General features: G+C 38.1%; 6 protein-coding genes and 2 pseudogenes across 9 annotated transcripts; 4 read left to right on the top strand and 4 right to left on the bottom strand.

Annotated features, from left to right (window-relative positions):
* Window positions 1-11,128: 11,128 nt before the first annotated feature.
* LOC149406509 (uncharacterized) lies at window positions 11,129-14,278 on the top strand. The gene is made up of 3 exons (XM_089607268.1): window positions 11,129-11,640; window positions 11,736-13,373; window positions 13,703-14,278. Exons 1-3 carry the CDS (start codon window positions 11,256-11,258, stop codon window positions 14,116-14,118), a joined length of 2,439 nt encoding a protein of 812 aa, XP_089463394.1. The 5' UTR covers window positions 11,129-11,255; the 3' UTR covers window positions 14,119-14,278.
* A 20,045-nt stretch (window positions 14,279-34,323) lies between these two features.
* On the top strand, window positions 34,324-37,454 carry LOC149406508 (uncharacterized; annotated as a pseudogene). Its single transcript, XR_016295532.1, has 3 exons — window positions 34,324-34,835; window positions 34,931-36,562; window positions 36,891-37,454. The product of XR_016295532.1 is annotated as an uncharacterized LOC149406508 (transcript).
* Window positions 37,455-39,226: 1,772 nt separating this feature from the next.
* LOC149406507 (uncharacterized) lies at window positions 39,227-41,012 on the top strand. Its single transcript, XM_089607301.1, has 2 exons — window positions 39,227-39,890; window positions 39,983-41,012. Exons 1-2 carry the CDS (start codon window positions 39,440-39,442, stop codon window positions 40,843-40,845), a joined length of 1,314 nt encoding a protein of 437 aa, XP_089463427.1. The 5' UTR covers window positions 39,227-39,439; the 3' UTR covers window positions 40,846-41,012.
* On the top strand, window positions 40,973-42,608 carry LOC149406506 (MDIS1-interacting receptor like kinase 2 pseudogene; annotated as a pseudogene).
* Window positions 42,609-45,015: 2,407 nt separating this feature from the next.
* LOC149406505 (uncharacterized) lies at window positions 45,016-53,152 on the bottom strand. Its single transcript, XM_089614109.1, has 4 exons — window positions 51,103-53,152; window positions 50,011-50,390; window positions 46,190-47,873; window positions 45,016-45,808 (listed from the first exon to the last, which is right to left on the bottom strand). The coding sequence occupies exons 1-4, from the start codon at window positions 53,150-53,152 to the stop codon at window positions 45,417-45,419; spliced, it is 4,506 nt and encodes a 1,501-aa protein (XP_089470235.1). The 3' UTR covers window positions 45,016-45,416.
* A 481-nt stretch (window positions 53,153-53,633) lies between these two features.
* Window positions 53,634-57,033, bottom strand: LOC149406504 (3-dehydroquinate synthase). 2 transcript variants are annotated; one of them, XM_089607311.1, is made up of 10 exons: window positions 56,901-57,033; window positions 56,599-56,811; window positions 56,349-56,515; window positions 55,763-55,861; window positions 55,615-55,683; window positions 55,401-55,541; window positions 55,207-55,296; window positions 54,537-54,704; window positions 53,951-54,029; window positions 53,634-53,821 (listed from the first exon to the last, which is right to left on the bottom strand). In XM_089607311.1, exons 1-10 carry the CDS (start codon window positions 56,989-56,991, stop codon window positions 53,694-53,696), a joined length of 1,245 nt encoding a protein of 414 aa, XP_089463437.1. In that variant the 5' UTR covers window positions 56,992-57,033; the 3' UTR covers window positions 53,634-53,693. The 2 variants fall into 2 exon arrangements, with proteins under 2 accessions (XP_089463437.1, XP_089463445.1); XM_089607319.1 differs by having other exon boundaries at window positions 56,599-56,792; window positions 56,901-57,004.
* Window positions 57,034-58,051: 1,018 nt separating this feature from the next.
* On the bottom strand, window positions 58,052-62,135 carry LOC149406503 (pre-mRNA-splicing factor SLU7-A). Of its 2 annotated transcripts, XM_089607255.1 has the most exons (11): window positions 62,010-62,135; window positions 61,383-61,546; window positions 61,160-61,272; window positions 60,401-60,814; window positions 60,175-60,310; window positions 59,767-60,066; window positions 59,353-59,569; window positions 59,162-59,265; window positions 59,001-59,069; window positions 58,823-58,907; window positions 58,052-58,443 (listed from the first exon to the last, which is right to left on the bottom strand). In XM_089607255.1, exons 1-10 carry the CDS (start codon window positions 62,023-62,025, stop codon window positions 58,830-58,832), a joined length of 1,611 nt encoding a protein of 536 aa, XP_089463381.1. In that variant the 5' UTR covers window positions 62,026-62,135; the 3' UTR covers window positions 58,052-58,443; window positions 58,823-58,829. The 2 variants fall into 2 exon arrangements, with proteins under 2 accessions (XP_089463381.1, XP_089463373.1); XM_089607247.1 differs by lacking the exon at window positions 58,052-58,443 and having other exon boundaries at window positions 58,651-58,907.
* A 3,728-nt stretch (window positions 62,136-65,863) lies between these two features.
* Window positions 65,864-69,335, bottom strand: LOC149406502 (Galactose mutarotase-like superfamily protein). Its single transcript, XM_089607236.1, has 5 exons — window positions 69,077-69,335; window positions 68,915-68,964; window positions 67,594-67,717; window positions 67,391-67,498; window positions 65,864-66,688 (listed from the first exon to the last, which is right to left on the bottom strand). Exons 1-5 carry the CDS (start codon window positions 69,258-69,260, stop codon window positions 66,072-66,074), a joined length of 1,083 nt encoding a protein of 360 aa, XP_089463362.1. The 5' UTR covers window positions 69,261-69,335; the 3' UTR covers window positions 65,864-66,071.
* Between the last annotated feature and the right edge of the window lie 1,079 nt (window positions 69,336-70,414).

Here is a 70,414-nt window from a genome sequence, read left to right as displayed (position 1 = left end):
TAACATCTTCAAATCATCGACCAACGGTGCCAAATAGACATCAATATCATTTCCTGGTTGATTCGGTCCTGAAATCAAAAGCGTTAACATCAAGAACTTTCTCTTCATACATAGCTTTGGAGGGAGATTGTAGTTCACAAGTATAACCGGCCAAACACTGTATTTACTGCTCATCATGCTGAACGGGTTCATTCCATCAGAAGCTAGACCAAGGCGCAAATTTCGAGTATCAACACTGAAATCCTTATACTCTAAATCGAATGATTTCCACTGTGCAGCATCAGCAGGATGTCTCAACATACCATCATCGATACGCTTTTCGGAGTGCCAAACCATGTTCTTCGCGTGTTTGACACTATTAAACATTCGACGAAAGCGCGGCATTGGAGGAATGTACCATAACGACTGAAATATATTTAACGAAAATCAGTAATAAATAATGAATATGAGCTACATGTATTTCCTAATCAAGTGATGAAAATGTACGTACCTTAACTGGAACTCCTTTAACCCCGTTACATGGAATTTTACCCTTCTTCCACCGTGACTCTTTGCACGTCGGACATTCATCTAGATCTTCATACTCGTGTCTATATAAAACACAATCATTTGGGCACGCATGGAATTTCTCGTACTTCATGCTTAATGTACCCAAAGTCTTCCTTGCTTCATACATACTTAAAGGTACTTTATTGTCTTTCGGAAATGCTTCTTTCAGTGTTTCCAACAATAGAGTAAAACTAGTGTTAGTCCAACCCCCCGACGCCTTCAAATGAAATAATGTAACTAAAAATGACAACTTCGAATAGCTTGTACACCCTTCATATAATGGTGTCTCCGCATCATTCATCATGGACTCAAACAATTCCGGTCGCTCAACAAAATCGTCCTCCAAATCATTCATCATGCCGCACATATCATCAATATCATCTTCAACATCATCCTCATTTGCCGTAGAACGAAAAACCTCACCATGGTAGAACCATCTTTGATACGAGGTCATTATTCCATATGCAAACAAATGGGTCCGAACAACATCAATCGAAAAATGTCTATGATTTCCACATTTAATACAAGGACAACGAATAGATTTCAAATCTACCATGTTCTCTCTAGCAAAATCACAAAACTCATCTACACCTTTCCGATATATCTCATTCAATCTATTCTCCCACATCCACTTCCTCATATTCATAGAAAAACCCTAATTATACAAAAAATTACCAATTCTAATTAGTATAAACTATCAAGAGAACAACAATTAGAAGAAGTTAAAGAAGAACTTACAAGATTTGAATGTGTAGATGAGACTAGTAAACGAGGACGCTCTAGAATGAGTAGAAAAGGTACTGGAAATATTTTTTCGAGTGAGGTTATGAGAGAGTTCAAAGTGTAAAAGACCAGAAATGAGAATTTATATCACCAGTCTCGTGTCACTCGCCGCGGCGAACTTTCTACTTCGCCGCGGCGAGACATTCTACAACGCTTACCATAAGCGTTGTAGAATGTCCTCGCCGCGGCAAAAATATGCGTCCGCCGCGGCGACATATCACGCCGCGGCGAGGTACAAATCCCGCCGCGGCAGGAGTCCTGCGCCGCGGCGGGAACAAGTCGTCGCCGCGGCGAAAAACTTACCGAGAGCACCATGTTCCAGACATATACTCTCGCCGCGGCATCATACAATTCCCGCCGCGGCGAATGTATGCCTCGCCGCGGCGGGAATTAGCCTTCGCCGCGGCGAGGATTCTACAACGCTTACTTAAGCGTTGTAGAAAGGTCTCGCCGCGGCGGAACTTGTATATTGCCGCGGCGAGGACATCTAGGGTTACCTCGCCGCGGCGATGCCACATTTTCGCCGCGACGAGACGTTTCTGGGTAACTCTCGCCGCAGCGAGAATTTGGTTTCGCCGCGGCGAGGATCCTACAACGCTTATTCTAAGCGTTGTAGAATCATCTCGCCGCGGCGAGAAATACACTTCGCCGCGGCGAGATCCTACAACGCTTAGTATAAGCGTTGTAGGAGCGTTAAAAAATCTGAAATTTTCAAATTTTTTTAACTACCCGCGCCCATTCATATCTATACTTAGCGTTTTTTTTTCCTCTCATTTCTCATTCTCATTTCTTCTATCTCTCTCGTCCTTCTCTCTCTCCGCCCGTCCCTCTCTCTCTCCGCCACTCTCTTGCCGCCCGTCCCTCTCTCTCTCCGCCACGCTCTCTCTCTCGGCCCCTCTCTCTCTCTCCGTCCCTCACTTCGCTGAACTACCGCGCCCTCCCGCGCGTTCTCTCCGACCCTCAACTCCCTCTCCTCGCCGTGCGCCGCGCCCACGCCGCCCTCTCTCACCTCGCCGTGCGCCCACGCCGCCCTCCCTCGCCGCGCGCCCTCACCTTGCTCGTGCCCACCCTCGCCGCGCGCCTTCGCCTCACCACCTTCTCTTCGCCGCCCTTTTGCTCGTCCAACTCCGGGTAATGTTTTTGAACATTTTTACATGAACTTATTTAGTGTGAATTCGATTTTGATTTGAAATTAGGAGATATTGTATTGGATTTGAGTTTATTGAATTGAAGTTTGATATTGATTTGATTTGAGAAATATATTTGATAGTAGATTGAATTGGGATTGAAATTGTGTTTTTGTTTAGAATCGGATTGGATTTGAGTTTATATTGTGATTAGAGTTGAGTTTATATTTGATTTTTGTTACATTTGAGTTGAAATTTTGATAACATTTGAGTTGAAAATTGAAATTATGATTTGAATTTTGTTTATTAGATTCAATGTCGTCCACTACTACTACTTCTAGCGGTAGTGGTAAAAGAAAAATTAGAAGACAACTAGCGCTTAACTCCGATGAACAAGGAAAACGAAGAAACACTCTTATGGGTCGGGTTAATAAGGCTAAAACACTTGGTAAAAAAATCCCGGTACAATTTGATGATAAAGGGCAACCAATCGGTAAAGAGGGTGATGAGTTGTCGAGTTACTTTGGCGTGTTAGCAAGAGAACACGTTCCACTTTCGATGCGTGATTGGAGATGTAAAGACAACGCCCAAATTAAAGAACGGATTTGGAACGAAATGCAAGAAGGATTTACGATTCCTATCGAACAAAAACACGATTGCCTTATGAGAGTCGGAGAAGCCGCAAGGTTATTTCGTCATGAGATATACAACGATCTACTCAAAGACATAATCAACGAACCAATCGCCTTAAAGAGACCGGCTTGTATTTTGAAATACTATACAAGTATCACCGAAGAAGATTGGATAGCATTTGTTGAGTATAGACGAACCGAAATGTTCAAACAAACATCGGAACATGGGAAATCAAATATCGGAAAAAGTGTGTACAAATCTCGAACGGGCCGAAATGGATATCGAAAGCTTGATCAAGAAAAGGTTAGATTCATTTTTTTCTTTTAGTTATTTCAAATGTTGCAATTATTTTTTAATTTATTATATAATTACTTCTTACTAGCATGACGAAACGGGGGAATGGCCTACAAAAGAGGAACTTTGGATTGACTCGCGAATGAAAGACGTAGATAACTACAAGGATGAGAAAGACAAATTGATGGGAGACAAAATCGTAAGTTCTTTACCTTTGTTATAACAATTAACCTTGTAATTTTATTTTCAAATAATTTTATGTGTAGAAAACGTTATCACAACAAGCATCGCAAGGGACATGGTTGCCGGAATCGGGAAAGAGTGTTTTGCAAGAAGCTTTGGGAACGTCGCGAGTTTGCGGTCAATCCAAACACACGTCGCGTTTTAAGTACTTTGTTCCTCCAACGCCCAACGAAGAAGTAATGAAGATGCGTCGGGAAATGAGCGAGTTAAAGTCTTTGGTGATGAAGGCATTTGGTGGAAATGGTAGCATTAATGTCGAGTCGCCTAGTGTCGAGCAAGTGAAAGAGAATCTCAACGCGAAGGTTGTTGATGATAAAGAGATGGCAAATGTTGAAGAACACGTCAATGAAGCGGTCTCTTTAGGTATGTTCAATTTTTTTTTTATCTATTTATTAAAGATAAATGTTTTGGTATTAAGTTATTGATAAAATTCTTGATTCGCTTAGAACACGACGATGTTGACGATCGTCCGAAGATCGATCCTATCATTGTTGATGATCGTCCGAAGATCGATCCTATTGTTGTGGAAAAACCAAATAGTGTCCGTGCTAGTTGCTCTTTGAATCCAACCACGCCGGTGACACCGAGTTCGGATGAAAGCGTCGAGTGTCTTCTTTTCATTGATGACACCGAGTTCGGAGGCACAATTCATGTTGCAAATGGGCGAGCGTACATGAATGGAGGCGTAGTTCATTTCTCACCTTTGGAGGAAGGAAATTTACGCGTGGCCGTTTTGGGGGTTTTGATTAAAAAAGCAAAATTGCCAATTCCCACCGAAGAAGCTCAAACCGTTGAAGATGCTATAGGCGGGTTTGTCTCGTGGCCGAAGAGACTCATGGAAATTGACTCGGGAATAGAGAGTCGCGGTCCGGTTGTCAAACAACTCTCAAAGCTCGGTTTTGAGAGTGAAGCTAGCATCGATGATGCTAAGAAGATTCCGTACAAGGTGATTAATCCAAAGTATCGATTGCTCGCTCAACATGCCAACAAAGTAATGTTACCGGAAGAGGATGTGATTATGGTCAATGTTAGTCCAAGTCTCGCGGCTATCCCGATTCCGGTGTCATTTGAAGACATTTCCGATTTTTTGCAATACTTGGAAATTGGCGCGGGGAGCATAACGGTTTATATGGAGTAAGAGTTTTCTTTATATGCGTTTTTTAATATCAATATTCAAATTTAGTGTTTTGATCAACTAAATATTTGTTTGTCATAGCTATCTACGATCGAGGCTAGAAAAGGCGAAGAAGACTCGAAATTTTTGTTTTATAAATCCGAGCTTAAGTTCGTATATACAAAATGACGACGAGGAGGCTTATTTGTCAAAACGAGTCAAGGACGTTGGAAACGTGGTACGACATTGCAAATTTGGTGAACTAGTTTTGATGCCGTATAACAAAGGTGCGCATTGGATGCTCGTTGTCCTCGACCTTTGGAGAAATAGCGCTATGTTCTTTGACCCGTTGAGAAATAAAATCCCAACGGATTTAAATCGATTGATAAAAAGGTAATATTTTGATTTCTTAAATAATTTTTATTATAAACCGTTCTAGATGTTTTTTCTCTTATAATCTCCGTGTTATATAGGGTTCTTGTTGATTTCAAGCTCGAGCATCAAAACGCCAATAGTAACGGGCAATCAACGTACATCAAGGCTTGGGACGCTCCGAGACAAACGGGAAACACGGAATGCGGGTATTTTGTCATTTCTTATATGCGTGATATAGTCGTAGGAGGTGTAGGAAAATTAGAAAATAAGAAATCCTATACAAAAGAGGATTTAGAGAGAGTTAGGGAAGAATGGGTAACTTATGTACAAACATTTATTAACTGTGACGATTAGCTAGTTTTTTCGAAGATGTATATATTAGATTTTGAATGTTTTAAAGATGAGGATATTTGAGATGAATGTATATATTAGATATTTTTTGTATTGAAGATTATTTTCAGGTGCTAGTATCGTGTAAAAAACAAATTGTGGATTGAAAATAAATGATTCTCGCCGCGGCGAACTATACTTCTCGCCGCGGCGAGACAAGATACCGAGAGCAAGCAAATTAGAAATCTTAGTCTCGCCGCGGCGAGATTTTTTCTTCGCCGCGGCGAGTTTTTAAAAAAAAATTCATCGCCTTCCTACAACGCATTATATCCGTTGTAGAATCATCTCGCCGCGGCTAAGATTTGACTTCGCCGCGGCGAATTTCTCGCCGCGGCGACGTATATTTTTCGCCGCGGCGACGTGCTTCTACAACGGATTGAATATCCGTTGTAGAATGTTCTCGCCGCGGCTCGGAACGTACCTCGCCGCGGCAAATAACTCGCCGCGGCGACGTATAATTCTAGCCGCTCTACAACGGAAAATCAATCCATTGTAGAAGCACGTCGCCGCGGCGAAAAATATACGTCGCCGCGGCGACATGTGTGAAAATATTTTAAAATTACACAATGGAATTAGACCGTTGTAGAAGCTTCTACAACGCTTAAGATTCCGTTGTAGAAGCGTAGTTTCTACAACGGATAATTAAGCGTTGTAGAAAGCTGTTGGATTCTACAACGGATTTTTAAGCGTTGTAGAAGCTTCTACAACGCAGGATTCTACAACGCTTAAGAAGCGTTGTAGAATCATTCTACAACGTTTTTTAAGCGTTGTAGAATCCTATTTTTGTAGTAGTGGCCCCTTTTTTTTTTTTTCTGCGCCCAGGGCCTTCGATTTAGTTGAGCCGGCTCTGCTTATATAAAAATCATATATGCAGTCCATTAATTCTTCTATATATATTCTCCAAATTAGGCTCTCTTATGTGCAAATAAATATAAAAAAGTAATTATCATTTATATTTCTCTGTTTATTATTGTTTTTTTCTTTATTATTTATGTTGTTTGCGTTATAAATATCAATTAGACATTTTTTTTTCCTGATTGTTATATATTGTCAATAATTTTTTGTTTGGGTTACTTTGCAAATATAAATAAAGAATAATTGCCCATACTACCAGTAAAAATTAGTAATTGGAGTACAATAAAATTAAGAAAAAAAAAGAAATTTTTTTTATGTTTAAAAAAAATTTAAAGGTCCTATTTCGAACTTTCGCTTTAGGTCCCATAATCTATTAAGCCGGCCCTGGTTATTAATTGGTCTTAATTGTTGATCTATAGCCCAACACCACAATTGTAAACAATAAATTACGTAGAAATTAACGATTATTTAGTGCTCTAGAGGCTCGTACGTGCTTGCACTGAACAGTGTAATTTAATGTTCTTCCCACCTAGCTGCTATTATATCTTTTTACTATGCTTCAGTCGTCTGTCAAAATAACAATATATTCCTCAATCTTACAAAACTTTATTTCCTTTTACTGTGCTGCTATTGTATAACAATGACGTTTCTGATGGAAAAAAAAAGTCTGGACAGAAATGACAGGGAACGTTGAGAGGGTATTGACTGACTGTTGAAGAAAGGGAAAATAACATATTTATACCATGTGTTTTAGTGAAATGTCGAGTTTAACCATCGGTTTTCAAAAATGTCGAGTTCATACCCTCTGTTTAACTAAAATGATGAAATTTTACCATCTGTTTAACTAAAATGACGAAATTATACCATGAAATGAATAACAGCGTCACAAATCTCCCTTTCATTGATATTAACTCTTATATAAGAAAAACCAAATCAAATCTAAATCAGTGCCCTAACTTCCAAATTCTCAATTTTGAAATAAAAATAGCCTTAAATTGAAATTAAATAATAAAACTCATAGCTCCTAACAAATGACTTCATTCTGTGTTCGAATTGTAACTCTAAATCCTTGATTCTTTGTTCGAATATGCAATTTTGATGACTATCAACTATCGATGTTTACCCTTTTGCCTCTTTATGTGTTCTTCACGATTAAGAGACTGTTGTTTATTTTTTAGTTTTTAAATAAGTTACATATATGGCGCGAATGAGTAAAGATAATTGGTGTTTATATATAAATATTATAGTCAATGTCAATGAAAAGTCAATAAAAAGAATATTCGTGACACGGTTGTCTATTTCAGGGTATAATTTCGTCATTTTAGTTAAACAAATGGTATAATTTCGTCATTTTAGTTAAACAGAGGGTATGAACTCGACATTTTCGAAAACCGATGGTTAAACTCGACATTTCACTAAAACACAGGGTATAAATGTGTTATTTTCCCTTCAAGAAATAATTTGAATCGTAGATGGACTACAAAATGGCATCCCAAAATGCTTGAAAATTATTATCAAGGACGTGAAGATGAGAGCTTCCGAATTACGCATGAGATGCGCTTTTCTTATAATATCTCTTGCATCTCGACAATGTCTTGAAGGCCACAAATAAGAATATCGCAGGATATGACAAGCTTGAATTCATACTGTACCAAGACGCAGTGAAATCCGAACGTAGACAAGAACAATTTTGGAAAAAAAATGTGTTTGAGAGAGAGAAAGAGATAGAAGTTCGAAAACCAAGTGACGAATTCTGGAAAACTCAGCGTGATTTATATATTGGAAAATCAGAAATCTACATTTGGTTGTTGTCGCAGGAAATAAGATTATACGGATGGGATAGAAATTAAATAAATTTTTGTAACAGTCTTTTACTTGTGAAAATGCAATTATCTTTTGAGCGAAGTTGAACATTTTTAATTGGCTATTATGGCTGAACGTTTTGGGTTTTTCAAATTCGTGTAACCATTATCATGCTTCAACTATAAAAGGCTTTGGGTTCTCTCATTCTGAACACAGAGTAAACACATCCAACTCTCTTTCAGAAACTGTTTTCCTTTATTTGTTTACTTGTAGTCCGGTGGTAGTTTCTGACGCTCGAGTTCTAATTCACCGAAGTCGAGTCTTGTGGTGCATTGCTCATCTTGTTAGTCGTTGTATCCTGAGAGGATTTCGTGAGAGATATAAAAAACTTCAAGGAAACCGTCCAACGGGCCTCGGCACTTTCCATGCCGACATTTTCTTATTCATTTTCGGTTTATGTTCTATTTTTTTTTAATACAAATTTTATTATTTTCTTGCTTTTTTCTTTAATTTCTATCAATATTATTTGTAATATTGCTAACAATCCCGTAGAACATAACCGTAGGTAGATTGGAAGGAGGGATATTAAAATTGAAGTATAAACCGATGACCGGGATTGGATGAGGTATTTTATTTGGATTTTCACAATTATTTTGTTAATCTTGCTTCCTTCTTTTTCGTTGATAGAAAAGTGGAAAATTCTATGAAATTGCCAAGTCCAAAACAAAATTAGAAGATGGGAAAAAAATATTCTGATTTGCAGTCATTTTCATTATTAATTGTGTTTGTGATAGGAGAAAAGTATTTATCTAGACTTTTATCGCAAAGCGTAGCGTTTTGGCCCTCCATGAACTTAATTGCTGGTAAGTGTCGGTCCCATATACTACTACTAGTTTAAAAAACGCGCTACGCGCGAGTCAGCAATATTTTAAAAAAAAAAATGAAAAAGAAAAATAAGTAAAATAAAGTAAGTTTAGACTTTTAATTGTATTAAATATAATATACATTAAAAAATTATACAAAATACATTGATAAGAGAGGGAGGAAAGAAATTAATATACATACAAAAATTATACAAAATATATTTATGAAAGAAGGAAAAAAAATTCAAAATCGAAAGTAAAAAAAAATCAAAACGGAAGGGAAAAAAAATGGCTCCGCGTGTCGTTGTCTGGCGGCACCAGAATTGAAGTTGAAATAAAAATATATACAAAATATATTGATGAGAGAGGGGAAAAAAATTAAAGGTCGGGAAAAAAAATGATAATAGATGTTATTGATATAGTATAATATAGTATTAGTAATCATGATTATAATATACATAAAAAAAAAAGATACAAAATATATTGATGTTTGGAAGGGAAAAAAAATCAAAATTGGAAAGCAAAAAAAAAAATCAAAATCGGAAGTAAAAAAAAAATTCAAAATCGGAAGGAAAAAAAAATGGCTTCCACGTGTCACTGCCTGGCGGCACCAGGATTCAAGTTGGAAAAAAAAAATATACAAAATATATTGATGAGAGGGGGAAAAAATTAAAGGTTGGAAAAAAAAATAAATGATAATATATGTTATTGATATAATATATTATTAGTAATTATGATTATAATATACATAAAAAAATATAAAAAAATCAAATTGGAAAGAAAAAAAAAATCAAAATCGGAAGTAAAAAAAAAATCAAAATCGGAAGGAAAAAAAAATGGCTTCCACGTATCGCTGCCTGGCGGCACGAGGATTCAAGTTGAAATAAAAATATTACAAAATATATTGATGAGAGAGGGAAAAAAAATTAAAGATCGGGAAAAAAAATAAATGAAAATATATGTTATTGATATAGTATTAGTAATTATGATTATAATATACATAAAAAAATTATACAAAATATATTGATATTTGGAAGAGAAAAAAAAATCAAAATTGAAAAAAAAAACACAGAAGGTTTAGGCAAAAAAAAAAAAAGGAAGAAATGGATCAGGCAAAAAAAAAAAAAAACCCCGCCACGTGTCGCCATATGGCGACGTCACGTGGCGGAACGTGGATAAAAGTCGAAGAAGCTATACTTCTTATTAACTATGCTATGGATAATATGTAATGGATGTAATGGAAATGGATAAATGTACAAGATAATGTTTTTTTAGGGAATAACATAAATGTACAGATGTGTACCTGATATAGAAAAATATATTTATAGTAAATATTATTATGTTATATATATATATTTATATATATATATTACATTAGTATAGTTCATGCATTAATTGGCAAAAAAAAAAAAAAAACCATTAAACCTGGTTCCGGCCAAAAGGGAAAAAAAAAAAAAAAAAAAAATCGGAAGCCAAAAAGGCCAAAAAAAAAAGAAGAAAGTTTTTAACCTTGTTCCGCCACGTGTCGCCGATTGGAGGCGCCACGTGTCGCCGATTGGAGGCGCCACGTGTCGGAACAAGGTTAAAAGCTTTCCTTCTTCTAATGGATAATGGATAATGGATAATGGATACAAGTCAAGTCTAGATATTTACTTTCATTTTTTGCTTAGAAGCTTAATACCACAACTGTCTTACCACAAGAAAACAGTAAATTATGTACAAATTATGAATTAAATCTCTTATTCAAGACGGAGCTTAACTCACAACCAAGCAAACAGACCTTTAATGCTCCTTACACCAAAACTTCACTAGTTGGAGACCTTGAAGAATATGACTAGAATGTATTATATCTTACTTCATACATGTACGACAATAATTTTGTTATAATTGATGACAAGTATATATACTATACCAATATTAGCCGGAATTGAATGATCTAATAATTAAAGATGATTTATACAGAGAATTTACTACTAATAATAAAATTAGTAATAATACATTTAGTAATTAGAGTTTAGTGTCCCTTCGTAGGGTCTATTTCATAGTAATGAAGATGCCTATATATAATCACATTCACAACACTACGTTCTCTTACACTTAAAAAATTAAAGCTTTCTGATTACATATAATAACACATATAAAAAGAAACATCTCTGCAGAAGAATCTCAGCAAAAATCAAGTATACTACCAAGTTCTATACAGAGATTGAATTAAGTAGTTATAGCATGAGAGCTTCTAAGTTCATCATACTAGTTGCTTTGGTGTCATGGGCTACTTTTGTGTTCATGTTTGCGCCGGTGAATGCATCGCCGGAGCAGGAACTCAAAGCTCTGCTCCAAACTGGGTGGTGGGAGTCCTGGGTCCGCAATTTCACGACCGCGTGCGAGCTCTACAGCGTGACTTGCAATCAAGACCAAAGCGTCGTTGAGATTGATGGGTCCTGGTTCCCGATACAGGAAAACAGAGATTTCGGAAATTTCAACTTCTCTTCTTTCCCGAATCTGGTGTTGCTCCGCCTTGAAAAAACACAACTCCGCGGGGTCATTCCTCACGACATAGGGGCTAGTTCGGGTCTCACTTACCTCAATCTCTCCTTCAATTTTCTGACAGGTCATATTAAAATATATGCCCTATCATTATTTTACTAGTACTTTTTCTCTTTATCAATTAATATTTCAATTAATAATTAAGTTATTCTTGTATAGGTCAGTTGCCTCCGTCGATAGGAAGTCTGAAGGAGTTAATTTATCTCGATCTGTCCCATAACTTTTTAACTGGAACTCTCCCTTCTACTTTTGGCAAATTAACCAATTTGTTGAAATTCAGTCTTCATGATAACCAACTTTCCGGGGAAATTCCTCCAGTAATTGGGAATCTCAACAAGCTTGCGCTTTTAGACCTCAGCTCAAACCGATTTCATGATTCTATTCCCTTAGAAATAGGAAACTTGAAGAACTTGACACATTTAAATCTAGGTTTCAATGATCTCAAAGGGCCTCTTCCTCCAACTTTAGGTAGTTTAATTAATCTGGAAACACTTAGCGTTCGTTCAAACCAAATTAATGGTACCATCCCTTTTGCCATAGGTAACTGTAAGAGTTTGTCTGACTTAGATCTTGGCAAAAACAAGCTCAGCGGTCCGATTTATCCACCTCTCGCAGGTCTCTCCAAAACCCTTCTTTATCTAGACTTGAGCTCAAATAAAATAACTGGAGTCTTCGAAGCAGATCTCGCGAAGCTGACAGAGTTGGTGTCTCTAGACCTGTCTCTTAATCGCTTGTCTGGGAAATTGCCGAAGGAGATAGCTCGATTCAATATGAACTTATTTAAACTTTCACGGCCTGTTCAATACAAAATAACGATAAACCTTTCATCAAACAGACTGAGAGGTTGTATTCCTTATGCAATATGCACCTCAGATGGGTCACGGGAACTTGACCTTGATCTTAATCACAACTTGATTCAATTGGAATTATTGACCGTGGAAGGTATACAAAGAGCCTGTGGTTATATTGCCTGGATTAGTGAAACTCATCCTACTCCTTGTCATTCTTTAGCGTCTGAGTCATTTCAAGGAATCAATAGATTGTTCTGTGATATCGATTTCTGCTCAACGAGAATCAACTACAAGTTGGTAATTACTCTTACCATCTCGATTCTTTTTGCCTTTTCCTTTTCCGGAGTTCTGTTGTATAAGCTTGTTTCTAGAAATAAAATAAAAGTTCCGAGGGATACGAAAGGGACAAGAAGCGGGGATATATTTTCAATATGGAACTACGATGGAAAAATCGCTTTTGAAGACATCACACGAGCCACAAACGATTTCGACATTCGGTGTTGCATCGGAACCGGCGGTTACGGAAGTGTTTATAGAGCAGAGCTGCCCAATGGAAAAGTGGTTGCGTTGAAGAAACTTCACGGCTTCGAGTCGGATGACCCGGCTTTCAAGAAAAGTTTCAGGAACGAGGTCAAAACACTGACGGAGATAAGACACAGAAGCATCATAAGACTCAATGGATTCTGTCTGCACAACAAATGTATGTTTCTGATATACGACTACATGGAAAGAGGAAGCTTGTTCTGTGTCCTGAGCATCGACGCAGAGGCTGTGGAATTGGATTGGAGCAAGAGAGTGAATGTCATCAAAGGCACGGCTCATGCTTTGTCGTACATGCATCACGATTGTAATCCTCCGATCGTTCATCGTGATGTGACGACCACCAATATTCTCTTGAATTCAGAACTTGAGCCATTCGTCTCCGATTTTGGCACTGCTCGACTACTCGATCCAGATTCTTCCAACCAAACGATGCTTGCTGGTACTTACGGATATATTGCTCCAGGTATGTAGATTTGTCTCAGGTTTTCAATATTTTGGTACTATCCCTTAAGGACACGTATTGGAACTTGATGCATATTCCTAGTCTTGCTTGCATAAAGGAAAATTCGAATTACCGTTGATAAATTGTGGAAGAAATCAGAATTATATCCAAACAAGAATCGAAAAATAGTTTGGAATTTAGTTTCCCACAAATTTTCCTATACACTCGGTCTAGAATTTCGATTTTCACAGAAATTTTTTTAAGACGAGTTTCACTTTCCTTTCAATTTCATTTCAGTACTAAACTCTAGACTCTTGACCAAGGCTCTGTCGTTTACTATGTGGTTGTAGAGCTTGCCTACACATTGGTGGTTTCAGAAAAGTGTGACGTGTACAGTTTTGGTGTCGTCGCACTGGAAACCTTGATGGGGAAGCATCCGCAAGAACTACTATCTTCATTGAACTCGAGAGCTTCTGCCTCGTCAGCTCTAAACACACCACTCAGTGAAGTTCTTGACCAGAGAATACCGCCCCCAAGAAATTGGATGATCGAAGGAGACGTCGTTCATGTTGCTGCGATCGCATTTGCTTGTGTAAATAACAATCCGAATTGTCGACCCACAATGAAACAAGTTTCTCAACAACTTCTAGTCAACAGAAGAACAAGGCTAGCCAAGCATCTACGTGAAACTACGATCGGCCAGCTGCGTGTTCCAGAAGCCTATGCGCATGTTGACAATATGATCGAGATTAGTGAAATTGAATGATATTTTCTTTTGCAAGTGCGTATCATATTTCTTGTATATGATATTTCATAAGCCTATGATTTTTCTTGTTTATGGACCCATACTGTGTCAAAATAAGTTTACGATCAATGGTGGTTCGATTTCTATGAAATTTGAAAACATTGATTTTACTTGGTTTTTCCTTCCAATTTAATTTTTTTTTCCTAGTAGGTTGTAAATTTTTGGGAATAAATTGCTGAATCTCATGAAAACCTAAATTGTCTCAAATAAAGTGAATTATTGAGGGTCAAGCTAAGAAAACACTTAGGATCGTGCGGTTCGCCAACTAAATTTTGAATCAGAGAATTCAAATTTCCGGAAGATCCCAGGAAAAGCTCCACATTCAACAAAGAATAATAATTAAGTAGTACATTCATAAAATTCTTGTACAAGTTTTCCTCAAACGCTTGCAATGCAACATGGTAACAAAGGTGTAATCTAGCTAGCCGTAGTAGTAGAAGTAGCAGAAGCCAGATCATCACTTATGACTTTGTTTTTATTTTATCTTCTATGATTAAATATTTTAAACACGATTAAATAAACCATTTAACATGATTCTTTAATGTTTTAATTTAATTGGATATGAATCTTAAAAAATACGATCATTCGGCCTTGGATATACATTCAAAACGATCAATTTTTTTTTTTTTTTTTTTTTTTTTTTGTAAAAACACGATATGGTTAATAACCACACGACGAAAAAAATGGCACTCAATAACTAGGCTTCAGGGAGGCTAGGAATCATAAATCCCTATTATTACGAAATGAAATGAGCGGCTACATTGATGTTTTGACATGTGAACTTGCTCTTTAGGTCTTGCTTAATGAAAGTGGTTATTTACCTTAGATTTATCAAATGTTGACTATTTAGAAATGTCAAACGTTTAAGTTGACTATTTTCCTCGTTCTGCTTAAATATTAAGGCTGGTTCTTCCTCAATTTACCTGTGGAGGTTTTGGTGCTTCTTTGACGTTAATAGTCTCCTTCTTCTTGGCTCTTCCTCTACCTGCCTTGCGCTAAATGTATATTAGAGTTTTTGACTTGTGAAAATACAATAATCTCTTGATTGAAATTCAACATCCTTTCTTCGCATTTAAGCGGAGTTCTGATCAGGTTCACTTCAAGAGCTTCCTTTCGTAAATAATTTTCCACATGATAAGGCTTTTTATTTCATTTATTTCCAATATGTTTTAGGAGCTCTAAACGACTCGCAATAAATTTCTTTTCAGGTTCGACCTATTGTGAGGTCAAAACGTTCCACAGACTCGAGAGCCAGAACTATATATACATCAATCGATTGGCGGCCTCGGAGATGATGATCAGCTCGAGCATAGCTTCGAGGCCGCGGTATGTTCCTAACCCCCTTGGCCAGGAAGTCCTATGAATCATTTTGGGCAAACCCGTGAAATTTGTTTTGTAGACAGCTTCTAATTCAAAAATAATATAAAATTAAGAGCGTTATAGTTAAGTAGCCAATTGAAATTTACGGATTTGCAAATAAATAGCCAAAAGTACATTTTACATAAGTGAAATAACCAAAATTAATATGAAAAATATTTTACCTCTGTCTTGGCACTTACTCTGCTTATCCATAATTTTCTGTTGAATCAGAGTAAAAAAAATGATCTCTACGAAATCGGTCAAGGTTGGAGAATAAATTAGAAGACGTATTTGAAGTCATTTTCTTTATTAATTGTGTTTGTTATAGAAGTAAAATCAAATGGTATTTGCAGCTGAAGTCACAACTTCAGCCATTCATTGCATTTGTGTCACTTATTTGCTAAAATTGCATCCGTATCACTTATTTGCATTTGTGTCACCTATAGAAAGTCTAAATTACCCTCTTATGATAAAATCAATCTCTCTCAGACTCCCCGGTCAGATCCGACAAGAAGAAGCTCGCCAACTCTCTCTCCCCTTCCTCATCTTCCTCCGCCGCCGCAAAGAAGAGGCTGGTTCCGGCGGAGACCACCGGCGACAGCGATGAGAACGCGAGACCGTCGGGGCTGTGGTTGACGGCGAGGTTCGGGAGGCAGATCGAGAAGGAATCATGAGTTTGGAGAAGAGGATTCTCCGATCGTCATCGTCGGCGAAGAAGAGGCTGGTTCCGGCGGAGACCACCGGCGACGGCGACGAGAACGCGAGGCCGTCGGGGCTGTGGTCGACGGCGAGGCTCAGGAGGCAGATCGAGAAGGAATCGAGAGTTTGGAGAAGAGGATTCTCCGATCGTCGTCGTCGGTGAGGAAGAGGTTGGTTCCGGCGGAGACCACCAGTGACGGCGACGAGAACGCAAGGCCGTCGGGACTGTGGTCGACGGCGAGGCTCGGGAGGCAGATCGAGAATGAATCGAGAGTTTAGAGAAGAGGATTCTCCGATCGACGTCGTCGGCGAGGAAGAGCCTGGTTTCGGCGGAGACCGTCGGCGACGGCGACGAGAACGCGAGGCCGTCGGGGCTGTGGTCGACGGCGAGGCTCGGGAGCCAGATCGTGAAGGAATCGGGGAAGAAGAGGACGAAGGAATCTGTGTTGATGTATTTGTATTTGTGAAGGAGTCTACTTTTTTTTTTTGAAATATTTGACTGCGAGTCTACTTTTTGTAATTTGTTCTGTGAGTCTATTTTTTTCGAAATATTTGACTGCGAGTCTACTCTTTGTAATTTCTTCTGTGAGTCTACTTTTTTTTCGAAATATTTGACTGCGAGTCTACTTTGAAATCTGCGTAAGGGTATTTTTGTCCTATTTTTTATTAAAGTGACATCTATGCAACACTTTTTTTCGTCGTGACTCATTTGCAATTTGGAGCCGAGTTTGTGACTTTGATGCAAATCTCTCTAAAATCAATCTCTAGACTTTTACGGTCAATCATGTTGGTCCACCATGTTATTAACAGGCCCGACCCAACCATGAGGGAGCTAAAGCAATTGCTTTAGGCCTCATGTTGAGGAAGGCCCCAAAATTTCGAAAAACTTATTACCTCAAATATCGTATTTTAAAACTAATTTCTGATAATACTTATATAGCTGTTTTTATTCCGAGAATAGCTTATTTAATTCTAAGAATATTTCATTTATTGTTTTTCTCTTGTTTAAATTTGCTTCAAATGTGATAATTACAGTAGGTATCTTATTTTTAAAATACAATATATCAATTTTCATTCTTTTTCTAATAATATATTTTTCTATTATAACATCTTAGTTTCCAATTTTTTTGTTTCTCTTATTAATCAGTGTTTTAAATAATTTTACCATATTCAAACTAAAAAAATTGTGATTTGAAATTAATAAGATAAAAAAAGGCCAAAAGACAAAAAAAAAATGACTTTCATGTTAATTATTTTTTTTGGGATGATTGAAAGAAAAAAAAAATTAGGCCCACTACTACAAATGTTGGATTATACAACCCACTTTCTACAACGCTTAACATAAGCGTTGTAGAAACTAGGGATTCTACAACGCTTAACATAAGCGTTGTAGAAACATAGTGTTTCTACAACGCTTATGGCTAAGCGTTGTAGAATCTCGGTGTTTCTACAACGCTTATGGATAAGCGTTGTAGGATATGATAATTTCTACAACGCTTAAAGCTAAGCGTTGTAGAAGTACATAAATTTCAGATTTTCCACAACGTTTACACTATCCGTTGTAGAATCCTCGCCGCGGCACCACGTGATTTATGCCTCGGCGAGAACTTTCTACAACGCTTTGTAAAAGCGTTGTAGAAGGATGGGTCTCGCCGCGGCACAATTTAAACATCGCCGCGGCGACTCGTTCTACAACGCTTGTTACAAGCGTTGTAGATTCATGTCGCCGCGGCGATAACTATTTTTCGCCGCGGCGAGATTATTTCGCCGCGGCTAGAAATATCCTCCGCCGCGGCGAGGTGGATACCGTGGCCAAGCAGTTTTTTAAGAAACTGTCTCGCCGCGGCGAGTGAGGAATCTCGCCGCGGCGACCTGTTCCTACAACGGAAATTGTAACCGTTGTAGGACCGTCTCGCCGCGGCGAAGACATATTTTCGCCGCGGCGAGATTTTTTAGGTTTTCACTATAAAAGGCCGTTTTCAGTTTTTTTCTCATTTTTTCCAATACCCACACACGAGACAACCATTTTCGGCCGCTTCTCTCCAGTTTTTTTCTTTCAAAATCCCTCGCCACGTCCTCGCCGCCCCAAAATCTCGCCGTCGCCTCGTCCTCGCCGCCAACTCTCTCTCGCCTCGTCCTCGCCGTCACTTTTCTCTCGCCGAGTCCTCGCCGTGCTTCCTCTCGCGCCTCTCTCTCTCTCTCTTGCCGCGTCATTGTAAGGTATGATTTTAAAAGTTTTTTAAGGTGTATATTGATTTAATTTGGTGTTGTTGATATGGATTTCTTGTTGTTTACCCGAATTGCATATAGTTTGATTTTTTGAATTCACAAATTTAGGGTTTTGTTTGATTTTCTCTTATTAGAACAAGAAATTAGGGTTTGGGTTAGTGGAATTTGAATGAGTGAATTTAGGTTAGTGGAATTTGAATGAGTGAATTTGAATGAGAATTTGAGTTAAATTGAAATGTCCGGATTGTGTTTGACATATTGTTACATAGGTTAGTGTTTATGAATTTGTGATTGGTCGAATTGTTTATGAATTTGTGATTGGTCGAATTGTTTATGAATTGTTTATGAATTTGTGATTGGTGGAATTGTTTATGAATTTGTCATGTACTTAAATATATATTCTTGGAATTGATATATAATTTGTTATATGTTAATTGTATAATTGTTTATGATTATGTTTTGTAGGAGCTTGAAAATGCCTCGAACTAAAAACACGGACTCCAAGGCTCCGAGCTCTTCCAGAGGTCAGAGTAAAGTAAAAAGCAAGCGACCTCGTCAACAGTCTCCCGAAGAGGAATACAACTCGAGTATCTTTACTAGCAAGGTCGCAGAGGAACGCTACGACAAAATCTTGCCGCGTAACATTATCCATGAGAGAGGATTCAATGTAAGCAATACGTCGGATATAGGAAAGCAAATCCGCAACAGCATAGTTGGTCATGATTGGGGGAGGTATTGTGATGTACCCGAGTTCGATTCGAACGTCAACTTCGTGTACGAATTCTACGCAAACTTGCCGGACTCCCAAGCTGATGTTGTGACGGTCCGTGGGAAACCGGTCGATATGAGTATCGAAGCTATCAACGATCTTCTTGGGACCCCAGATGTGCCTTTCGAGAACGAGGGCTATCGAGAATGGCTAAGAAGTTGCAGCCATGAGGAGATGTCACGGGTGTTGTGCATTCCGGGAGAGGATTGGGTCACTGAAAAAGGAAAAAGGGTACTCAAGCGTGACCAACTCACCAGGATCGCTAAAGCGTGGATATACTTTGTTTGCGCTCGTCTCTATCCAATCAAGCACTTCACCACTCTCGACGAGGATCGTATCCAGGTGTTGTTCTGCATTGTTAAAGGCCTTTCCATTAACGTCGGTCGATTCATCTATAATTGGATGAAGAAACTCGACTATACTAATGAACGACACGGTTTGCCATATCCGGCGATCATTACCGGCCTTTGTACAAATGCGGGGGTACCACGCTCGAAAAGGGATACGATACACAGTTCAATGGGGCCTATTACGGATTCCATTATCGAGCGGTACAAGATTAGGGAGGATCCACAAGCGGAGGAAGGGAAGAAGCGGAGGAAGAGGGTGAAGAGGGGGAAGCGGAGCCCCTATTGCGCTTACCAGCGCCTCCGGTAATCGACCCCGCCACCATCGACTACATTGCTCATTGCTCCAACTATCTCGTCGGCGGGTTCCAACACACGCAACAGTACATGCACCAACAAGCGGAGTATGGCGCCTCTCACATCAATCAGTTGAACGATCTCTACTCTCGGTGGGACATCAACCAAGAGAATCAGGTGTTATTTCCTCCATATCCTCAGTACTTCGACTATCCGTACGCACCACCACAGTGGCCACCGCATATGGCACCTCCTCAATATCCGGCGAACCCACCACCACCACCACCGAATGACGAGTAAATTTCAAGAACCAACAACACCAACTCTTCCATATAAATTTCAAACTCTTTTTAAATTTAAGTTTCAGTTTAAGACTCGCTTGGTGTGTTTTATTTGTGTGTTTGAGACTCGTTTGGTTTGTTTTATTTGTGTGTTTGAGACTCGTTTGGTTTGTTTTATTTATTGTAGAAATTTTAATGGAATGATCATTTTTAGTTGGAGAATTGGTTAAACATTGCAAAAAAGTGAATGAGTACCTGGTAGAGTGCTTCTTCGCCGCGGCTAGGTACCTTTCTCGCCGCGGCGTGACTATTCTCGCCGCGGCACAGTATATTTTCCGCCGCGGCGAGTGATCTACGCCGCGGCTAAAATATCACCTCGCCGCGGCGAGAGTTTGATTTTTTTTATACCGAGAGTCTGTATTTTTTAAGAACTTGACTCGCCGCGGCGAGTTGATCTTCCCGCCGCGGCGGGATACCCTCGCCGCGGCACGTAATATACGTTGCCGCGGCGAGGTTTCTACAACGCTTGTTTAAGCGTTGTAGAAGTGTCCTCGCCGCGGCAGGATTTATATTTCGCCGCGGCGAGAAATTGATTTTTTTATACCGAGAGTCTGTGTTTTTTAAGAACTTGTCTCGCCGCGGCGAGTTGATATTTCCGCCGCGGCGGAATGACCTCGCCGCGGCATGGAATATACGTTGCCGCGGCGAGGTTTCTACAACGCTTGTTTAAGCGTTGTAGAAGGGTCCTCGCCGCGGCAGGATTTGTATTTCGCCGCGGCGAGATGATCCTGCCACGGCGAGAGTTGTACTCAGCCGCGGCGATGTCGGAGAAATGTAATGTTAATGTAAATGACATTGTATAGAGAAATTTTGAATGAAAAATAACGTTGTCCACAGGAGAATAACATAAAATCCAAAATGAAAATACATTATCTAAATGTTCAATATCAAACAAAAGTAGGATCTATATCCTTACGAAGTAGATGTGAAACATCGTCATCATTAAAATCATCCACCTCTTGATCAATTGGCGGTAATCCTGATGTGAACGGAGGAATGCTAGACATGTCTTCGTCTTCTTCTTCGTTACCGTTTCTCGCTTTCATATGAACCACTAACGATAACTCAGGATTTGCTGGATCTGAAACATAAAACACTTGACTTGCTTGCGAAGCCAAAATAAATGAATCATTCTCGTAGCCAATCCGTCTAAAGTCGACAATTGTAACTCCTTCATTATCAACTTTAACGTGATTATTGTCTGCCCATTTGCACTTGAATAATGCGACTCACAACCCGCAATAATCAAGTTCCCAAATATCTTCAATGTATCCGTAATACTTCATAAAAGCATGTTTTGGATTCTTATCTTTTGCCGACGAAACATGTAAAGCTTCAGCAAACAATGTAACACCGCTATTTTGTACGGGATGCTTGTTGTCTCGTTCCCTTGTGTAAAATGTAAAACCATTAACAGACCAAGCAGTGTACCTTGTAACCATTGAGGACGGCCCGCCAGATAGTTTACTCAACGTAGATGAATGTCCTGCCTCTATAAATATGCGTTTTCCAAGCCAGTTCTGAAACAAACGGTTGTGCTCTTCTTGCAACCATTTTTCATTTCTACCCTTCTTTGGATTATTCACTCTCAACTCATTCAAATGAATATCCACAAATGGCTTGACCTCGGAAACGTTGTGTAGCACATGGAGACTTGCTTGCTCCCATTCTTTTCGGTTGACGATCGAATAACTACCTATATATAATGAAACAAATACTTAAAAATAATGTTCATATATAATTTAAATAAACAAATAAAGTGTTAAAAAAAAATACCTTTAGATAGAGCTTTTGAATCAAAATTGGTATTCTTGGGTAACCCAATTTCGTCTGTTTTAGCTAAATACTCAGAACAAAACTCAACCGACTCTTCTGCTATGTAATTTTCAACTATGCTCCCTTCCGGCCTATTGTAGTTCTTCACGTAGCTTTTCAACACTTTCATATAACGTTCGATTGGATACATCCACCGTAAAAACACGGGCCCTCCTAATTTCACTTCACGTACCAAGTGGACGGTTAAGTGGATCATTATGTCGAAAAACGAAGGTGGAAAGATCTTTTCGAGCAAGCACAGAGTTTTCACCAATTCTGACTGCATTAAATCCAATCGAGTTGGATCGATGACCTTCGAGCAAATCGAGTTAAAGAATACACATATCTTTGATATTGCAAACCTCACATCTTTTGGCACAATTCCTCGTAAAGCAAGAGGCAACATTTGTTGTAGCAGCACATGACAGTCGTGCGTCTTCATTCCAGTAAGTCTCAAATCTTTCAAAGACACGAACCTCTTATAGTTTGACGAATGACCTTCGGGGACTTTAATAGAAGCAAACCAGTTACACAATTTCTTTTTCTCCTTTCGATCTAGAGTGTACTTTGCCGGTGGTAATTTTGTTTTTTTCCCACCCCCCTCCTCGGGATGCAAAATGCTTCTTATATTCATCTCTTTGAGATCCAATCGAGATTGTATTCCGTCTTTCGATTTATTTGGATCATCAAGAAGTGTACCAATAAGCGATTCGCAAACATTTTTCTCGATGTGCATAACATCCAGACAATGCCGGACGTAGTGTGTCTTCCAATAAGGAAGGTCGTAGAAAATCGATTTCTTCTTCCAAGGATTCTCTTTGAACGATTCTTTAGTACTAGCACTCCGCTTTCTTTTCCCAAGCACTTCATTGACGTTTTTAACCATCTCATAGACATCTTCACCAGACAAAATTCTAGGAGGGGGTCGTTCTTCTGAATTTCCATCAAACGCTTGTTTCAATCTTCTATACGAGTGATCTCTTGGTAAGAATCTTCTATGACCCAGAAAAACAGTTTTCTTACCATGCTTCAAACGGATGGAAGATGTGTCTTTCATGCAAATCGGACAACCAATCGAGCATTTCACAGAGTATCCTGACAAGTTTCCATAGGCCGGAAAATCGTTAATAGTCCACATTAACATTGCCCTTAAGTTGAACGAATCTCCACGGTAAGCGTCTTTGACTTCCATCCCTTTCTCCCATAACATCTTCAAATCATCGACCAACGGTGCCAAATAGACATCAATATCATTTCCTGGTTGATTCGGTCCTGAAATCAAAAGCGTTAACATCAAGAACTTTCTCTTCATACATAGCTTTGGAGGGAGATTGTAGTTCACAAGTATAACCGGCCAAACACTGTATTTACTGCTCATCATGCTGAACGGGTTCATTCCATCAGAAGCTAGACTAAGGCGCAAATTTCGAGTATCAACACTGAAATCCTTATACTCTAAATCGAATGATTTCCACTGTGCAGCATCAGCAGGATGTCTCAACATACCATCATCGATACGCTTTTCGGAGTGCCAAACCATGTTCTTCGCGTGTTTGACACTATTAAACATTCGACGAAAGCGCGGCATTGGAGGAATGTACCATAACGACTGAAATATATTTAACGAAAATCAGTAATAAATAATGAATATGAGCTACATGTATTTCCTAATCAAGTGATGAAAATGTACGTACCTTAACTGGAACTCCTTTAACCCCGTTACATGGAATTTTACCCTTCTTCCACCGTGACTCTTTGCACGTCGGACATTCATCTAGATCTTCATACTCGTGTCTATATAAAACACAATCATTTGGGCACGCATGGAATTTCTCGTACTTCATGCTTAATGTACCCAAAGTCTTCCTTGCTTCATACATACTTAAAGGTACTTTATTGTCTTTCGGAAATGCTTCTTTCAGTGTTTCCAACAATAGAGTAAAACTAGTGTTAGTCCAACCCCCCGACGCCTTCAAATGAAATAATGTAACTAAAAATGACAACTTCGAATAGCTTGTACACCCTTCATATAATGGTGTCTCCGCATCATTCATCATGGACTCAAACAATTCCGGTCGCTCAACAAAATCGTCCTCCAAATCATTCATCATGCCGCACATATCATCAATATCATCTTCAACATCATCCTCATTTGCCGTAGAACGAAAAACCTCACCATGGTAGAACCATCTTTGATACGAGGTCATTATTCCATATGCAAACAAATGGGTCCGAACAACATCAATCGAAAAATGTCTATGATTTCCACATTTAATACAAGGACAACGAATAGATTTCAAATCTACCATGTTCTCTCTAGCAAAATCACAAAACTCATCTACACCTTTCCGATATATCTCATTCAATCTATTCTCCCACATCCAAGTCCTCATATTCATAGAAAAACCCTAATTATACAAAAAATTACCAATTCTAATTAGTATAAACTATCAAGAGAACAACAATTAGAAGAAGTTAAAGAAGAACTTACAAGATTTGAATGTGTAGATGAGACTAGTAAACGAGGACGCTCTAGAATGAGTAGAAAAGGTACTGGAAATATTTTTTCGAGTGAGGTTATGAGAGAGTTCAAAGTGTAAAAGACCATAAATGAGAATTTATATCACCAGTCTCGTGTCACTCGCCGCGGCGAACTTTCTACTTCGCCGCGGCGAGACATTCTACAACGCTTACCATAAGCGTTGTAGAATGTCCTCGCCGCGGCAAAAATATGCGTCCGCCGCGGCGACATATCACGCCGCGGCGAGGTACAAATCCCGCCGCGGCAGGAGTCCTGCGCCGCGGCGGGAACAAGTCGTCGCCGCGGCGAAAAACTTACCGAGAGCACCATGTTCCAGACATATACTCTCGCCGCGGCATCATACAATTCCCGCCGCGGCGGGAATTAGCCTTCGCCGCGGCGAGGATTCTACAACGCTTACTTAAGCGTTGTAGAAAGGTCTCGCCGCGGCGGAACTTGTATATTGCCGCGGCGAGGACATCTAGGGTTACCTCGCCGCGGCGATGCCACATTTTCGCCGCGACGAGACGTTTCTGGGTAACTCTCGCCGCAGCGAGAATTTGGTTTCGCCGCGGCGAGGATCCTACAACGCTTATTCTAAGCGTTGTAGAATCATCTCGCCGCGGCGAGAAATACACTTCGCCGCGGCGAGATCCTACAACGCTTAGTATAAGCGTTGTAGGAGCGTTAAAAAATCTGAAATTTTCAAATTTTTTTAACTACCCGCGCCCATTCATATCTATACTTAGCGTTTTTTTTCCTCTCATTTCTCATTCTCATTTCTTCTATCTCTCTCGTCCTTCTCTCTCTCCGCCCGTCCCTCTCTCTCTCCGCCACTCTCTTGCCGCCCGTCCCTCTCTCTCTCCGCCACGCTCTCTCTCTCGGCCCCTCTCTCTCTCTCCGTCCCTCACTTCGCTGAACTACCGCGCCCTCCCGCGCGTTCTCTCCGACCCTCAACTCCCTCTCCTCGCCGTGCGCCGCGCCCACGCCGCCCTCTCTCACCTCGCCGTGCGCCCACGCCGCCCTCCCTCGCCGCGCGCCCTCACCTTGCTCGTGCCCACCCTCGCCGCGCGCCTTCGCCTCACCACCTTCTCTTCGCCGCCCTTTTGCTCGTCCAACTCCGGGTAATGTTTTTGAACATTTTTACATGAACTTATTTAGTGTGAATTCGATTTTGATTTGAAATTAGGAGATATTGTATTGGATTTGAGTTTATTGAATTGAAGTTTGATATTGATTTGATTTGAGAAATATATTTGATAGTAGATTGAATTGGGATTGAAATTGTGTTTTTGTTTAGAATCGGATTGGATTTGAGTTTATATTGTGATTAGAGTTGAGTTTATATTTGATTTTTGTTACATTTGAGTTGAAATTTTGATAACATTTGAGTTGAAAATTGAAATTATGATTTGAATTTTGTTTATTAGATTCAATGTCGTCCACTACTACTACTTCTAGCGGTAGTGGTAAAAGAAAAATTAGAAGACAACTAGCGCTTAACTCCGATGAACAAGGAAAACGAAGAAACACTCTTATGGGTCGGGTTAATAAGGCTAAAACACTTGGTAAAAAAATCCCGGTACAATTTGATGATAAAGGGCAACCAATCGGTAAAGAGGGTGATGAGTTGTCGAGTTACTTTGGCGTGTTAGCAAGAGAACACGTTCCACTTTCGATGCGTGATTGGAGATGTAAAGACAACGCCCAAATTAAAGAACGGATTTGGAACGAAATGCAAGAAGGATTTACGATTCCTATCGAACAAAAACACGATTGCCTTATGAGAGTCGGAGAAGCCGCAAGGTTATTTCGTCATGAGATATACAACGATCTACTCAAAGACATAATCAACGAACCAATCGCCTTAAAGAGACCGGCTTGTATTTTGAAATACTATACAAGTATCACCGAAGAAGATTGGATAGCATTTGTTGAGTATAGACGAACCGAAATGTTCAAACAAACATCGGAACATGGGAAATCAAATATCGGAAAAAGTGTGTACAAATCTCGAACGGGCCGAAATGGATATCGAAAGCTTGATCAAGAAAAGGTTAGATTCATTTTTTTCTTTTAGTTATTTCAAATGTTGCAATTATTTTTTAATTTATTATATAATTACTTCTTACTAGCATGACGAAACGGGGGAATGGCCTACAAAAGAGGAACTTTGGATTGACTCGCGAATGAAAGACGTAGATAACTACAAGGATGAGAAAGACAAATTGATGGGAGACAAAATCGTAAGTTCTTTACCTTTGTTATAACAATTAACCTTGTAATTTTATTTTCAAATAATTTTATGTGTAGAAAACGTTATCACAACAAGCATCGCAAGGGACATGGTTGCCGGAATCGGGAAAGAGTGTTTTGCAAGAAGCTTTGGGAACGTCGCGAGTTTGCGGTCAATCCAAACACACGTCGCGTTTTAAGTACTTTGTTCCTCCAACGCCCAACGAAGAAGTAATGAAGATGCGTCGGGAAATGAGCGAGTTAAAGTCTTTGGTGATGAAGGCATTTGGTGGAAATGGTAGCATTAATGTCGAGTCGCCTAGTGTCGAGCAAGTGAAAGAGAATCTCAACGCGAAGGTTGTTGATGATAAAGAGATGGCAAATGTTGAAGAACACGTCAATGAAGCGGTCTCTTTAGGTATGTTCAATTTTTTTTTTATCTATTTATTAAAGATAAATGTTTTGGTATTAAGTTATTGATAAAATTCTTGATTCGCTTAGAACACGACGATGTTGACGATCGTCCGAAGATCGATCCTATCATTGTTGATGATCGTCCGAAGATCGATCCTATTGTTGTGGAAAAACCAAATAGTGTCCGTGCTAGTTGCTCTTTGAATCCAACCACGCCGGTGACACCGAGTTCGGATGAAAGCGTCGAGTGTCTTCTTTTCATTGATGACACCGAGTTCGGAGGCACAATTCATGTTGCAAATGGGCGAGCGTACATGAATGGAGGCGTAGTTCATTTCTCACCTTTGGAGGAAGGAAATTTACGCGTGGCCGTTTTGGGGGTTTTGATTAAAAAAGCAAAATTGCCAATTCCCACCGAAGAAGCTCAAACCGTTGAAGATGCTATAGGCGGGTTTGTCTCGTGGCCGAAGAGACTCATGGAAATTGACTCGGGAATAGAGAGTCGCGGTCCGGTTGTCAAACAACTCTCAAAGCTCGGTTTTGAGAGTGAAGCTAGCATCGATGATGCTAAGAAGATTCCGTACAAGGTGATTAATCCAAAGTATCGATTGCTCGCTCAACATGCCAACAAAGTAATGTTACCGGAAGAGGATGTGATTATGGTCAATGTTAGTCCAAGTCTCGCGGCTATCCCGATTCCGGTGTCATTTGAAGACATTTCCGATTTTTTGCAATACTTGGAAATTGGCGCGGGGAGCATAACGGTTTATATGGAGTAAGAGTTTTCTTTATATGCGTTTTTTAATATCAATATTCAAATTTAGTGTTTTGATCAACTAAATATTTGTTTGTCATAGCTATCTACGATCGAGGCTAGAAAAGGCGAAGAAGACTCGAAATTTTTGTTTTATAAATCCGAGCTTAAGTTCGTATATACAAAATGACGACGAGGAGGCTTATTTGTCAAAACGAGTCAAGGACGTTGGAAACGTGGTACGACATTGCAAATTTGGTGAACTAGTTTTGATGCCGTATAACAAAGGTGCGCATTGGATGCTCGTTGTCCTCGACCTTTGGAGAAATAGCGCTATGTTCTTTGACCCGTTGAGAAATAAAATCCCAACGGATTTAAATCGATTGATAAAAAGGTAATATTTTGATTTCTTAAATAATTTTTATTATAAACCGTTCTAGATGTTTTTTCTCTTATAATCTCCGTGTTATATAGGGTTCTTGTTGATTTCAAGCTCGAGCATCAAAACGCCAATAGTAACGGGCAATCAACGTACATCAAGGCTTGGGACGCTCCGAGACAAACGGGAAACACGGAATGCGGGTATTTTGTCATTTCTTATATGCGTGATATAGTCGTAGGAGGTGTAGGAAAATTAGAAAATAAGAAATCCTATACAAAAGAGGATTTAGAGAGAGTTAGGGAAGAATGGGTAACTTATGTACAAACATTTATTAACTGTGACGATTAGCTAGTTTTTTCGAAGATGTATATATTAGATTTTGAATGTTTTAAAGATGAGGATATTTGAGATGAATGTATATATTAGATATTTTTTGTATTGAAGATTATTTTCAGGTGCTAGTATCGTGTAAAAAACAAATTGTGGATTGAAAATAAATGATTCTCGCCGCGGCGAACTATACTTCTCGCCGCGGCGAGACAAGATACCGAGAGCAAGCAAATTAGAAATCTTAGTCTCGCCGCGGCGAGATTTTTTCTTCGCCGCGGCGAGTTTTTAAAAAAAAATTCATCGCCTTCCTACAACGCATTATATCCGTTGTAGAATCATCTCGCCGCGGCTAAGATTTGACTTCGCCGCGGCGAATTTCTCGCCGCGGCGACGTATATTTTTCGCCGCGGCGACGTGCTTCTACAACGGATTGAATATCCGTTGTAGAATGTTCTCGCCGCGGCTCGGAACGTACCTCGCCGCGGCAAATAACTCGCCGCGGCGACGTATAATTCTAGCCGCTCTACAACGGAAAATCAATCCATTGTAGAAGCACGTCGCCGCGGCGAAAAATATACGTCGCCGCGGCGACATGTGTGAAAATATTTTAAAATTACACAATGGAATTAGACCGTTGTAGAAGCTTCTACAACGCTTAAGATTCCGTTGTAGAAGCGTAGTTTCTACAACGGATAATTAAGCGTTGTAGAAAGCTGTTGGATTCTACAACGGATTTTTAAGCGTTGTAGAAGCTTCTACAACGCAGGATTCTACAACGCTTAAGAAGCGTTGTAGAATCATTCTACAACGTTTTTTAAGCGTTGTAGAATCCTATTTTTGTAGTAGTGGCCCCTTTTTTTTTTTTCTGCGCCCAGGGCCTTCGATTTAGTTGAGCCGGCTCTGCTTATATAAAAATCATATATGCAGTCCATTAATTCTTCTATATATATTCTCCAAATTAGGCTCTCTTATGTGCAAATAAATATAAAAAAGTAATTATCATTTATATTTCTCTGTTTATTATTGTTTTTTTCTTTATTATTTATGTTGTTTGCGTTATAAATATCAATTAGACATTTTTTTTTCCTGATTGTTATATATTGTCAATAATTTTTTGTTTGGGTTACTTTGCAAATATAAATAAAGAATAATTGCCCATACTACCAGTAAAAATTAGTAATTGGAGTACAATAAAATTAAGAAAAAAAAAGAAATTTTTTTTATGTTTAAAAAAAATTTAAAGGTCCTATTTCGAACTTTCGCTTTAGGTCCCATAATCTATTAAGCCGGCCCTGGTTATTAATTGGTCTTAATTGTTGATCTATAGCCCAACACCACAATTGTAAACAATAAATTACGTAGAAATTAACGATTATTTAGTGCTCTAGAGGCTCGTACGTGCTTGCACTGAACAGTGTAATTTAATGTTCTTCCCACCTAGCTGCTATTATATCTTTTTACTATGCTTCAGTCGTCTGTCAAAATAACAATATATTCCTCAATCTTACAAAACTTTATTTCCTTTTACTGTGCTGCTATTGTATAACAATGACGTTTCTGATGGAAAAAAAAAGTCTGGACAGAAATGACAGGGAACGTTGAGAGGGTATTGACTGACTGTTGAAGAAAGGGAAAATAACATATTTATACCATGTGTTTTAGTGAAATGTCGAGTTTAACCATCGGTTTTCAAAAATGTCGAGTTCATACCCTCTGTTTAACTAAAATGACGAAATTTTACCATCTGTTTAACTAAAATGACGAAATTATACCATGAAATGAATAACAGCGTCACAAATCTCCCTTTCATTGATATTAACTCTTATATAAGAAAAACCAAATCAAATCTAAATCAGTGCCCTAACTTCCAAATTCTCAATTTTGAAATAAAAATAGCCTTAAATTGAAATTAAATAATAAAACTCATAGCTCCTAACAAATGACTTCATTCTGTGTTCGAATTGTAACTCTAAATCCTTGATTCTTTGTTCGAATATGCAATTTTGATGACTATCAACTATCGATGTTTACCCTTTTGCCTCTTTATGTGTTCTTCACGATTAAGAGACTGTTGTTTATTTTTTAGTTTTTAAATAAGTTACATATATGGCGCGAATGAGTAAAGATAATTGGTGTTTATATATAAATATTATAGTCAATGTCAATGAAAAGTCAATAAAAAGAATATTCGTGACACGGTTGTCTATTTCAGGGTATAATTTCGTCATTTTAGTTAAACAAAGGGTATAATTTCGTCATTTTAGTTAAACAGAGGGTATGAACTCGACATTTTCGAAAACCGATGGTTAAACTCGACATTTCACTAAAACACAGGGTATAAATGTGTTATTTTCCCTTCAAGAAATAATTTGAATCGTAGATGGACTACAAAATGGCATCCCAAAATGCTTGAAAATTATTATCAAGCACGTGAAGATGAGAGCTTCCGAATTACGCATGAGATGCGCTTTTCTTATAATATCTCTTGCATCTCGACAATGTCTTGAAGGCCACAAATAAGAATATCGCAGGATATGACAAGCTTGAATTCATACTGTACCAAGACGCAGTGAAATCCGAACGTAGACAAGAACAATTTTGGAAAAAAAATGTGTTTGAGAGAGAGAAAGAGATAGAAGTTCGAAAACCAAGTGACGAATTCTGGAAAACTCAGCGTGATTTATATATTGGAAAATCAGAAATCTACATTTGGTTGTTGTCGCAGGAAATAAGATTATACGGATGGGATAGAAATTAAATAAATTTTTGTAACAGTCTTTTACTTGTGAAAATGCAATTATCTTTTGAGCGAAGTTGAACATTTTTAATTGGCTATTATGGCTGAACGTTTTGGGTTTTTCAAATTCGTGTAACCATTATCATGCTTCAACTATAAAAGGCTTTGGGTTCTCTCATTCTGAACACAGAGTAAACACATCCAACTCTCTTTCAGAAACTGTTTTCCTTTATTTGTTTACTTGTAGTCCGGTGGTAGTTTCTGACGCTCGAGTTCTAATTCACCGAAGTCGAGTCTTGTGGTGCATTGCTCATCTTGTTAGTCGTTGTATCCTGAGAGGATTTCGTGAGAGATATAAAAAACTTCAAGGAAACCGTCCAACGGGCCTCGGCACTTTCCATGCCGACATTTTCTTATTCATTTTCGGTTTATGTTCTATTTTTTTTTAATACAAATTTTATTATTTTCTTGCTTTTTTCTTTAATTTCTATCAATATTATTTGTAATATTGCTAACAATCCCGTAGAACATAACCGTAGGTAGATTGGAAGGAGGGATATTAAAATTGAAGTATAAACCGATGACCGGGATTGGATGAGGTATTTTATTTGGATTTTCACAATTATTTTGTTAATCTTGCTTCCTTCTTTTTCGTTGATAGAAAAGTGGAAAATTCTATGAAATTGCCAAGTCCAAAACAAAATTAGAAGATGGGAAAAAAATATTCTGATTTGCAGTCATTTTCATTATTAATTGTGTTTGTGATAGGAGAAAAGTATTTATCTAGACTTTTATCGCAAAGCGTAGCGTTTTGGCCCTCCATGAACTTAATTGCTGGTAAGTGTCGGTCCCATATACTACTACTAGTTTAAAAAACGCGCTACGCGCGAGTCAGCAATATTTAAAAAAAAAAAATGAAAAAGAAAAATAAGTAAAATAAAGTAAGTTTAGACTTTTAATTGTATTAAATATAATATACATTAAAAAATTATACAAAATACATTGATAAGAGAGGGAGGAAAGAAATTAATATACATACAAAAATTATACAAAATATATTTATGAAAGAAGGAAAAAAAATTCAAAATCGAAAGTAAAAAAAAATCAAAACGGAAGGGAAAAAAAATGGCTCCGCGTGTCGTTGTCTGGCGGCACCAGAATTGAAGTTGAAATAAAAATATATACAAAATATATTGATGAGAGAGGGGAAAAAAATTAAAGGTCGGGAAAAAAAATGATAATAGATGTTATTGATATAGTATAATATAGTATTAGTAATCATGATTATAATATACATAAAAAAAAAGATACAAAATATATTGATGTTTGGAAGGGAAAAAAAATCAAAATTGGAAAGCAAAAAAAAAAATCAAAATCGGAAGTAAAAAAAAAATTCAAAATCGGAAGGAAAAAAAAATGGCTTCCACGTGTCACTGCCTGGCGGCACCAGGATTCAAGTTGGAAAAAAAAAATATACAAAATATATTGATGAGAGGGGGAAAAAATTAAAGGTTGGAAAAAAAAATAAATGATAATATATGTTATTGATATAATATATTATTAGTAATTATGATTATAATATACATAAAAAAATATAAAAAAATCAAATTGGAAAGAAAAAAAAAATCAAAATCGGAAGTAAAAAAAAAATCAAAATCGGAAGGAAAAAAAAATGGCTTCCACGTATCGCTGCCTGGCGGCACGAGGATTCAAGTTGAAATAAAAATATTACAAAATATATTGATGAGAGAGGGAAAAAAAATTAAAGATCGGGAAAAAAAATAAATGAAAATATATGTTATTGATATAGTATTAGTAATTATGATTATAATATACATAAAAAAATTATACAAAATATATTGATATTTGGAAGAGAAAAAAAAATCAAAATTGAAAAAAAAAACACAGAAGGTTTAGGCAAAAAAAAAAAAAAGGAAGAAATGGATCAGGCAAAAAAAAAAAAAACCCCGCCACGTGTCGCCATATGGCGACGTCACGTGGCGGAACGTGGATAAAAGTCGAAGAAGCTATACTTCTTATTAACTATGCTATGGATAATATGTAATGGATGTAATGGAAATGGATAAATGTACAAGATAATGTTTTTTTAGGGAATAACATAAATGTACAGATGTGTACCTGATATAGAAAAATATATTTATAGTAAATATTATTATGTTATATATATATATTTATATATATATATTACATTAGTATAGTTCATGCATTAATTGGCAAAAAAAAAAAAAAACCATTAAACCTGGTTCCGGCCAAAAGGGAAAAAAAAAAAAAAAAAAAAAAAATCGGAAGCCAAAAAGGCCAAAAAAAAAAGAAGAAAGTTTTTAACCTTGTTCCGCCACGTGTCGCCGATTGGAGGCGCCACGTGTCGCCGATTGGAGGCGCCACGTGTCGGAACAAGGTTAAAAGCTTTCCTTCTTCTAATGGATAATGGATAATGGATAATGGATACAAGTCAAGTCTAGATATTTACTTTCATTTTTTGCTTAGAAGCTTAATACCACAACTGTCTTACCACAAGAAAACAGTAAATTATGTACAAATTATGAATTAAATCTCTTATTCAAGACGGAGCTTAACTCACAACCAAGCAAACAGACCTTTAATGCTCCTTACACCAAAACTTCACTAGTTGGAGACCTTGAAGAATATGACTAGAATGTATTATATCTTACTTCATACATGTACGACAATAATTTTGTTATAATTGATGACAAGTATATATACTATACCAATATTAGCCGGAATTGAATGATCTAATAATTAAAGATGATTTATACAGAGAATTTACTACTAATAATAAAATTAGTAATAATACATTTAGTAATTAGAGTTTAGTGTCCCTTCGTAGGGTCTATTTCATAGTAATGAAGATGCCTATATATAATCACATTCACAACACTACGTTCTCTTACACTTAAAAAATTAAAGCTTTCTGATTACATATAATAACACATATAAAAAGAAACATCTCTGCAGAAGAATCTCAGCAAAAATCAAGTATACTACCAAGTTCTATACAGAGATTGAATTAAGTAGTTATAGCATGAGAGCTTCTAAGTTCATCATACTAGTTGCTTTGGTGTCATGGGCTACTTTTGTGTTCATGTTTGCGCCGGTGAATGCATCGCCGGAGCAAGAACTCAAAGCTCTGCTCCAAACTGGGTGGTGGGAGTCCTGGGTCCGCAATTTCACGACCGCGTGCGAGCTCTACAGCGTGACTTGCAATCAAGACCAAAGCGTCGTTGAGATTGATGGGTCCTGGTTCCCGATACAGGAAAACAGAGATTTCGGAAATTTCAACTTCTCTTCTTTCCCGAATCTGGTGTTGCTCCGCCTTGAAAAAACACAACTCCGCGGGGTCATTCCTCACGACATAGGGGCTAGTTCGGGTCTTACTCACCTCGATCTCTCCTTCAATTTTCTGACAGGTCATATTAAAATATATGTCCTATCATTATTTTACTAGTACTTTTTCTATTTATCAATTAGTATTTCAATTAATAATTAAGTTATTCTTGTATAGGTCAGTTGCCTCCGTCGATAGGAAGTCTGAAGGAGTTAATTTATCTCGATCTGTCCCATAACTTTTTAACTGGAACTCTCCCTTCTACTTTTGGCAAATTAACCAATTTGTTGAAATTCAGTCTTCATGATAACCAACTTTCCGGGGAAATTCCTCCAGTAATTGGGAATCTCAACAAACTTGCGCTTTTAGACCTCAGCTCAAACCGATTTCATGATTCGATTCCCTTAGAAATAGGAAACTTGAAGAACTTGACACAGTTAAATCTAGGTTTCAATGATCTCAAAGGGCCTCTTCCTCCAACTTTAGGTAGTTTAATTAATTTGGAAACACTTAGCGTTCGTTCAAACCAAATTAATGGTACCATCCCTTTTGCCATAGGTAACTGTAAGAGTTTGTCTTACTTAGATCTTGGCCAAAACAAGCTCAGCGGTCCGATTTATCCACCTCTCGCAGGTCTCTCCAAAACCCTTTATCATCTAGACTTGAGCTCAAATGAAATAACTGGGGTGTTCGAAGTAGATCTCGCGAATCTGACAGAGTTGGTGTTTCTAGACCTGTCTCTTAATCGCTTGTCCGGGAAATTGCCGAAGGAGATAGCTCGATTCAATACGAACTTATCTAAACCTTTACCTTATTCCACAATAACGTTAAACCTTTCATCAAACAGACTGAGTGGCTGTATTCCTTATGCAATATGCAACTCAGATGGGTCACGACGACTTTACCTTGATCTTAATCATAACTTGATTCAATCGGAATTATCGACCATGGAAGGTATACAAAGAGCCTGTAGTTATATTGCCTGGATCAGTGAAACTCATCCAACTCCTTGTTCTTCATTTGCGCGATTTCATGGAATCCGCAGATTGTTCTGTGATTCCAGAGTAAAGTTGTGCTCTGGGAGAATCAACTACAAGTTGGTAATTACTCTTACCATCTCGATTCTTTTTGCCTTTTCCTTTTCCGGAGTTCTGTTGTATAAGCTTGTTTCTAGAAATAAAATAAAAGCCCCGAGGGATACGAAAGGGACAAGAAGCGGGGATATATTTTCAATATGGAACTACGATGGAAAAATCGCGTTTGAAGACATCACACGAGCCACAAACGATTTCGACATTCGGTGTTGCATCGGAACCGGCGGTTACGGAAGTGTTTATAGAGCAGATTTACCCAATGGAAAAATTGTCGCATTGAAGAAACTTCACGGCTCCGAGTCGGATGATCCAGCTTTCATGAAAAGTTTCAGGAACGAGGTCAAAACACTGACGGAGATACGACACAGAAGCATCATAAGACTCCACGGATTCTGTCTGCACAACAAATGTATGTTTCTGATATACGACTACATGGAAAGAGGAAGCTTGTTCTGTGTCCTGAGCATCGACGCAGAGGCTGTGGAATTTGATTGGAGCAAGAGAGTGAATGTAATCAAAGGCACGGCTCATGCTTTGTCGTACATGCATCACGATTGTAATCCTCCGATCGTTCATCGTGATGTGACGACCACCAATATTCTCTTGAATTCAGAACTTGAGCCATTCGTCTCCGATTTTGGCACTGCTCGACTACTCGATCCAGATTCTTCCAACCAAACGATGCTTGCTGGTACTTACGGATATATTGCTCCAGGTATGTAGATTCGTCTCTAGTTTTCAATATTTTGGTACTATCCCTTAAGGACTTGTATTGGAACTTGATGCATATTCCTAGTCTTGCTTGCATAAAGGAAAATTCGAATTACCGTTGATAAATTGTGGAAGAAATCAGAATTATATCCAAACAAGAATCGAAAAATAGTTTGAAATTTAATTTCCCACAAATTTTCCTATACACTCAGTCTAGAATTTCAATTTTGACAGAATTTTTTTAAGACGAGTTTCACTTTCCTTTCAATTTCATTTTAGTACTAAACTCTAGACTCTTGACCAAGGCTCTGTCTTTTATTATGTGGTTGCAGAGCTTGCCTACACATTGTTGTTTCAGAAAAGTGTGACGTGTACAGTTTTGGTGTCGTCGCACTGGAAACCTTGATGGGGAAGCATCCGCAAGAACTACTATCTTCATTGAACTCGAGTTCTTCTGCCTCGTCAGCTCTAAACACGCCACTCAGTGAAGTTCTTGACAAGAGAATACCGCCCCCAAGAAATTGGATGATCGAAGGAGACGTCGTTCATGTTGCAGCGCTCGCATTTGCTTGTGTAAATAACAATCCGAATTGTCGACCCACAATGAAACAAGTTTCTCAACAACTTCTAGTCAACAGAAGAACAAGGCTAGCCAAGCATCTACGTGAAACTACGATCGGCCAGTTGCGTGTTCCAGAAGCCTATGCGCATGTTGACAATATGATCGAGATTAGTGAAATTGAATGATATTTTCTTTTGCAAGTGCGTATCATATTTCTTGTATATGATATTTCATAAGCCTATGATTTTTCTTGTTTATGGACCCATACTGTGTCAAAATAAGTTTACGATCAATGGTGGTTCGATTTCTATAAAATTTGAAAACATTGATTTTACTTGGTTTTTCCTTGTCTTTTTTTTCCTAGTAGATTGTAAATTTTTGGGAATAAATTGTTGAATCTCATGAAAACCTAAATTGTCTCAAATAAAGTGAATTCTTGAGGGTCAAGCTAAGAAATCACTTAGGATCGTGCCGTTTGCCAACTATATTTTGAATCAGAGAATTCAAGTTGCCGGAAGATCCCAGGAAAAGCTCCACATTCAACAAAGAATAATAATTAAATAATACATTCATAAAATTCACAAAAGTCATGTATAAGTTTTCCTCAAACGCTTGCAATGCAACATGATAACAAAGGTGTAATCTTGCTAGCCGTAGTAGTAGAAGTAGCAGAAGCCAGATCATCACTTATGACTTTGTTTTTATTTTTTCTTCTATGATTAAATATTTTAAACACGATTAAATAAATCATTTAACATGATTTTTTAATGTTTTAATTTAATTGGATATGAATCTTAAAAAATATGATCCTTCGGGAAAAAATGCCACCCGTGCCGTATGCATAATAACTAGGCTTCAGGGAAGCTAGGAATCATAAATCCCTATTATTACGAAATGAAATGAGCGGCTATATTGATGCTTTTAAATTTGAACTTGCTCTTAGGTCTTGCTTAACACATCCCGAATCTATGGAGAAAGTTTTGAATAGGGCCTATGTTCAATATAAAAATTTGACACACAGAAAAATAAGTATTGCTATCACTTTTATTAAAAAATAAACCGATGAGATTTACCGCGTATGATTTAAACTGGAAATAAGGGCGACTAAGCTTAAATATTAAGGCTGCTTCTTCCTCAATTTACCTGTGGAGGTTTTGGTGCTTCTTTGACGTTAATAGTCTCCTTCTTATTGGCTCTTCCTCTACCTGCCTTGCGCTAAATGTATATTAGAGTTTTTGACTTGTGAAAATGCAATAATCTTTTGATTGAAATTCAACATCCTTTTTTCGCATTTAAGCGGAGTTCTGATCTGGGTCACCTCAAGAGCTTCCTTTCGTAAATAATTTTCCTCATAATAAGGCTTTTTATTTCATTTATTTCCAATATGTTTTAGGAGCTCTAAACGACTCGCAATAAATTTCTTTTCAGGTTCGACCTATTGTGAGGTCAAAACGTTCCACAGACTCAAGAGCCATGAACTATATATACATCAATCTATTGGCGGCCTCGGAGATGATGATCAGCTCGAGCATAGCTTCGAGGCCGCGGTATGTTCCTAACCTCCTTGGCCAGGAAGTCCTATGAATCATTTTGGGCAAACCCGTGAAATTTATTTTGTAGACAGCTTCTAATTAAAAAATAATATAAAATTAAGAGCGTTATAGTTAAGTAGCCAATTGAAATTTACGGATTTGCAAATAAATAGCCAAAAGTACATTTTACATTAGTGAAATAACCAAAATTAATATAAAAAATATTTTACCTCTGTCTTGGCACTTACTCTGCTTATCCTTAATTTTCTGTTGAATCAGAGTAAAAAAAATGATCTCTACGAAATCGGTCAAGGTTGGAGAATAAATTAGAAGACGTATTTGAAGTCATTTTCTTTATTAATTGTGTTTGTTATAGAAGTAAAATCAATCTCTAGACTTTTACGGTCAATCATGTTGGTCCACCATGTTATTAATTGGTCTTAATTGTTGACTTCTCCGCGTTGATCTATAGCCCAACACCACAATTGTAAACAATAAATTACGCAGAAATTAACGATTATTTAGTGCTCTAGACGCTCGTACCTGCTTGCACTGAACAGTGTAATTTAATGTCTTCCCACCTAGCTGCTATTATATCTTTTTACTATGCTTCAGTCGTGTGTCAAAATAATAATATATTACTCAATCTTACAAAACTTTATTTCCTTTTACTATGCTGCTATTGTATAACAATGACGTTTCTGATGGAAAAAAAAGTCTGGACAGAAATTACAGGGAACGTTGCCAGGGTATTGACTGACTCTTCAAGAAATATTTTGTATCGTAGATGGACTACAAAATGGCATCCCAAAATGGCTTGAAAACTATTATCATGCACGTGAAGATGAGAGCCTCCAAATCTACACTCGCTGTTGTGGTTTCATGTGCTTGTCTTCTCTTCATGTTAACGCCGGCGAAATCATCGCCGGGACGTGAAGCCAGCGCTTTATCTCAAACTAAGTGGTGGAAGGACTGGGAAGGCGGTCCCACAACCCCGTGCAGCTTCCCTGGCGTAACTTGCAATGAAGACGAAAGCGTTACCGAGTTCTGTCTTGGAATCTGCTTAAAGGAGTCCTACTCCGACAAGAAAAGAGATTTCGGAAAGTTTAGATTCTCTTCTTTCCCGAATTTGGCGAGGCTTTACTTCGCAGGCGCGAGACTCTTTGGGGTCATTCCTCGCGACATAGGGGCTAGTTCGAGCCTCACTCACCTCATCCTCTCCTTTAATAATCTAACAGGTCTGTTAAAGGCTAACATGTCTGTTTCTTATAATATGTGTGTTTATACAAAAGGTTTTTTTTATTTATTTATTTACTTATTCTTCAAATAGGCCATTTACCACTTTCGCTCACCAACCTCACCAAGCTCCGTGTCCTTGATCTTCACTACAATGGGATCAGCGGTTCGATTCCGAGAGACATAGGTGGATTGAAGAATCTGGTGGTGCTGAACCTTAGTAGCAACTCGTTGATCGGCACCGTCCCGTTTTCCGTGGGAAGCTTGACCAACCTCACTCATCTCCATCTTTCCGATAATCGCATCCAAGGCCGTCTTCCTAGCTCGCTGCAGGGTCTTTCCCGATTGGTTGAACTCGATGCTCGATCTAACAGATTAGACGGTGAAATCCCTGTTGAAATAGGAAGTCTCAAGCATTTAGTTTCTCTTGATCTTTCCAAAAATTTGCTCTTTGGACCCCTCCCTTCTACTTTGGCCCAACTACTCAGTCTTTCTTCTCTTCTGCTTTCCTCAAATAAGATCAGTGGCTCCTTATTTTCAACAATCGGTCAGTTAACCGATTTGGTGGAACTCAAACTTGAAGATAACAAACTTAGCGGTGAAATTCCTCCAGAAATCGGGAATCTCTACAAGCTTGTGAGATTACACCTAAGTACCAACCAATTCAGTGGTTCCATTCCCTTAGAAATAGGAAACTTGAGAGATTTGAGATCTTTAGATCTGAGTTTCAACAATCTTAACGGGTCTCTTCCTCCAAATTTAGGTCGTTTGACTAAATTGGAACGGCTTTTGATCCGTTCAAACCAAATTAGCGGTACCATCCCTTTTGAAATAGGAAACTGTAAAAATCTAGGTTTCTTAGATCTTAGCAATGACAAGCTCAACGGTCCGATTTATCCACCTTGGCGGGTCTGTCGAAAACCCTTGGTTTTCTTTACTTACGCTCCAATCAAATAAAGGGATTGTTTGAAGCAGATCTGGTGAAGCTGACCGGGCTAGAGGAATTAGACCTGTCTCTGAACCATTTATCTGGGAAATTGCCAAAGCAGATAGCTGGATTCCAAGTGAATGTTTTAAATCTTTCATGGAACAAGTTAAGAGGTTGTATTCCTTATGACATATGTACGTCAAGCTCGTTACCAACCTTTGACCTTAAAAACAACTCGATTCCCGTGGAATTACCACCGTTATTTGGCCTCACAATTGCCTGCGACTACTTTGTCTCGATCACTGATCACATTCAAACATCATGCTATTCTTTTGCTGATGAACCGTTTACTGGAATCGATAGATTGTTCTGTGGTACCGGAGTCGAGTCGTGCTCAACAAGAGTCAACCACAAATTGCTAATTACTCTTACCATCTCGATCGTCCTTGCATTTTTCTTCATCGGAGTTTTGTTGTATAAGCTCGCTTCTAGAACTATAACTAGAGGTGTGAGGGATACGAAAGGGACAAGAAGCGGGGATATATTTTCAATATGGAACTATGATGGAAAAGTCGCGTTTGAAGACATCATCCGAGCAACAAACGATTTTGACATTCGGTATTGCATCGGAACCGGCGGTTACGGAAGTGTTTATAGAGCAGAGCTGCCCAATGGAAAAGTGGTCGCGTTGAAGAAACTTCACGGATTCGAGTCGGATGACCCGGCTATCAAGAAAAGTTTCAGGAACGAGGTCAAAACACTAACCGAGATACGACACAGAAACATCATAAGACTCCACGGATTCTGTCTGCACAACAAATGTATGTTTCTGATATACGACTACATGGAAAGAGGAAGCTTGTTCTGTGTCCTAAGCCACGATGCCCAGGCTATGGAATTTGATTGGAGCAAGAGAGTGAATGTTATCAAAGGCACGGCTCATGCTTTGTCGTACATGCATCACGATTGTAATCCGCCGATCGTTCATCGTGACGTGTCAACCACAAACATTCTTTTAAATTCAGATCTAGAGCCGTTTGTCTCCGATTTCGGCACTGCTCGACTGCTTGAAACAGATTCGTCCAACCAGACGATGCCTGCCGGTACTTACGGATACATTGCTCCGGGTATGTAAATTCAAGGGAAAATAATGAAAATCTCTAAAAGTTGCCAGGAATTCCGAGAGTAGATCTAAATACCAATGAAATATAGTAAAAACAATTCCTTCAATTTTTTCTTGTCTTCCAAACTTTGTATTGAATTTAATTTTTACTAATTTTTTTTTAAAAAATTTCCATCCAATTTCATTTTACTTGGTACTGTCAGGAATATGACATGAAAGCTAACACTCTCAGTCTTTCTATTTCTGGTTGTAGAACTTGCGTACACATTGGGTGTAACGGAAAAGTGTGACGTGTATGCCTTCGGAGTGGTGGCACTTGAAACATTAATGGGAAGGCATCCTCGAGAGCTACTATCTTCGTTGACCTCGAGTTCGTCATCGTGTTTGGTTCTGAACACGTCACTCAGTGAAGTTCTTGACAAGAGAATACCGCCCCCAAGAAATCGGCTAATCGAAGAAGATGTCGTTCATGTTGCTGCGCTCGCGTTTTCATGCGTAAATACCAAACCGAATCGTCGACCGGCAATGAAGCAGGTTTCTCGACAACTTGCAGCTCGCAGAGCACACTTAGCAAAGCCGTTACGTGAGACTACGATCGGTCAGCTGCTCATTCCACAAGCCTATGTGCATGTTGACAGTAGGATTGTGAATAATGAAATTGAATGCTAATTTTTTTTGCAAGTACATGTCGCATCTATATTTATTGTTTATGGATTACAAAAGAAATTTTCTATTGAATAGTTTTCCAATTATGTATGAATTTTACAAAAGAAATTCTTCAACATAGTTATTTTTCCTCTTTAATGGGTATTGTGTTGCGCTCACGTCTATGCTGTTTCCATGCAGTTTTAGTTTATAAATACAAAAATTAAGCGATATAATCCACATAAACATAAGCGTTTGCGTTTTAGTCAACGTTTTGTAAATTTTTCGTAAATAGCAAAAAACTATTGAAAATATTTCGTAAATAGTCATATTTACTAGAAATTTACTCTTGCGTTTTTTATTATTTTGATAACGTAAATAGATTTACGTGGTTATTTACAAAATATTAACGAAACGTTGGCTATTTCAAAATTTCTAGCGTTTCATATGGCTAGATATGTCGTTTAAGTATTGGTTTTAAATCAATGATGGTGCGTATTCATGATTACATGTGTTGCACACGATTGGAGATCAGTTTTGAGGCTCTTATCCTTATCATCATTGTGTACATTGTACGGTTTTATAAAAATGATGCTCAATCCGTTGAGACAGATGTGATACACTATCATAAAACCAGAATACTGACGAACCGTTTCTACGGTTCACATCAGGTTCGACTCAAATTCTTAATAGAACAGCGAGATTTTCTAGAGACTTAGTTAAGCAAGCTATTATTCTCTATTATATATTGTCATCTATTGAAGCAAGCAACTTTGAACGGGGAAAAACTATAATAAAAGATTCAAACGAAACAAAAGGCGACGACAAAGATGTACTTTAAAATATCCATGGAAATCAGGGCGTTGACTACAAGGATGACGATGCTGAGCTTGAACATAAAATCGAGGACGAAGAGAGCGAAAGGTAAAACTTTGAGAGTTGAGATGGCTCCGAAAATGAAGAGGTCGTTGAGCACGAAGATTATGTTGAGGACGACGGCGGCGACTAGGACGATAAAGAAGATTGCAAGCACGGCGACAACAAGGAAGAGAGCTACAAGGAAGAAGATGATGCTGAGAATGATGATGAGGTCTCCGAGGACGAAGATGATGTTGTGGGAGACGAGAAGAGCAAAGAGAAGACCGAGGACGAACGACAGAGAATTCGACCACATATCCCTTTGATTGTGCTTTGCATTATTGTTAGGCTTGGCGTGATTTTGAAACTATGAACCGGAGACTTAATTGTGGAAGACTTTGAAGTAACAAGCACGCTTATGCTAATTCAACGTGTTGAAGAAAGACTAAGCATTATTGAGTGGGATAGTCTACTTCCTCTTGTACTGTTTTGTTAACCTCTTTGTGAATGAGTATATATTGGTTTTGTTTTCAAACCCATTTGAACTTCGAGTAATAGAGAGAGAACAATAGTGAATTTCGAAAGACAATCACTTAATTTCAGAAGTATATAAAAATTGCAATTTTTTGCTAGCGATATGGTAGCACAAGTTTGATTAGGCAATATAGAACTCATATACTAACAGTAAGCTATAATTCCTTAGTCCATATGATATGAAGTTTTATTATAATAGGATAATTGTAGTATTGGACTTTGAGCAATAATTATTTTAACATTGACTTTGACAATGACAGGTACAGCATAATGGACAAACCAGAAAAGTCTCTTAGAAAGAATTTTCTCACATAAAAATGAGCCCAACTTTCATAGAATTTTCCATCGTCTGACTCCCCTCTTTAGGAGAAACTACAATCAAGATAACAGAATAATAATCCGAGACACGTAATATCAGTGTTATTGTGTTATTATTGTGGATGTAACACCATCAGAAAAATAATTTTTGGTGGAAATATTTTATCCCAGCTAATATGTCACTACTAGTTCTCAATACTAGCTTGAACAAATCAGTGTTTACCAAAAACATTTAGGAAATATAAGAAATATATCTTTAAAGTTTGTTCAAAACTTTTTTTCCCTGGCAATTTTAAAATATATATATATATATATATATATATATATGTATAGTAATTGAATCATTTTGATTATTTTAAGGATATTTAATATTAAAAGTTGCAATGAAATAAGTCAACAAATTTATAATATTATTTACGACTTTTTAGGACCAATGGTGATCAGATCACGGTTTGGTTGCGGTCTAGTAATCTAAAGCCACACCAAAATCAAACAAAAAGCTTTAAATGTAGTTTGCATTGGATCGATTAATGGACTATTAAGGATCCCACATCCATGAAGGTGAAGAGAACTCGCAAGATATATGTTATGAACTGAGATATTCAAATCACAAGAAGCTAGTTGGTAATACTAGAGTTTGAAGAAGGCCTTCTCTGCATCGTTAGTCCACCCAAACTTATCTTGTCTCAGTTGGTCGGTCCCATAGATTATTATTCTCATTTTCAAGTTAATAAGTTAATAAGGGACTTAACAAGTTAGTAAGGTCATAGATTATTATTCTCATTTTCAATTGATTTCATATTCAATCTAGTGGAAGACTTTTAGGTTAATGAATTATTATGCAATGGAACCTACTAATTAACTGAGTTACAGACTCTCAATGCTTCAAATAAGTCCAACTTATAAGTCAATTTAGTGAGATTATTTTAGACCTTCATGAAGTAGTAGTCTGATAGAGATTTAATTAAATTTTGCAAATAATGTTTCCACAAATGTACGGATATTATTACAAATTAGTTCGGAAACAACTCGCTGTACAACTCAGTGTACTCGTTAGAGGCAGAGTAACACACACATAAGAATTTTTCCCTGCAAAGTTTGAGCTTAAAAGTTTTTTATATCTCACTTCAAACATTCAAACATAAATTCTTCTGAAACCATAAGCTGACCTATAGTCACATCACTTAATCGCTTGATTAAGACTCTTCTTCTTCTTGTTCTTTGGTGACTAAGCTGGTGAGACACCTCCTTCATTGTGGGTCGACATTTTGGATTGGCGTTGACGCACGCAAATGCCAATGTGGCAACAAGAATGACGTCACTCACGACGATCGGATCTCTCGGAAGCGAGAGTCTTTTGTCTAAAACTTGACTTAGCTTTATATTCCGCGTTTCCGAAGAAGAAGATGATGATATGAGATCTCTCGGATGCCTTCCCATCAACGTCTCAAGCGCCACCACTCCGAAGCTGTAAACATCGCATTTCTCCGACACAGCCATTGTGTAGGCTAGTTCTGAATCCATGTCAAATTGTACAAATCAGTGGTCACCCAAAAGAAAACAATAGTAAATTGGAATATATATTTTCAGTTTGCTCAAATTTATTCTCTTCTTAGCATTTTTTGTAAAAACTTGGTAGGCATGAAAGAAAAAAAAATATATATATAGGAAGTAGTTATTTGAAACTAATTCATCTTTAAAATAGACAAAGTTAGAAAACTGACACTCTTATTAAAAAATTTCAGACTATTTCACTAATTTTAGACCAACTGCAACTATTTTACAATTTCACTAATTTCAACCTGCTATTTAGCCGATACTTTTTTAAGAGTATTTAATATTGAAAAACGCAGCAAAAGAAGTGAACCAATTTTTAAAACTATGGTTTAACTTACCGGGAGCGATGTAGCCGTAAGTACCGGCAATCACGGTCTGGTTAGACAAATCGGGGTCGAGTAATCTAGCCGTACCGAAATCAGACAAAAAGCCTTCAAGCTCGGAATTCAACAGAACGTTGGTGGTGGTGACGTCACGATGGACGATCGGAGGGTGTCGATCGTGGTGCAGATACGACAGCGCGTGAGCCACAGCTTCGACCACACCGACTCTCTTGCTCCAATTCAATTCCAAAGCCTCGGCGTCGTTGCTCAGGACACAGAACAAGCTTCCTCTTTCCATGTAGTCGTAAATCAGGAACATGCATTTGTTGTGCAGACAGAATCCGTGGAGCCTCACGATGCTCCGGTGGCGTATCTGCGTCAGAGTTTCCACCTCGTTCGCGAAGCTCTTCCGGAAGCTCGGCTCATCGGCTTCCGATCCGTGAAGCTTCTTCAGAGCGACCGTCTTTCCTTCCGGGAGCCTCGCTCTGTAGACGCTCCCGTAGCCTCCGGTGCCGATGCAAAACCGGATATCGAAATCCTCTGTCGACCTCACCACCTCGCGGAACGCGAGTTTCCCGTCGTAGTTCCATATCGAGAACACATTTTTTTCCGCCGATTCTTCTTCGTTGCTGCTAGCGGAACGAGTTCTTCTTTTTCCGCGTGGGCGCTCGAGGTAGGCCAATATTACTATCCCTCCGGCGAGCAATACAACGCAGGCGATCAGAAGAGCGACCGCGATTTTGAACTTCTTTAGGCTCGGGGCAAGGGTTTCGGTCGGAGTGTCGGTCCCAGCGGCTTCCATCCCGAAGCAGTAGAGAAAACCCGAGGCTTTGACGCATAAATCCTCGTTTCCGATGAACGCCATAGGAAAGGCCCGGAGGAGCGGCTCTCCGATCGTTCCCCGGAGAGAGTTGTAAGAAAGATCTAGAGCAGTCAATTCGACGAGCTCAGGGTGCACCGGTCCAGAGATGTGATTGTGAGACGCGTTGAGCTCGACGAGGCTCGAGATCTTGAGTCGAGGCAAATCTCCCTCGAGATCATTGTCGGAGAGGTCTAAGTATTTCAGGCCCTTCATAAGCCCGAGCGAGGAAGGGATCGTCCCGCGGAACGAGTTGCCACTGAGGTTCAACACTGCCAGAGAGGCCAATCGGCCGAGTCCTGGCGGGACCGGGCCGTAGAGGTGATTGTGGGAGAGATCGAGCGCCGAGAGATGGGAAAGACGAGCAACGGAAAAAGGAAGCTCGCCGGTGAGATGATTCCACGACAGGTTGATGTGTTCGAGCTTCGAGAGAGGTCCTCCTAATAAGTCGGCCGGGACGGTCCCCTCGAGGCCGGCGCCGGAGATGTCGAGCCGGGTCAAGTTCGGGAAGCAAGAGAGGTTTAATCCGGCGAGGCTTCTTCCGACTTCGTACCATCCGGCGACGGAGATTCCGGCGACTCTCCGGGCGTCGTCGCAGGTTACGCCGAACCATTCGCAGTGCGTTTTGTTGTGGGTGTAATCCGGGTCGCTCCACCACCCGCTCCGGAGCAGACAGTTCTTCTCCGCTTCTCTGACATCGCCGGAGGTTTTTACGGCGAGACTTCTGTGGATTAGTATCAGAAATAAAGAGAGAGAGAAGAGATTTGAGTGTGTCATAGTGAAGAAATGAGAGCAGCAATAATGGGTTGATTGACTTGTTAAATAACTAGTGAAGTGATTCTGTAGAATAGTTTGCGTGGAAGGCAAGTAAGTATTTCATTCGGGGAAAGCACGGGAAGTTGAAGTTTCGAAGCTTTTAGACTAAATAAATGTTCACTTGTTGCTTCGTATCTTCCTTTGTCTCTCTCAAAAATCCCAATGAAAATTGTCCTCGTATTCTTACGTATATCCATTTATATCTGTCCAATCAACCACACATGACTGAGGAAAGTCAAATTCGAGGGAAGAGGTGCCAAATTCATCATCTCATATCTGCTTGTGGTTGCTTTCTTCTCGTGTACTTAGATTTTTTTTTTTTTTTTTTAAATAGCTAACGTAAACGTTTGAAATTGCTATATAGGCAAATTTACAAATATACCTAAGAAATTCTTCCCGCTCAAACTTTATTATCTTCTGATTTTAATTTTTTTTAAATGGATTTCCGCTCAAACTTTATTATCTTTTGATTTTAATTTTTTTTAAATGGATAACAAATCGGGAGTTAATATCGCACAAATCGAGGAATTAAAGAGAACTAAATCTATTGCCACACGCAATATACTCACTCGATTTCATTTGCATTTAAAAAAAATAGAAAAAAAAAAGAGAAAAAGTAGAAGACGAAGAAAAACTCGCCGCCGACTAGAAACTAGGATAAATCAATGTTTGAATTTTTTTCGTCACCGAGAAGATTCAACACAGGTAATCATTTGCATTTTTTTTTCTCTTTTTTGCAACAAATTTTTAGGTAACTAGTCAACTAAAACGTTTGAGATTGCCATATAACCAGTATTTCGTAAATCTGATATAAATAGCCACTTTTATATATTTACAGATGTAAATAACCACTTTCATTTATTAGACTCCGTAATCTTTATGATTATTTATCTAAGATTTACGAAATGTTGGTTATATAACAATTTCAAATTGTTTAATTGGCTATTTACCTCATTTTTTTTTTTTTTGGTATCAAACGGTTTTTTAGAGCACATAGTCATGAACTCTGACATTTAGGTCCATCATATGAGAAAATAGTCTTCAAATATTTAAGAGATTTGTAACTAACTAAGCCACTTTAAACATGTGATTTTGGATCTAGCCTATGTTTGACAATTTTTAGTGATATAGCCAAATGACTTATGTGGCAATGATTAAGGTCTGATTTGCCCTTATTTATTAATAAATTCGTCACTTTATCTCTCCTATTTTTTTCAAATAATTTTTTTTGCATCAAAACTTCAAAAAATCGTATCTTTCTCATACGAACTCGAAATTGAGTGATTTCAGATCCTACAAATTCGTGGCGTCGAGATCTTCAAAAATAGATTCATTGTGTTTGATGAAAAATTATGTTTAATGCATCATATTTACATTTCCATTTTTTTTTTTATAATTTCAAAAAAATTCAGTTACTTCCATATTTAAGGTAGTACCGTGATTTGTCTACATCTATGGTATTAAACATGATTTTTCATCAAACACAATAGATCTATTTTTGAAGATCTCAGCGTCACGAATCCGTAGGATTTGGAATCACTCAATTTCGAGTTCATATGAGATAGATATGGTTTTTTGAAGTTTTTATGTAAAAAAATGTAGGAAAAAAGTATGAGAGAGAAAATGACGAATTTGTTAATAAATAACGGTAAATTAGACCGTAATTATTGCCACATAAACCTGTTGGCTATTTCCCTAAAAGTTGTAAAACATGGGCTAAAAACAAATTTCATAGTTTCATTTTGGATATTTTGCTAAATTACCCTATATTTAATCTGTTTTGACTTTTAGTCCTTTTCATATAAAAAAAAATAAAAAAAAAATAAAAAGTTTAACTTTTTTATTAAATTTATCGCCTAAGGAACTTATTATAACATCTTTTCCAAGTTAAACAACTTGTCAGATAAGCTAATTATTATAGAATTCAACTCTTGTTACATGCACTGGTCCCTCTTGGCCCCCCCTAAGAGAGAAATTTTTTAAACTAGAAACAAGTTTTATTGAAGTTTATAAATATGTTTAAAATTGCTTATACGTTGGGTTTCGTTAGTTGAAAGAAAGTGCATGTTTTCTATCAACTATTGCCGTAAACTAGGGTCTAAAAAAATAGTACAGTATTTTATTTATCCTGTCAAAACATGACATTCAATTTTTCCTATCACTTGTCTACCCTAAAAATCTGCTGCTTAATCAGCTGATGTACTGAAATTGACTCAAAAGGTTGCCGTAGCGATTTCTTGGGGAGAGAAAGCTGTCTACAAACACTCATCATAGTCGGCCGAGATTTCTGATCGAAACGCAGACAAGCAAAGGCCAGAGTCGCCACTAGAACCACGCTACAGGCGACTCGGCGATTTCCCTCGGGATCTGAAAGACGTGAATCTAAAATGTCCTTCAACAGGATCGACGTAGATGAATACGCCAGTGATGACACCAGAGCTATCAGCTCCGGCGGATGCCGACCCATTAGTGTTTCTAGTACTACCACCCCGAAGCTGAACACATCGCATTTTTCCGTCAGAACCGTCGTATAAGCAAATTCTGTAACAAAAAAAAAAAAAAAAAAAAAAAAAAAAAAAAAAAGAAACACACGTGAATTAAGGTGAAAACTTATATATTTGCCTATGGTGACTATGCCCCTTGATGATATAAATCATCCAAAATAACTCTTATAAGCTCATAAGTTGATTTTTTTTAAATGAGAATCATATTAATTTAGAAATGTTTGAAAAGTTGCAGAAATGCAGCAGAGAAATAAAATGTAGGTTTTTTTTTCGTTCCATTATCGAAAATGGTCAAAAAACGCCAAAATACCACCGGAAAATTTATTCGGGAAATAGCTATCCAGATTTCAGTAATTTTTATTTTATTTACTAACGAAATTTCCGTCAAAAACTGGGAAAACTATCAAAGATAACATAAATTTTCGCCAGCATCTAATTGGCCAAGGGCATTTTTCGTCGAATGGAACTATCCACCAACAGAAATTTAAACCTGGCAACGATAGTTGGAATGTCTCCAACTCAAAACATATTTAGTATCTTAAAAAAAAACATATTTTAGTAGTCTTAAAGATTTATATAATTTTAAGCATTTTTAGTTTAAAAAAAATTTATATGAGTAACTAGACTGATATGATTTATAACTTATAAGAGTTGTCTCGGACGTTTTTTTTTTTTTTTTTTTAACTAGGGAGAAAACAATCAATTTATTAAAAGAAAATGTTAAAAGTACTTTCTCGAGAAATTGTTACCTGGAGCAATGTAACCTATTGTGCCAGCAATTCGTGTTCGGTTCGAGGAAAAAGGAGACAAGAGTCTAGCAATGCCAAAGTCTGAAACGCACGCCTTCATTTCCGAGTTCAAGAGGACGTTGCCGCTAGTCACGTCTCGGTGAACGATCGGCGGATTGCAATCGTGATGCATGTAAGATAAGGCGTGCGCTATACCCTCGATCATGCTCAGCCTTTCGCTCCAACCAAACCGCGCGGCTTCTTCGTCGTCTCTCAGAAGCCGGTGCAAGCTTCCACGTTCCATGTACTCGCAGACGAGAAACACGCTCCGCTTGTGCACGCAGAAACCGTGAAGCCTCACTATGTTCCGGTGACGTGTCTTCGACAAAACCTTCACTTCATTCTTGAAGCTCCTTAAGAAAGAGGGCTCTTCCGCCGCGGCTTCGTGAAGTTTCTTCAACGCAACTACTCTTCCTGTTGGTAACAGTGCTTTGTACACACTGCCGAACTTTCCGGTCCCGATGCAATATTTGGCATCGAAATCCTCTGTGGATTTGATGATGTCATTGTACGCGATTTTCCCGTCGTAATTCCATATCGAGAAGAGATTTCCGTTCTTTTCTTCTCTTGTCCCAAACCGAACTTTCATACACTCCCACGTGTTGAAAAGCATGTACCCAAGGAAAAAGATTACAAAGAAGATGGTGACAGGAAGAAAAACTTTCATATCTAGCTTAATGGAGAAACTGTTTGGACCAGATGAAACACGAGAAGGGAATTCGGTTCCATCGCTGCTTAAATCCACGTTGCCCAAAAATGCATAGGCTGGAAAAACGGAAAGCTCATTTGGAATTTCACCCTGTAGTTTATTGTACGACAAATCGAGTCCATCCAATTGCAAGGGAATATTCCCAAGTTGGGGTGGTATTTTCCCCCGGAGCAAGTTGTGACTCAAGTCAATAAAAGTTAGACCAGAAAGGTGGCCAATGTCTGCAGGAATATTTTCGGTTAGGAAGTTATGACTCAATACTAAGCGCTGCAACTTGGAGCATTTGGAAAGACTTCGTGGAATAGCTCCTCTCAAGACATTCTGCGAAAGGTCCAAAACCAGAAGCCCTGAGATTGATCCTATATTTTGTGGTATCATTCCAGATAACTGGTTTGACGATAAACTAAGATACTCCAGCCGGGTTAACAGAGTTAGATTAGGAGAGAGATCACCAGCTAGCTTGTTGCAAGAAAGATCTAGTGTTACCAAATTGGTAAGGTGACTCAGAAATGAAGGAAAAGGTCCAGAGAGATGGTTGTTCCCAAGAAGCAAATGTTCCATTATTTTCAAATATTTCAATTCCAAGGGAATATTACCATTTATTTGGTTCCCCCCAAGGGACATCGATTTCAAATTGGTCAAAAGGCCTACGGTGGAAGGAATTGACCCAACAAGCCTGTTGTTACTAAGGTTTAATTGGGTCAGTTTTTTCAAGTTTCCTATTTCCACAGGGATAGAACCACTTATATGATTGGAATCAAGGCAAAGAGACACCAAATTGGTTAAACCACCGAGATCAGAAGGAACAGATCCAGCAAGCATGTTTCTACCCAGGTACAAGGTCTCCAAGTTTTTTAAGTTCCAAATTTGGGAAGGAATAGAACCATTAATATTATTGAGAGAGAGATCGAGAAAGGACAGCTTGTGAAGAGTACCTATCTCCGGAGGTATATTCCCGATGATCCCGTGACCGATCAGCTGAAGATGAACAAGGTTTGGGAAGGAAGAGAAGTTGAACTTGCCAAACTTGTCACCCAACTGAATTTGGGGAGGAAGTGAAATCTCCGACACGCTTCCTTCGACGTTGCAAGAGACACCGATCCACGAGCAGCGGCTCGGTGTGTATTCGCTGTAGCCAGTCCACCACCCACTCTCCAGCAGAGCCTGAGCTTCTCTCTCTAGCCGCCCCGGCTCTGAAACCACCGCTGATGAGACAAGAGAATGACCCGTGAAAGCCAAGCACATGTAAATACAGGAAACCCATGAAAGTGTGGGCATCAGACTGAAAACAGAGGTGATCATCTTCTGTTAATGGCTAGCTTGTAATTGGAAATCAAAGAGACATATGTTAAAGAGATCTTTATTGGGCAACTGGGTATTTCCACTACACGGCTTTCATGTTTCTATATATCTGTTATGATCTTTGGTTTTGAAGTGGTCAAGGGTAATGTATTTTGGACAGTATTGGAATTCGAATTAATTTACTGTCCTTCAGCGTTACTTCTTCTTAGGTTTAAGGACCACGTTAGTTTACACGTTAGTGTCAACTGGCCAGACTAGCAAAAAAAAAAAAAAAAGATATTATCAGTCAACTACAAGGTTGACTTCAAATTACAGTTCAGCCCCACACGGTTTGTTCCAACGTTGTTTCAAGTAGGGATAAATATTGTTGGGGCTAAATAGACCTTTTGGACCTTTTTTAGTATATAATTAATCACTTGTTACCTTATTCTATCTTTTGCAAAGTAAAACAGATCAAGATCAGTCGATGGTACCACCTGAGAATCAGAAACTAACTTCATTCACATTTTAAATAATATTTTATTATTTTCATCCATCTCGGTCAGTTTTCCACAATAAACTCTCGGATTTCTATTCCTGTGTGCCGGGCCGCTCCTTGTACACGTAAAACGACTTCGTCCCCGATTTTAAGTGATGTCACAGGAATGGCTGCCTTTTGCTGCTCGCTCCCTGTAAAATCGAAGTTTAAGGTTTATCCCTTCAAATGTTTACACAATGCAATATAATAAATAAAGGGATTGTAGATTAAGCTAATACAGTAAGATACAAGAAAGACTTAAACAAGAAATATAAGACGACCTTGGCTCGGAGAAACTAAAGCCACTGTTTCCGCGTTCTGTAGAAGAATGCTGTAGAGAGTTTGACCATCTGTTTCTTGCTGCAACAGCATAGAAATCATCAAGATTCTGATATGAGCCCGGAATTGAGATCTCGTAACGCGAGCCGTAATTTACCGGAAAACAAGAACACAAGAGAGAGGTTTCTCCCCCTAACCCTAATCTCTCTTCTTTGAGAGAGATTAAGCTTAATAGGTTGGAAGATGGTTTTCTATTAATGCGAAAAGACCCATTTATAGGTAGGCCAAACTACAACCGTTTTCTTGAGACATTTTTTATCCTAAACCAAAATTACCGAAACTATAAATACTTGTACGAAATAGGAAATGGCCTAAAACAAATAATAAACTCCTAAAGCATAAAAATAAAGAAACGCCCACAACTAATTCCCGGCCCGACCGCTAATGTTACGGGCCCGTCTCTGATATGTTTTCTCAAAGTGTGGGTACGTAACAGATTCAGACATAAAGATCTTGTTGATAAACACCAACGAAAGTTTTAGTGATAAATTTTTAATGGTTTACTACTTTACTATACTACCGACCAACCTTTGCCTCAACTAGTATGAGCGGTCTAGTCTCGATCTTCACTCGCCCAACAATCACGGTCCTTTGCTGACCTTTCTGGTCAACCACAATAACCTCTTTCCCAGCTTTTAACTCCGAGAGGTAACACGTTTTCCCTCCCGGAACAGCTACGTAGGCATGCACTGGTCCCTGAAATTTTCCAAACAAATCAATCAACAGAATAGGCAATAAATTAGGCTTTTAGTGCAAATAGTCCATGAACTATTGCACGATGGCGTTTCAGTCTTTAAACTAATTTTACTAGAACCATGGTCCTCAACTATAGATTTTGTAGCATTACACTTTTTCATTAAATAATAAACAAATAACAAAAATAGAGAAATCCAATCCTTAAATAACATAAAACACAAGCTTTCTCAAACACGCCAAAAAAAATTCAAATGTATTTAGTGTTTTTAGGGTTCGATTATAATTTAGTTAATTTCTTACAGTTATTTTTTAGTTGGCAACTACATTTTAAGTTTCTAAGGGACAAATCAATAGTTCGAGGACCATTTTCCTTACAAAAAGATATATACATAGTTGTCATATGCCACTCATTTGGTAGTTTGGGGACGCCTTAAAAAGCCTACAAATTAATATATATTAAAAAAAACCATTGTATTATTCAGATTATAGCTTCAGCACTCACTGCATTGACTCGGAAAGGCCTGCTAGCAATATAATTGGACTCCAAGCATTCCGAGTGGACAAGAAACAGCCCTCTCGCAAAGGACCCGACCTAAACACTCATGAAGCACAAAAGCGAATGCGTTCACATATAATTAGCTAAGCCGACTGTAACGAGAGCCACTGAATAATAGATGGAGATTGTAGAGGATTTACGAGTAGTCCTTCACCGGGTCTCATGATACTACAGAGGTCAACACAAACTCGATCTCCCATTCCAGCTACTTGAACTCGAGTCACAGTGGCCTTGGTCAAGCTCAATATATTGTTCATGTCAACTCTTTTGTCAAAATATTCCTGGAGATAATTACGAGCAGAATTAAGAGCCGTTGCTTCGCAGCCAAGAAACAGACACGCGAGAACAAGTTACCTTGAGCTCCATAACGGGTTTTGTATCTTCGACTTTTAGAACAACACCGCCCAGCCCGACTTCCAGTGCCTGTAGAAACAAAGAATATACTTAAATTGTCATCATAAAAAAAATTCAAATATATATAAATATGCAAGCTTTTATATACCTCAAGGAAGAGCTGTGCTTCAGAAAAAGTTTTCGAAATTGCAAAGATTGTTTTTTTATTTCCCTGAAATGCCGCGACAAGATTCTCTGCAGGAATCACCTGTTTATCCCAAAATCACATAATAATATTATTTTATTTAGAAAGTCAAAGTTCAAGTTTAATCGAGCATTGTATGAAAAGATGAACTTTGTCAGGGGGTTAAGCAGGAAAATCATACCATACAAAACGATAGTAAGGAATAGAACACTGAAACAAAAAGTTTCATGACAAATATTCTCTTGGAAGCAACAAATTAATGAAGCCAGTCATTGAAACACCACGTAGGAAAAAAAAAAAAAAAAAAAAAAATCTTAAAAGCCCAAATTAACAAACCTTCAAACATAACCCTAAATCATATTAAACAAAAAGAATCTTTGCTTCACAAAAGTTGCATAATGGCACACCAAAATTATCGCACACAAATACATCATAACTTGATTTACGATTTGAGATCTAATCTTCCGAATTACCGAATTTCTCTATTGTGAAGTCTACGATTCCTTCATTTAATTTCGCCAAGATAAAACAGCCTAGAAAGAGTCATTACCTGCCAATCCAGCAGATCGACGAGAACATTCTCGGCCGACTCATTCACTTGTTGAAGAAGCTCTAACTCTCGAGGACTCGACACCTTGTAAGCCGACCCAATTCTTCTATTCTCACAATCGAAAATCCCTTCTTCTTCGACATAAAGACAAGAAATAACCGCGATCGCTGCCAAAACAAACACAATTGTAGATCAATCAAAATCTATTCTAGAAACGAACTAGCAAGTGAAATTTCAGATTAAAGCTCACACGACCATTCGCAGGAAAGTTCCCGGTTTTCGGCTGAAAAGACGAAGGTGTTCCAGCCTCGCTCCACGGCTGATGTCATGACCTCCTTGTTCTCCGTCCATATCCACACTCTCTTCGACTGTCGGTGCGATGAGCTCATCGAGGCCACTGAGCCGCCGCGACTCGTCCGAGTCCGCTCGGCCCTGGCGGTGAATCTGCAAATGTTCGGATTATCTGCGAGTATTCGGTGTAAACGACAGAGAAAACGGAAACGGAAATGGCAATGGCAATGGAATTGAATGTTGGTTAAGAGAAGGAAAGACCTCTATGCGTTTGGTTAGAGAATGAGACAATCTTTCTGGGGATTGTTGTTACCAGAGAAGAAGAATTGTACAGTGATGTCATCATCGCCATATCTCAGTCCGACTCGGCTCTGTGAGCGAGCAGCAGAACCGTTATTTCGTGATAAAGGAACAAACTTGGTGTCGTTTATACAGAAACGACAAAGTGAAATAGAACGACATATAAAGTATTGTAATGACGACAATACGTTACGTATTGTAATGACTTGATTTTTAGTGGTAGAAATGTATGCCCATTAGGCCAATTAGACGACTCATTTTAGTGAGGGCTCTTTCTTGGTTATTAAACGTGCACCATTGTGTTAATTGCAGGGGCTCCTTAGGTCACAACAATAAGTTAGAGTGGTCATGTCATCTTGTGAGTCTTGAGACAAAGCCATGAGTTGCACAATTGGCACGTCAGCCCACCACGAAGACCGACCCGACCCACCGTGAAGCACAGACGTCGGGCACTTCATAGTCCCTCCACGAAGACCGTCAAGGAAGAACACTTTATGTCAAGCAAGGGAGAGGCTCGTGGAGCTTCATGAGCGTCTTCAGTTGATGGGATCGGATTCCACGGAGGCTCGGTGCTCGAACATTCTCTCTGGGCTCGGGTTCACGAAGGACATGCAAATCCGACCCACTCGCTCGTTTAGCGGCGGTTGGAGGATGAAAATCTCTCTAGCCGGGGCTCTCTTTGTACAGCCGACATTTTTACTGCTCGACGGTCAACGAACCATCTGGAGCTCAGAGGCAACTTGTGGCTCTCGGAGTATATGTCGAGGTGACAAATTTGAGACAAAGTTTCAATGAAAAAAAATTGAATACGGTGCCTTATTCAACTAGATGAAGTAGTGAAGCTCAAATGTGATTCTTTTCCACGGACGAAAAAAAAAATCAACAATATTCTCACAAAATGGGACTCGGAGATCTCAAGTTATTGAGAATATCGTCATTGTGGCAACTAAGGTTATACTAGGTGTGTCAAGAGAAGTTCACGAGTATTGACTTGCCAGTATCATAATTGTTGCATGGACAAGCAAATTGGAATTTGGCTTGTGACAAATTTGCGATAAGTTTCAATGAAAAAAATTTGATTGCGGTGCCTTATTTGACTAGATGAAATCATGAAGCTCAAATGTAATTCATTTCCATGAGACAATATGAGACAAACAAAATATCATTAAACACTTGTGCCTTTTTTTACTACATGAAGCTCAAACGTGATTCTTTTCATGGAGAAACAAAAAAAAAATCAATGACATTTTGACAAATTGAGACAAACATAATATCATAACTTATACAGGTGAAGACTACATGTTAAAGAAAAATGAGACAAAAGTACCCCCATTCAAATCCTAACTTCTCTCCTTCCAAATATAATATCCCACGGTCTCCCTGCCTCCTTTCTCTTGAAACCAAGCCCCGTGGACTGGCCCCATAAAAATGACTGCACCCGAGGAAGCCACAACGTTGCTCAAGGTGAAAACTCAGGCGAGGAAAGGAAGACGGCACGGCGTCCCTGACGCAAAGAAGAAGGCAATGCCAGGCCGAAGAATCAGACAAAGAACTTCCAAATGTAATACCCTACTTGGGTTTTGATGTGTTTGACTCGAGTTCGATATATTTTTAGTTAGGACCATCACTACCTTGATTACTACATGTAACAATTTTAGATCCTAAAGTCAAACATGTGTTCTCTCAAATGACAGAAGTAAATTCGAATAAATAAATAAAAATAGAGCATAATCAATATTGAACTAAAATCACTTTGTAATTCAGTCGTAGGTATGAACGAAGACAACAGGGTCGTAGGTTTTTTTTCATTAAATCATTAGTCGTAGCCTCGTAGGTATGAACGAAATGCAACAGGGTTGATGAAGAATCCTTCACTGGCTTACATTTAACTTAGTTAAGGAAGTCTTTCATTGGATCGTCATGATGCACTCTCTTCATTCTGTAAGCCTCCATGTCCTCCGCCGTAACCTGAAAGTACCACAAAAGCCAAGTATTAATACTTTCTACGTTGCAGAATGTCGTGAAGGTTGTGAATTGAATCGCATTAAGATAAAAACATACATCATCATTCCATTTGACATTGTATTTCCTCTTCCGGTCGTCCTTCTCCTCTCTCTTCCTTTCATCCTCCTGTCCAATCCAAAAACTTCATAGTCAGAATCTGGTGGGACAATTGCTCATGCTTTTTTTTTTTTTTTAAACTCAGACTGAGTTGTACCAACCTTTTTCAGAGATTTGGCAAGTAATTTTTCATCCAAGACTAAATCCTCCGGGATATCAGTTCCCCAAGTTGCAAACTTTTTGTCCTCAACTGGAGCAGCCGAATCTGTTTCATTTCATAAATCAACAAATGAAGTCACATTGGTCACGACAGAAAACAGCCACGGAGTATTTGCTGAAAAAATGGGGTTACCTTCAGTGGCCTCTTTTCGGGCAATATTAGCCCTCATGAGATCTGATACAGCCTCAGATGCTTCAATTCCAGCAGCGCCTGTGCAGTAGCTGTTCCGAATCACCTGCTTGCAACACTTGTAGCCCCATTGATGATCCTTCCACCACGAACCCCAAATGCTCGTGTGATTGTTAATGTATACATCTTCTTCATACTTGCTTTTCGGAAGTGCCATCTCCTGGAAATATGAACGATTTCGAGAGTTCAGATATTCACACACAAACAATTCAATTAAAGACAGTTTGCAGCCACACCAACCGGGAAAAAAAATGGCTCAAACTAAAGATCATTTGAAAATGATGAAACATGGAGAGTTGAAACTAATATTTGAAGCCAAAGGTTGAAATCCTACGAGATTGTAAAACATAGCTTTACCTGTCCCTTGATGACCCTACCGGCACGATCATACTCAACTTCTCTTTCGCTCTGCCCTAGTAAAAGTTCCCTGGGAATTTCTTCCTCTGTAGCTGCATTGCCATATTTCTCCAAAATGGTGTCCTTCGTATGGGACTTGAGTTTATCCTTGATGACTGAAAAGTTCTTGTAAAGCAACTCGGCTTGTGACGGAGCTGCTTGCATGTGAATGTCCTGTCCCTTGTCAAATGCTTCCCAAGCATGTAAGTTCATCTGCTGGAACTCCATAGCTTGACCACTGTTTCTATATTGGTTATCGCCCTATGATATTAAAGCGGTTGGTAAGACACGAGCCCAATACAATCATGATCAAAGATTGTTCCTTGAAAACAAAATCAACAAAAGATTGTAAATTCAGTAGATACTCACCAAATAAAACTTTTCATTTGGATCAGCATCTGGAAGTGGATCCTCACGCATGGAGCGCGTTTTAGGATCATAATGGGCAGAATTGACATCAAGATTAAGAAGATATTTTGCTGTGTCTTCACGAATACGTAAATTCCTGAAACATTAAAGAAAAGGCCAAAATTATGTAAGTAAGTGCAACACATAAGGCAAGAACGAGCTACTTAAAATTTGCAAAACCCATTACCTGACTGTTCCTGTGCTCCCACCACCGGTTGTGCGCACTCGCTTCTCAACCTTAGCAAAATCCATTTGCTTACTCTCGTCTACCTTAGCTTCATCAACCCTCAAATCATCCTCATCATCATCTTCATTAGCATCGCCTTCTTCACCAGTTTCAGAATTATTTTTCCCTTCTAATTTCTTCAGCTGTTGTTCTTTCACGTATCTCTTTCGAGCTTCGTCCCTTGCTTCGTATCGCTCAATGACAAGGGCATAGGTTGCCGAATCATATCCATTCCATCGATCCCGTTTTCCATCATAGTCTAGCTCAAACGTCTCTACTTTTTCATCAGGTGCAATATGTTTGTTAGTCCACTTTGCTCCAGATTTGCGCGGTCTTTCCATACACGCCTTTGAAGTGTGTGTCATGGCTCCACAGCTGCAGATAAGCAAGCATGGCTTTAAACCATTTTTTCCCCAAATGACATGAAAATGGCAACGATGGGTCAACAAGCAACAGGAGAAATCAATTATATGGTAACCACAAGCCAGTCTTACCAGCATGTTAATGCTTGAAAAATCCTAAACCATATTATAGAACAGATATCCATCACATAGAAAAGATAAAAATCGAAAGCATTAAACGTTGGATATTCTAAGCCAGTCTCATGTCTCAAGTTCAGACAGATGATGAACTTACCAGGGATAGTGCCAACAGTGTCCATACACAAACTATGGTAATGTAAAACAATCTAACATAGAGAGAGAGAGAGACTAAACTCACTTTTCACATGCACCTTTCCTGTATTTATCCGCCTGAAAAATCTTCGCACCTCTGTCATACCATGACTTCGTGTAATTCGGGTCTGATTTCCAATTCCTTTGATGCTTCAAACTCTACACACCCAAACCATAAACAAAAACTTCATATAACATCATAAAGATATGCGACACAATATTTTACAGCGACTATATAAACCGCACTAAAATGAAACAAAACGACTCACGGGTCTCTCTGCATTAAGATACCAAGGAGCGGATGACATATACTGTGGAATATGAGGATTGATCTCCTTTCCATCCTCATCCACCTCAGCCGGTGCAAGCCCAGCCTTTCGCGCTTCTTCCAACTCAATCTGCTTTCTGTGATCTTCCCTGGACTTGAATGCCACTGAAACACCGACCAATCATGATCAACACTCGGTATTAAATCACACAGCAATATCCCCATAGTCTTGAATTATTTTTTTTATGCCAAATCGATTCCCTAAAAAATATCTATCCCAGACAAAATTGAAGACTTCGTCACCCTCTCAAGACCCTAATTCAACGTATTGTTTGTTAGGTGAAATCAAAATCCTACAAAACAAGTATCAGAGGATTTCTGTGAGCGAAGAAGGATATTTTTAGGGGGGTTTCGACCTCTGAAGATTCAACTACAGCAAAAATCAACCTAGTTGAAAATAATTCTCCAGAAAAAGGGAAAGACGGAAACCCTACAATTTTTTTGACATGTATCCAAGCATAGACTAAACCCTTGATACCGTAACGATAATACGATTCGCGACGATCAATTACTTGGAAACCATAAAGCAACAATAACGAGTTGGGAAATCGGAGAGAGGAGGTGAAACCTGAAGAAGTCGCCATGGCTGGTGCTTGAGAAGTTGGAGACGATAATCTGTGAATTAGCTATCTGCGTTTGGGCTTTGTTTTTCGTATTAGGATATTTATCTATTTTCCCAATTAGTTTGGTCTTTGCGAATATTTTAACAGAAGATTATGAAAATAGCCTATTTAATTTAAATATTTCGCATTGCTAAATAGCCTTTTGATAAATTTTAGGTAAATATCCGTAAATAATGGTGTGGCTTAATATATGGAGATTGTTAATTATCTAAGATCTGTAAATATATGAAAATTGTTATTTACCTAAAATTTATCAAACGTTAGCTATTTAGCAATATCAAACGTTTAAATTAACTATTTTCCTAATGGACCTATATTTTTTTTTTTTAGAGAAAGACCTATTGGATTAACTCTGCCCAGAATGGGTGAAGGCCAAATCAGCCAACAAATGTTCAGTAATACATGAAGGAGGTTCCTCATACCAAGTGGAGGAAATAGCAGAGAATAAATTACAACGCACAATGAAATGTGCCACTCTATTGCCACTTCCTTTGATAAAGCTAAACTTAGAGCCACTTTGAGCCGCCATATTGATGGTGTCTTCAATGGTGAAACCTTCCTCAGTCGCGACCGGGTCTTGAGACTTCAGGAGGCTAATTAATGGCATGACCTAATATATAATGACGTGGCCTAATATATGGAGATTGCTAATTATCTAAGATCTGTAAATACATGAAAATTGTTATTTACCTAAAATTGATCAAACGTTAGCTATTTAGCAATATCAAACGTTTAAATTAACTATTTTCATAATGGACCTATATTTTAATCTAACAAGTTAAACTTTTCCCAAAAAAAATAATTGCACCACTATGATAGAAACAAATTTAATAATGTTAGTTCCCAGTTTTATATTGTAAAGCGATCATCATAATATCTATTATGGATCCTAAGCTAACTAAATAAAAAATAAAAATAAAAAATTTATTTTTTCCTATTTTTCCTTTTTTTTCAAATTACACAAATATCCTTTTGGATATACATATACCAAGGATATTTTTAGGGAGGGAGTTTTGGGTTGAGAAACCATTTTGACATAGATTTTTCAAGTTTGAAAAAAATTTCTTTCATATTTTAGTGGAATGGGGTATTTATAGAGCTAAGAGGCTTAAGGTGAGCCAAGAAGGAAGGGTGACCCCTCGTCGAGCGTGAGCTTCTCTTGGTCTAAGGACCCCTGTCTTGAGGTCCGTAGAGATAATTCTTCGACTTAAGTACGGCCCTTAAGGTGTTGGGTGGACTGACTTTTTTTAGAAATTTCATTTTCTAAACCTAAAATTCTTCAAAACATTTTAATTGGACCTCTTATGTTCATAATATTTGAAAATTGGACTTTTGTCCATTTTTTGACAAAAATACCATTGAATGAAGTTTAAAGACCATATTCAACTTTTCTTTTTCATTTTACCACTTCTCGTTCAATATATATCTCGGATTCTCTCTAAAATCGTGGATTTCATGGATTGAAGTTCAATAAAATGGGTAAGTTCTATTGTTTTACATTTTGAATCAGTTTAGACAAGGTTGGACTGGTATTTTGACTTAGGTTAGATTTAATGTTAAATAGTGTGAAAAATTTCAGAATTTTTAGATGGTTTACGATGGTTAAAGATGAATTTTTTTTATTTTTTTACGACAATAGTGATAGACGGGTTGCGACGGTTTGAAATAATTTGAGACAGTTTGAGATAGACCTTGCGACGGGTAAAGATGGATAGAGATAGTTTGCGATTAAACTATTAGATAGCGATGTGTAGAGACAGATTACGACGAATATAGATGGAAAAAAATGTTTAAATTACATTTAAGGGAATTTTTGTCCAAAAATGAGTCAAAGGTCCAATTTAAGATATTATGAACTTAAGAGGTTCAGTTAAGATATTTTGAAGTTTAGAAAATGAAATTCCTCATCCTTTCTCAGTGCTAGCTTGCGGGCCTAAGGGCTTGATTTGATATTCGGGATTGGATCTCTAGTTTTGACTTGATTCTCGAATCTTGTGGGCCACCTAGTGGACTTTGTCTTTGGGATTGAGTTATTCACCTTGTCCTTTTTCCGAAGAGGTCCCTTTATTTTGAGCTTTGTCGTAGTTTTTGCATAAGAGTGTCGACGGAAAAATGCAGCTAAAACACATATTCAGGCCACAAAACAACGGTGTCAAAAATCTAGGATTGATCTACTGCATACCGTACCAATAAAAGTTGGAAGAATGCTCTCATTTGGACAGACTGAACACAATCCTTCAAAAGGTTTCATCTCCTCTCTATAAATTATTATTTCTTTTGTTGTGCTCTAGTGATAGTTCCTTGCACAATTTTGTTTTTCTTCGGAGTTGAACTCGCCGTTATATCATGAGAAACGGTTGATCATCAATTCCACTGGTTAAGGTGTTGTACCTGCTAATTAAATTTTCATTTTCGTTCCTTTGAAATATTGTCTACACTTTAGTTTATTTTGTTTTTTGTTACCATTATTTTAAGAAAAATTAGTCGAACTAAGCCACTTGAAACGTTGAAATTGTAATCTAGCCAACGTTTCGTCCAAATTTTCACTCTAGCCAAAAATGATGACATGTCTGAATTATGTAAGATGTTAATTACTATGATATCCTCTACTATAATTTGGCTTAAAAAACTTGTAGCCCACATTTGATCATTCAAAATTTTCGAAGTTAATACACGTGTATATATTTCGAATTTTTAAAAAAATTATATATTTGGCAAAGTTGGTTATTGAGCGTTTATTTCTTTAATGAACATTATAGCCGTGTAAGCAAATACAGTGTAAATGTTTGTAATTTTTTGTTAATCTCCGCTGCTTTGTTAATTTCTGTTAATTATGGTAAATTTAAATATATGCAGGTATAACCGATTTCTTTTCTTTCCTTTAATACGCATTTAATACGGTCTTTTTGTTTTTCAAATTTATTTTCAAATTTTGAACGGGTCATGAGTAATTACGTGTATTCATTATCTTGTTTAACGTATTCAATCAATAAATATCTCATTTCCCTTTTAATTACATCACCGAATCTCCTATTATGAATTCAAAAATCTGAAATTAAATTTCTGTATACAATATAAATACGTGTATAGATTTCGAATTTTAAAAAAAAAAATTATATTTGGCAAAGTTGGTTATTGAGCGTTTATTTCTTTAATGAACATTATAGCCGTGTAAGCAAATACAGTGTAAATGTTTGTAATTTTTTGTTAATCTCTGCTGCTTTGTTAATTATGGTAAATTTACATATGTGCAAGTAGAGCCGATTTCTTTCCTTTCCTTTCCTTTAATACGCATTTAATGCGGTCTTTTTATTTTCCAAATTTATTTTCAAATTTTGAACGGGTCATGAGTAATTACGTGTATTTCATTATCCTGTTTGACTTATTCAATCAATAATATTTCCTTTCTCTTTTAATTACATCACCGAATCTCCTATTATAAATTCAAAAATTTGAAATTAAATTGTTGTATACAATATAAATCGGTCAAACGTGGGCTGTAAATTAGATATTTTATAACCTTAAATTTCAGTAAATGACTAGATTGCAAAATTTACCAAACGTGAGTTAGATTTCAAAAGTCATGTTTCAAAATGGTTACGTTGCTCTTATTATAATGTTGCAAATTATGCATTTATCGATTCTTGCAATTATTATTTGATTGTTATTTTCTAAGAACCACCACCAAGATAAAAGACGACGTGTATCTAAGATAATAAGTAATACAAGGAATATCACAATGCATGTTGATAAAATCATAAGTGCAGTACAATTAAAAGGTTTACTTGTTGCAAAGGGCTAAAACAAACTGGACATCCTTGTTTTTTTTTTCTTATTCTGCTCTGAAACAAACTGAACATTCACTTAACGATAATAACTCAATTCCCTCCAACACTTTACACTTTCCTCCTAATTAATGGTACCATTAGGGTTAGTAACACCTCGCACACCACTGTTTATTATCCCCTTCTCAACACAACACTTCACTAAGCAAGAGGTCTTTTTTCTCAGTAATTAAACTTGTACACCATTGTGTGTTTGTAAGGTTTTTCTTTCGTCACAATGGTCGATGGGAAGTTGGGTTGGTTCACGGCGTCAGGGAAGCCCTGAGTCTCGAGACAAAGCCCGGCGTGGGCTTTGTAAACAAACCCTCCTTTTCCCTTCACGTTGTCAATAAAATTCCCCGTGTAGAATTGCACGCCCGGCGCGTCGGTCCACACCACAAGAGACCGCCCCGAGCCGCGGTGGAGCACCACCGCCGCGCGCTTCATCGGCTTGTTATCGTACGAGTCGATCGCGTAGTTGATGTCGTAGCCATTGGGAAGGCCCTTGATGGTGTCACGGAGGAGGCGAGGCTCCAGGAGATCGTACGGCGTGCCCTTCACGGGGACGAGCTTTCCCGTGGGGATGAGCGCCGTGTCGACCTCCGTGATGTGGGACCCGGAGATCATGACCTTGTTGTTGAGGATGTCGCCGCTGTCGTGGCCGCCGAGGTTCCAGTACGTGTGTTGAGCGAGGTTCACTGGGGTCGGTTTGTTCAGAGTCTTTGCACGCATCGACACTTCCAAGTTGTCGCCTTTTTGGAGCGTGTATTTCACGCTCACGAGGAGATCTCCGGGGAAGCCTGAGAGCCGGGAAGTTGTGTTAAATATAAATGGGGGCTGAATGTAATGTAATAAAAAGTTAAGGGGAGAAAAAGAGTAAACTACAAGTACTTTTAGCAAAATATATGAATCTGGATAGTCTTCTATTGGCTCTAGCGCTGGCATTTTAGGACGTCATTGAAAATTTTACAAAAAATTCTTGTATAAATCTTAATATGGGCCAGACCAGTGTCTAAATTTACCTCACATAAAGATGGGGAAATTACAATGATAACGCTTCTTTCTTTTCAAAAATAGCGTTTTTCAAATTTCTTGTAAATAAAATGGTAAATAGAAAATAAAGTTAAACAGAGTATAAAACAAACAATTTTTTTTTTTTTAAATTGTAAATATCAAGGAAAAAAATTGACTACTTCAAAGTTAAACAGCATTTACCACTTTATAATCCAAGAATATCTTCTATTTCAAAATTTTCATAAATATCTTATTTTTAAATAAAAAAAACTCAAGCCATTTTGTCTGTGTTCTTAAAAAATAAATAAATAAAAATTCAGACAAAACTATAAACAACAAGGAAAATACAATAAAAAATATATTTATGAAATAAAAATAGTTAACAGGACAGTTAAAAAAATTTAAGTTTGAAACGGTGACATTCAAGGTAATTTCTTCAGTTAAATCTGCATCAGAGAAACAGAGCCAAACAGTTTTTTTTTTCGTACCTTCTTCGCCGTCGTGACTGCAGTAAGAGAACAATACGAAAGGAGCGGGGCCTTTGTTGCGATAACCTTTCACCTCCCAAGCAACATCGCTGAATCCGACCTTGCCACCTGATTTCAACGATTTCAGTTCAGATGGCTTCGAAGCAAATAGTTTCTCGTAAACAATGTGACGTTGTAACTAAGGGAGATTGGTAATTAATTACCATGAAGAGTATTGTTTCCGTCGTTCGCAAATAGTTTGTAAACTCGACCGTTCAACTTGAATCGAGCTCGTCCAATCCGGTTTGCAACGCGTCCAACAATAGCGCCAAAATACGGCTCATCAGTCTGAAAAGTATTTAAATTTTACATATTAATTTAAATTTGCTAGTCAGGAACCACTCTCTGATGTTTTCAATTACTGCTGCATTAGAATCACGTTAATGGCAAGACATTCACATGTTACTCTCAAAGATAAGACTTTCACGAAAAGAGAAAAACAAAAAAGAGAGCAAATTGGCTCTGTAGCCCCTAAACATTAATGTTGGCCAATCTAGTCTCGAATTAATTAAATTTGACAAATAAAGTCGTCTTGCCAATTATTTTGTGTGATTAGACGATGGTAGAGATATGTAATGTGATTAAATCATGTTTATTCGTGGGATTTTCCTTGGTAAATATTCATTTAAAAATTAACTAATTTTTGTATTAAAAAAAAATTAAAAAAAAATTAAAAAAAAAAAAGAAGCTCAGAGACTAGACTAATCTAAATAAAAAATCTAAGCACTTAAGTACAACTGTCTATAAAAAAATTCAAAGGGGCTCCTCAATTATTTGTATGAAAAATGATTAACTGTTCATAGTCTTGTTAGGGATCCGAAGCTGTCCCGAGCAAAACAAATCGAAGTCTAAACATGTCACGTTGAGAGACAATATCCAATCAACCACAAATAATAAACAGCCTTATCTTTTCTTATATTGAAAAAAAAAAAAAAAAAAAAAAAAAAAAAAAAAACACTTTTGTTTCAAATTTCAATCTTCCTTGTTGTCAACTTGTCTACTTTATTATTGATCTCGTTGTCCAACAAAACAGAACCCAAATCACTTAAAATGCATGTTAAAGTTTTTACACTTTTCTCCTCCTTTTTTCTTCTTCCTATTGAGATGTACAATCTTAATCTAAAAGCCAAAAATATTGTACACAAACCCCACAAGAACAATAAAACCTTTCTGAGACTTAAAAGTCAGACCATCAATAGCACTTAAACGGAACTATCAAAACTAATTATTCAGTCCCAAATTGAGTAGGAAAAAAAATTACTGATTAAATTTTTGTAACTTTAATTAACTATAAAATATAAGTTCCAGCAAACTTTTAGTTTTAGGAGCATCCTATTTTCAGACGATATAAAGATTGTACCATAATCTATATAAGTTGTAATGAAAGAATGACCGTAGCTTTACAACAATGCAACAGTTCTAATAAGATGAGATAATAATGACAATTAATAGCACATAACAAAACAAGAAAGTTAAAAGCTTTACCTGGTAACTCTTGATTGAATCGTACCCAAGAACTACATCAGCCATTTTTCCTACAAAAATAAATAAATAAAATTGGAAAAAAATGCAAACTTTAGAGCTACCCAGAAATAAAAATATAATATAAAATTGTTTCATTGATAAAAGTTTGGGTTGTGAACAAACCATATCTGTCAGGCACGAGAAGAGAGACTATCGTAGCACCCCAGTTGGTGAGATTGACTGAAATTTTACCATTTGTCAGCTCATAAAAATCAATTTTAGGCTGTTTCCGAGCCGAGACACTGTGAATCCCAGACGAGAAAGCTATGACGGTGATGAAACACAACAGCATTGAGATGTTCGCCATTGTTGAAGACCTGTTTGAAGCTGAGAGAAGAAACAAAGAGAAGAGAAAGACTTTCTGTCAATCTCTCTCTCTACAAAGGGGGTTTTAGAAAGATAAACTATAATAATCCAAAAAAAAATTAAATAGATAGAGAAAAATTTGGCATTTGCCAAATGGTGTAACACAAAGTTCGGCTCAGTTGTTTGACTTTGACTTGGCAAATGGCAAATGGCAAACGGCCGCTATGGCAAGCAAAAAAAAACTATCCAGCAAGAAGATTCTTTATTGATACGTTGTGGTCCCCACTTAGTTGATCTTTATTGATACGTTGTTTTTTGTGACCTAATAACGTCAACGATGGGGTTATTAAATAAATAATTTAATCATTATGCGTAACTTTTACAGGATTAAATCCGTCGCTTTCGTATTAATCCAGCCCAGTTCATTTGGAATCTGACGTTGGAATGATCTAATATTAGAGTGACAGCTTGATGGAGGAAATTTAAAGCAATACCTTAGATGAAATAAATAAATAAACAGAAAATTAAAAAATTAATTAACTTAAATGTTTGACATTAACACTACTAAACGTCGCACAGGATACTCATCCAGATAACTAAATATTTCGCTGAAATTAAGTGGTATTCGGTGTGACACTGTCGCACCGGATATGATTTTGTCGCACCTAATACCTTTAGGTGCGACGACTGTCGCACCTAAAAGTTTCAAAATTTAAAACGGTCTAAAAAATCTCCCAAAAATTTTTCACGGTGTGATTTCATATTCGGTGCGACGCCGGGTGCAACATGTCGCACCGAATAATTTAGGGTATTATAAATACCCGACCCCTCTTCTTCCTCGCTTGAATTCACTCTCTCTCTACAACTCCCTATCTCTCTTTCTGCAACTCCCTCTCCGGCGACCTCGGCCCAGCCCCCCCGCCCAACCCCGTCGGCCTAGCCTCCTCGCCCCAGCCCTGCTCGCCGTCCTCCTCCGGCGAGCACTCATCGGCCGATTCCGGTAAGCCCCTATCTCTCTCTCTGTCTCACCTTCTCTCTCGATCTCACTCTATCTCTCCGAAAAGCGCCGCCGCCCAACCCTCCCCTCGGCCCAGCCCCCTCCCCATCGGCCCCCTCGGTCTCCCCTCGGCCCGACGGACGTCCCAGCCCCTCGTC

The sequence above is a fragment of the Urtica dioica genome, chromosome 1 (genome assembly GCF_054948205.1).
Source record: "Urtica dioica subsp. dioica isolate 48M chromosome 1, U.dioica_male_clone48M_v1_H2, whole genome shotgun sequence".
Classification (NCBI taxonomy): domain Eukaryota; kingdom Viridiplantae; phylum Streptophyta; class Magnoliopsida; order Rosales; family Urticaceae; genus Urtica; species Urtica dioica.
Note: the sequence above shows the minus strand (reverse complement) of the source record. Positions and strands in the feature narration are given on the sequence as shown.

Coding starts and splice junctions, on each gene's coding strand:
- LOC149406509 (XM_089607268.1), top strand. CDS start 11,256: ATGAGAGCTTCTAAGTTCATCATACTAGTTGCTTTGGTGTCATGGGCT. Junction 11,641..11,735: donor CTCCTTCAATTTTCTGACAG/GTCATATTAAAA, acceptor ATTCTTGTATAG/GTCAGTTGCCTCCGTCGATA. Junction 13,374..13,702: donor TTACGGATATATTGCTCCAG/GTATGTAGATTT, acceptor ATGTGGTTGTAG/AGCTTGCCTACACATTGGTG.
- LOC149406507 (XM_089607301.1), top strand. CDS start 39,440: ATGGACTACAAAATGGCATCCCAAAATGGCTTGAAAACTATTATCATG. Junction 39,891..39,982: donor CTCCTTTAATAATCTAACAG/GTCTGTTAAAGG, acceptor TTCTTCAAATAG/GCCATTTACCACTTTCGCTC.
- LOC149406505 (XM_089614109.1), bottom strand. CDS start 53,152: ATGATCACCTCTGTTTTCAGTCTGATGCCCACACTTTCATGGGTTTCC. Junction 50,391..51,102: donor AATAGGTTACATTGCTCCAG/GTAACAATTTCT, acceptor TTTTTGTTACAG/AATTTGCTTATACGACGGTT. Junction 45,809..46,189: donor TTACGGCTACATCGCTCCCG/GTAAGTTAAACC, acceptor ACATGGATTCAG/AACTAGCCTACACAATGGCT.
- LOC149406504 (XM_089607311.1), bottom strand. CDS start 56,991: ATGGCGATGATGACATCACTGTACAATTCTTCTTCTCTGGTAACAACA. Junction 55,684..55,762: donor AAGCACAGCTCTTCCTTGAG/GTATATAAAAGC, acceptor TTGTTTCTACAG/GCACTGGAAGTCGGGCTGGG. Junction 54,030..54,536: donor TCATACTAGTTGAGGCAAAG/GTTGGTCGGTAG, acceptor ATGCTGTTGCAG/CAAGAAACAGATGGTCAAAC.
- LOC149406503 (XM_089607255.1), bottom strand. Junction 61,273..61,382: donor ATCTTAATGCAGAGAGACCC/GTGAGTCGTTTT, acceptor TTGGGTGTGTAG/AGTTTGAAGCATCAAAGGAA. Junction 59,570..59,766: donor GTAGGGTCATCAAGGGACAG/GTAAAGCTATGT, acceptor TCATATTTCCAG/GAGATGGCACTTCCGAAAAG.
- LOC149406502 (XM_089607236.1), bottom strand. CDS start 69,260: ATGGCGAACATCTCAATGCTGTTGTGTTTCATCACCGTCATAGCTTTC. Junction 68,965..69,076: donor TCTCGTGCCTGACAGATATG/GTTTGTTCACAA, acceptor TTATTTTTGTAG/GAAAAATGGCTGATGTAGTT. Junction 67,718..68,914: donor ATTCAATCAAGAGTTACCAG/GTAAAGCTTTTA, acceptor AATACTTTTCAG/ACTGATGAGCCGTATTTTGG.